Source organism: Salvia splendens, chromosome 7, assembly GCF_004379255.2.
Source record: "Salvia splendens isolate huo1 chromosome 7, SspV2, whole genome shotgun sequence".
Taxonomy (NCBI): Eukaryota; Viridiplantae; Streptophyta; class Magnoliopsida; order Lamiales; family Lamiaceae; genus Salvia; species Salvia splendens.
The window spans coordinates 16063635-16135723 of record NC_056038.1 but is presented as its reverse complement, the minus strand read 5'-3'; the positions used below and the strand labels follow the sequence as shown (position 1 = coordinate 16135723).

At 37.5% G+C, this 72089-nt stretch overlaps 4 protein-coding genes across 5 annotated transcripts; 2 read left to right on the top strand and 2 right to left on the bottom strand.

Annotated features, from left to right (window-relative positions):
- Window positions 1–36973: 36973 nt before the first annotated feature.
- LOC121810484 (zinc finger MYM-type protein 1-like) lies at window positions 36974–38544 on the top strand. The gene is made up of 3 exons (XM_042211247.1): window positions 36974–37912; window positions 37997–38118; window positions 38202–38544. The coding sequence occupies exons 1-3, from the start codon at window positions 36974–36976 to the stop codon at window positions 38542–38544; spliced, it is 1404 nt and encodes a 467-aa protein (XP_042067181.1).
- Window positions 38545–38911: 367 nt separating this feature from the next.
- On the top strand, window positions 38912–39769 carry LOC121811021 (ethylene-responsive transcription factor ERF106-like). The gene has a single exon (XM_042211771.1). The coding sequence runs from the start codon at window positions 38976–38978 to the stop codon at window positions 39486–39488; it is 513 nt and encodes a 170-aa protein (XP_042067705.1). The 5' UTR covers window positions 38912–38975; the 3' UTR covers window positions 39489–39769.
- A 6574-nt stretch (window positions 39770–46343) lies between these two features.
- On the bottom strand, window positions 46344–50869 carry LOC121740900 (putative lipase C4A8.10). 2 transcript variants are annotated; one of them, XM_042133554.1, is made up of 11 exons: window positions 50756–50869; window positions 50393–50572; window positions 50075–50142; window positions 49612–49679; window positions 49255–49488; window positions 47613–47776; window positions 47455–47510; window positions 47304–47356; window positions 47111–47228; window positions 46807–46904; window positions 46344–46581 (listed from the first exon to the last, which is right to left on the bottom strand). In XM_042133554.1, exons 2-11 carry the CDS (start codon window positions 50515–50517, stop codon window positions 46510–46512), a joined length of 1056 nt encoding a protein of 351 aa, XP_041989488.1. In that variant the 5' UTR covers window positions 50518–50572; window positions 50756–50869; the 3' UTR covers window positions 46344–46509. The 2 variants fall into 2 exon arrangements, with proteins under 2 accessions (XP_041989488.1, XP_041989487.1); XM_042133553.1 differs by having other exon boundaries at window positions 50393–50857.
- Window positions 50870–53536: 2667 nt separating this feature from the next.
- Window positions 53537–57873, bottom strand: LOC121740905 (WD repeat-containing protein WRAP73-like). The gene is made up of 6 exons (XM_042133559.1): window positions 57525–57873; window positions 56520–57008; window positions 55498–55719; window positions 55338–55410; window positions 54465–54575; window positions 53537–54130 (listed from the first exon to the last, which is right to left on the bottom strand). Exons 1-6 carry the CDS (start codon window positions 57639–57641, stop codon window positions 53760–53762), a joined length of 1383 nt encoding a protein of 460 aa, XP_041989493.1. The 5' UTR covers window positions 57642–57873; the 3' UTR covers window positions 53537–53759.
- Window positions 57874–72089: the final 14216 nt, after the last annotated feature.

Genomic DNA, 72089 nt, shown 5'->3' with positions numbered 1-72089 from the left:
CGATTGCAATTTGCATCAACTCTATTATTATCATTTATCCATATCGAAGGGATCACTAAAGAAATTATTGGGTTTGAGGGAGACTTAATAAAGAGTATACCACTGCTAATATCTACATAATTACAATGAGGGTAAAAAAAATCGCCATGTATCACGTTTTATTAGGATAATCAAAATTAATTAGATAAGCTTTTAGAGAGGGCGCTAATGTTTTATAATCCTCTGTCCCATTAAAAATGAAATGTTTCTTAAAATATAAACAACACTATCTCTACTTTTTCATTTCTCTTACTTTATTATTTTCTTATTAACTCACAAAACAATACTATATAAAATATCGTGCACAAAAGTAAATATTTTATTTTTAATGGGACGAAAGGATCAATATTTAACAACTGCGATAACATATTTAAGTGACTATTAATTATGGATATGATGCGTCAACACAATACTTTTATATTTACAAATAAATTTTTAGTATGATTTGACCAACAAAATGTCAAAATTCACAATTAATGATGTGATGACAAGTTGACAACCAACAATTTGAAGACAGATATATGCACTATATATCAATTTTATCTCAAATTTTAGCATTTATATCATTTTTGTCCTACCCATTTTAATTTATCATTTTCATACTCAGTCTTTTCAACTTGTATCTATTTAACTAGTTAATTTTATATAACTATTCATAAAAAAATAAAATAAAATAAAAATGGAATATGAATATCTTTCTGGACAACTTATTTTTCGGAGCAGCATAATGGCATTTTCTGACATGCCATGGTATGACTCAACTGTTGGAGTGGAACTTTAGACTGTCCTACGGCGGACACTCCAACAGCTCCACCTCTTTTTTTTTGTCCACGGCCCCAATTTTATTATCCACGACCACAAAAATTTATTTTCGTCACTATGGTGGATACTTTCAACAGACCCCAAATTTTATAATCAATTTTCATTTTAAAATGTTTTTAGTTTCAATAAAGTATAATTAAAATCAGGTGAAGGATATGACGGAGACCCGCCATATCCCGACGGCTGAGAAGGATAGCCGCCATATCCCGACGGCTGAGAAGGATAGCCGCCATATCCCGACGGCTGTAAAGGATTGACGCCATAGCCCGATTCCTGCGAGCCGGAGATTCGTCATCTCCACCGTGCATTTTTAGAGAGTGAAAGTGTAGATAGTGAATGAAGGGAGAGTGTGTGAAAATGGTGAAAAAATGGGTGGTGGAGGAGTGGTATTTATAGAGTTATTATTTAAAAAAAAAACAAATTTCGAGGGGCGCCGGCGCGCCTATCGGCAGCGCACTATAGGAGCGGGCGTCCTCGCCCCGGTTTCGCCGCATGACCATCCGCCCCCTTTTTTTTGTCCGCCCCGAGGCGGACACGTCGCCTGCACTATAAGGTGCCCCGGGATCACCCCCGCTGGGGCTATAGGCGCGGCGGTCCCATAGTGGATACCCTTAGTGGCAAATTTATAAAAGTTGAAAAGATTAGAACATCCAAATTTAAAAGATTGATATAGAACTCATATAATTAAAATAAACATTATTCTGGCCCGATCTTTAAATTGGTTCTAGTCCAGTACTCGATTGGCCCGATCACTTAGGTGTCCACTATAGGGGCGGCGCGCCGGCCGCCCCGGAGGCGGCTAAGCTGCGGCGGGCTATAGTGGGCGGGGCGTCCGCCCCGTAGTGGACATAAATTTTGGGGCGGATGGGCGATCGGTGCCTAGTCGCCGAGGACGCGCCGGCCTATAGTGCGGCGGGCAGTGGCGCGCCGGTTCGGGGCAGACAAATTGTATTTTTTTTTGTTTTTTTAAAAAAATTGAATTTAATTTACCTATAAATACAACTCATTCCCCTCATTATTTTCACACCATTCCAACTCTTCACTCATACTTTCTCTCACTAAAATTTGTGGATTCCATTGGTACTAAAAATGGATGATTTGTGGAATGACGCATGGAATTCTCTGATTCAAGAGGTGGAGAACCAAGCTGACGAGGAGGATGCGGCGCGCGCGGCGGAATTGGCGGAGGCCGCGATCCCTCGTGAGATTACTCGTCGTCGAACCATCCAACGAGACCATAGCGGAGCGCACCAGTGGCTAATGGCGAACTACTTTGTGGATAACCCACGTTATCCACCCGAGATTTTCCGTTGGCGTTTCAGAATGTCGCAACGACTCTTTACCCATATAGCGACGAATTTGGCGGAGCTGTACCGGTGCTTCACCCTCCGGAGTGATTGCACTGGCCGGATCGGGCTGTCTACTTTTCAGAAATGCACCGCTGCAATTAGGCAGCTTGCTTATGCCAGACCGGTTGATATGTTCTAGGAGTATCTACAGATGGGTGAGACGACTAGCCTAACGGTGCTCAGACAGTTTTGTAAGGGGATCCGGGAAATCTTTGGTCCGGAGTTCCTACGAAAGTCAACCTCTGATGAGTGCCAGAGACTGCTAGATATGTACGGTTCGGTGCACGCTTTGCTGTGGAGCGCTGGGCACCGGAAGATGGTGCAAGTTCAAGTCATGGTGTTGCCTCCGAGCCGATACAGATGGGTGTACCACGTAGTAATGAATATTTGCTCCAACGTTTCACTGATATGCGCAGGAGCACAACACATACCACACTCCAGGCCGATTTGATTGAAGAGGTATGGGCACGTAGGGGAGGGGGCGCTGCGTGAAGAAGTGGTGTGATTTTCTGTCGATTAAATTTTCGTTGTATAATTTTTCCATTACTTTAATACGACGAAAATTTATTAATCAATTTTAATTTATTGAATTATAGATATTTTTTTTCTAATTATGTGTAGTCCGATAATTTTTATTATAATTGAATTAAAATATAAAGAAATATTAAAGTGAAAAGTGGCTAAAAAAAGTGTCCACTATAGTTGTGGACACTTTTTTTGTGGGCGTGGACAAATAAACTGGGGCTGTGGACAAAAAAAGTGGCGCGACTATTGGAAGTGTCCGGCTTATAGTGGATACTCTTACCTCTAGAGTCACTCGATGGCCGCTACATCGACATGATAGCCACTCATATTATTCCATGTCAATATAAGTCATGTATATTGTTAATATTAAATTATATTAATATACTCATGCTATTAGGCTGCACTATATTGCTAACTTTTTAAATTGCTAATTCTGTTAACTCATCAATGCAGTATATTAAAAATGTCAATACGATTACATTAAAATGTCAACATATTGTATTGAAATGTCAACAAAATTATGTGTTGACATTTTAATGTTATCGTGTTGATATTTTTAATCTATTAGGTTGATGAGTTAGCAAAGTTAGCAACTTAAGAAAGCTAGCAATTGATCACACCTCTCTGGTATTATGTTGATATTTTTAATACTAAATTGGCATTTATTTTATAAAAATAAATTAGATTTTCATTTTTATATATTCAACCAAAAACAATTATCAACATTTTAAAACTGAAGTAAACCAGAATTCAAAATATTGAATCAAATAGAGTATTAAAATTCAGGTTATCTCACTCAAACTGTCTACCTTTCCTTTCAATTTATCTAATTCAAGATGTCCCCTTTCTATATTTGAAAATAAATCCATCTCTCTTCTCTCTTCATTATTGAACTACCTTTTATCTCTCTACTTATTCCACCTAACAACTCCTCCTAAAATCCTGTGTCACTCAAGAATGTAAGCATCTTGAGTAGGACGGAGGGAGTATGTATTTTGCTTACCCTTAGGTAAGAGCATCAGCAGTGGAGCAGAATTCCCGGCGGAATTCCACGCGGAATTCCCAAAAACACCTCATGCCACGTCATACGAAATTCCCACTGCACAGTAGCGGAATTCCCTGCGGAATTTCCACATTAAAAAAAATCACAAATTAGACAATTTCCGGAATCAAAAAATTTACGGAATTAAAATTTCGACGCGAATACGGAGAAAATGCAACCACTTTATTTAAAAAAAACCATACTTCATTAAAAACATTTAATGAAAAAAGAGGAATTCCGGCGGGTGTCAACGCAATGACGGACGTCCGCACGGAATTCTCCGGAACGTCACGGAACTGCGAATTCCTTTGCGGAATTCCGTATCCGTGCCAAGGACGTGCAATGGCGGACGTCCGTCACGGAATTCCCGCAAGCCGGTGGCAATTCCGCGTGGACGTCCGCCATTGCTGATGGTCTAAGGGTGCAAATGGTGTAGGTGACATCTCTATTAGGAATGCAGCCTGGGTGCCATTCAGAAACCACGCGATCAGGGAGGCCTGGGTGTTGGTGACATATCTATTAGGAATGTGGCCTTACTATTCAAATGATGGATGAGATTGACATATGATTAGAAACCACTGTGGAAGGATGCTATCGAATCAAACCTTGAGTTTAAACATCTCGGTGATTTCCAAGAGAGGAAAAAGCAGAGCAAAACAAGCATATGGGGGCAAATTACAAAATTTGGGAGCTTCAACAAAGAAATACATGAGATTGCAAGTAAAGGAATTCGAGTAAAGTGGGCAATGGGGCCTATACTAGCTTCTGGTTTGATACTTGCATAGGAGATACAAGCCTTAGAAAATTGTTCCCACGACTGTTTGGATTGTCTAAATAGAAAGATGATCTTATTATGGATATGGGAGAGTGGGAGAAAAGAGTTTGGAGATGGGAGTGTGATTGGAGGAGAAAATTGTTTGCTTGGGAAGAGGATTTTCTTATGGAATTTCTACTAGCCGTGAATCAATCCTCCTTGAGATTAAACACGAGCGATGCGAGGACTTGGTCTGGTGACAAATTCGATTTGTTTTTTGTTTCTACTTTGCTTTGCAGATCAACAAGCAGCTGGAGATCGCTAGCTCTCCACCACACCAGGGAACACTTGCATGGAGAAATGTTGCACCGCCACGAGCACAACTCCACATGTGGTTTCTCTTCCATGGAAAACTCAACACTAAAGTCAGACTCTACAGATTTGGAGTTAACGGGATAGATGATGACCGATGTGTACGATGCAAGGAATCTATTGAACATCTCTTTTTTAAGTTGCAAGATATCTAGCAGCTTATGGTACTCATGTTGCGAGCGATAGTACATCTCCACGTGTCTCCCTAATCAACCAAAGGCCTGTACTTATCTCTTGGCTTGGCTCCCCCTTTAGAAATCTTGAAAAGAGAATTTGGACGGTCATGTTCTATGTCATATCAAGGTCTATATGGGACATCCGCAATAAGGTTACCTTTCAAAATTTCAACCCCATTTGGGAGGTTGAGAAGAAGCGACTTTTTTGGCATCTTGAAAATCAGATGAAAGGAGGTGGTCTGGTTCTGTGGCGGCAGGAGACTCGACTGATAAGGTGAGCGATGCTTGAGGTGTTGTTAGCCTCCCTCTGCTTGTGGCTACCTTTTGGTGTGGACATGTTTTCTTGTTATTCTTTTTGTGCTTTCTGGGTGAGTTTGTGTTGGTTGTTTGTTTATTTTTTTAGGTATAGTTGTATGGGTTGAGACGTTGAGGGTTTGGGTGGTGTGTTTTGTTGTTTTGGTAGGATTTTGGAGTTTATGACTTTGGAGTGTTGGTGGTTTGTGGGGGCTGGTGTTGTTTTTGTTTTCTTTTTTTGTTTGGTTTTTTAATGTACTTTTTCGGCTCGTCATTATTTTAGTCTGAGCATTTTTCTTTAATAAAAAAAATAGTAAGGGTGCAAATGTAAGCAACCCTTCCAAAATAGAAACATGCTACCCATGCTTTATTACGGAATTATATAAATTTGTAATGAACTCATCTGAAGAGTAAACGATAATCGACAAGTTTTTGCTAAGAAAATCGATTTATTGAGATAAAATTGTCTGACTTAGCTTGTAGGCCAGTGACTTTGCTGTAAATATTGTAGATAACTAGTACTCCATGACACACGTACAATTTTCACATATACAAATGATTATACACTGAAGATGTTTGCAAATTAGCATATTTTATTAAACTAAATTTGTCGAGATAATCTCAATTGTATCTCTGGTATTTTTGGTTCAAGCACGATCTTTGATTGGTCTCCAAAAGTAATTAATTAACGGAAAATTCTATATCCTTCGTTTAAATGATTTTAAATGTCAATTAATTTCCGAGGGGACCATTTATATCCTTCGTCTTAATATTTAACATCTATATATTACTACAATAATTTTGTACATAATTCTTTAGCTATGAATCGACCATATTTTTCCTATAATTCAAACCACTAACATTCTTACTAAAAGGACATTTTTTAGTAATAACATTCTCACTAAAAAGATATATTTTAGTATTTCTAAGACTAAAGTCCCATTTTGGTCCTTAACATATTGTGATTTTTTTATTTTGATCAAAAACATTATCTTTTGAATTATTCGGTCCCTCACATTTGAAATCGGATCACATTTTAGTCCGAAATGGACGGAACTATTAAAATTTAACAGTCAACGTGGATTTATCGGATTTTGACCCGATTAATCATTTTTAATTAATTCAAAAAAAATAATTATTATAAATACCCCCTCCAGCATCTCCACCATCTCCGCCGCCCTCCCTGCCTCCCGATTCCCCCTCATCGCCCCCCACCACCGTCGTTACCGTCTCATCCCTCAGCCTCACCCCCTCCTTACATCATCACCCCCTCCGTTGAGAATGCAGCGGTGTCTCTTCCAATTTCAACCCCGCTCCTCCCCTCCCCTTTCCTCCCTCACCCAGAAACACCCGCATTTCTCTCAAACCAATCCGCCGCCTTCGTCCTCGCTTGGGCCCACTCCCGCCCTCCAAATCCTCATCATCAATGAGAATCAGCAGCAGCTGGAGCAGAATGACGCTTTTACCCCCCCAAGCCCACCCCCTTCAAGAGATCCCATCTCCAGCAACAATTCTCTCGTTCCTTCACCAAGACTCCGAGTCTCTCCAACGCCCTCCACAGATACAGCGTGGACCCACCTGCAAAATTCAGTCTTTTCCACAATAGGTCTCAGAAATTCTTGACCCATTTCCACCACCACCTGCGCCGCCGTCTCCGCCTCCACCTCCGCCTCCGCCACAATAGCAATCCCGAGGCTCCCCACGATTAGGTTGTTCCTTGCCAAGTCCTTACCGATTAAAATAAATGACAAGGGCAGGGTGAGCCGACCTCATTTTCCAGTGCTTTGGTCAATTGGTTCGAGGCAGAAGGCGGATAAGAAGGCCATTTCCGAGTGTTATGTTCAAGCATACACCAATGGGGATGTCTATGAGGGCGAGTTTCATAAGGGGAAATGTAGTGGCAGTGGAGTTTATTACTATTATATGAGTGGGAGGTATGAAGGTGATTGGGTTGATGGCAAGTATGATGGCTATGGCGTTGAGACGTGGGCTCGGGGCAGCCGGTATAGAGGGCAGTACTAGCAAGGCCTTAGGCATGGTTTCGGAGTATATAGGTTTTACACTGGTGGCGTACATTCTCAACGGAGGGGGTGATGATGTAAGGAGGGGGTGAGGCTGAGGGATGAGACGGTGACGACGGTGGTGGGGGGGATGAGGGGGAATCGGGAGGCGGGGAGGGCAGCGGAGATGGTGGAGATGCTGGAGGGGGGGAGGAGGTGGGGGGGGGTTTATTTATAATAATAATTATTATTATTTTTGAATTAATTAAAAATAATTAATCGGGTCAAAATCCGATAAATCCACGCTGACTGTTAAATTTAACAGTTTTGTCCATTTCGGACTAAATGTGATCCGATTTCAAATGTGAGGGACCTAATAATTCAAAAGATAATGTTTTGGACCAAAATCAAAAAATCGCAATATGTTAAGGACCAAAATGAGACTTTAGTCTATTTCTAAATGCATCATCTATAATTTGAAGAGCGTCTCAATCTTGGTGTACCAAATTAAATTAAGAAATGCAAATAAAAGTGACCGAAAAATCAAAACAAAAGGCAGTGTAGTGGACAATTATGTCCTCTATTTATGGGCAATTTTCTTTGAGTCCTCAATTTTGGACATTTTCCGATGAAAATAATTACATATGTAATTATCTTTATTTTTGTGTCATTCATAACGAAAATGTCTCTTACTCATAAATTTACCCAATATTTGTCAAGAAAGGAAAAGGGAATATCCTACATACCAAGAAAGGAAAGAAGAATAAACCAATCTATTTTTAGGAAGAAGAATCAAATTGATAGGGAATTGATACAATTAGAATAGATTGATCTTTTTCATATTTATCTTGTATTTACAGCTATAAAAGAGAGTGCATTGTAGACAGTGAAAGATAAGAAATACAACATAAATCCTACGATACTTACAATGTTATCTACTACCAATCTCCTATCTCTTGATTACCATCTTTAAGATGGTATTAGAGCAGACATTCAAGATGGGGACTCAGAAATACGACGCTCCTCTTCGTCCCTTTTTCCAGCCTTATACTTATTGATTAACCTTCAACCCTCAACCCTGCAAATCCAAAACCAACCATGTCTGACTCCGAAAACTCAGATACAGAAACACCAAAAAACCACCCAAACCCAATGAATTTTCCAACGGAATTTGCTGCACAATTTGCAGAATTCCTCAAACAAAGTCTCAGAATACCCGACAAAGCGGATTCATCATCGACCGCAGCCACACCACCAAATCCAAACCAACCAGAATCCTTTGGAGAAATCTCCATCAAAACCAAACTCAACGGGGATAATTACCCCCTATGGGTTAATCTCATGGAACGAGCGATTGGGGGGAAAGGTTTGACCTCTCACATTTCTGGAGTTTCAAAACCTCCCCCAACCAATGACCCGGCTACGCAAGATGGCAGCAACGGGACCATTGCGTATTCAATTGGGTCATCAACAATCTCGAGGCAGAGCTCGTGAATGAAGTATCCTAGTACGCTACTGCCCGAGACCTCTGGGAAGGCCTGGCAGTCACCTACGGGAGCGGGGCTGATCCGTTTCAAATCTATGACCTGCACAGACAAGCCATGACAGTCAAATAGGGGAACATGACATTGCCTCCTATGGAACAAGATGCAGGATCTGTGGATATCCATTGATTCCAGAGACCCCAGCCCGACGGACGTCGAGAACTACAACAAAAGGGAGCAACGACATCGCCTCTATCAATTCCTAAGTGCACTGGATAAAAAATACGCAAGCATCAAAAGGGAAATCATGGACAAAGATCCACTACCAACTGTCCGGAAAGCTTACGGGATGGTACGAAGGCATTCAATTAATGAAGGCGTCCTCGGAACCGCAGAACCACCGAATAATAGCATCAGCTCTGGACTGAGGGCCACCGACCGAACCCGCCCTCCACCACAGTCAAACTCAACCCCAAACGGAATGTGGAACAGCCGAAAGGGAGACGAAGACAAGAGCAAACTCACCTGCTCTCACTGTGGGGGGAAGAAACACACCCGAGACGGATGTTTTTTGCGAATCGGGTTCCCAGAATGGTGGGATGACATGAAAAAAGCAAGAGCTGCCTGAAATCGAAACACCGGAGGAAGGGCAGCCGTCGCCGTCAGTGACCAACCGTGGAATCACGGTGTTCAAACGGCTACGCAGGGAGGAACACCGACAACGGCTGGAGCTTGGGCAGGAGATGGCGGCAGTCAACCGTGGTTCCAGGGAGGACAGATGGCGGCGCCTGGAGTCTGGGCAGATGGAGAAAATCTAGCTTCCAACGCCGGCGGTGCCCCGACGGGCAGCATCGGTCCACCACCGGTCGGAAATCGAAATGCCGAGGAGGTGAGAAGATCGGCCATGGCGGCTAGGGTAGTGAATAGAGGTAATGAGGGGTTAAACTCTTTTATATCATTTTCCACCCCAAAACTTAGGTCTATCTCATTTTAGTCCTCCTACTGCTCAAGTCTCACAAAAACAGCCACATCCATCCTACTTATCACATTATTCACCCTATATAGTCGAAACTGTGCATAATAAGTCCCTAAAGTCCCAAATCCGAATTATAATTTCGATTTTGTGCCCAATATAGCATGTAAAAATTTGTTTCAAGCCTTAGCACTCTCGTCTACTTCCGCCGAAACCCAGGATAAAGATTATCATTGGATTTTTGACTGTGGGGCGACAGACACAATGTCTTGGGATGCATCAGATTTTAAGGAAATTTCGGGCACTCGGAAAAAATATATTAGAACTGTTAGTGGGGATTTAGCACAGGTTCAAGGGGCGGGCACTATTACCATTTCACCTAAATTGAGCCTTTCAAATTGTTTATATGTCCCCTTCTTGTCTTATAAATTGGTGTCCGTTAGTCAGGCGACGAGAGAACTTCACTGTAACTTACTAATGCAACCTGGCTTTTGCATTTTACAGGATACGAGGACGGGGGAGATAGTTGGGCGTGGCACTGAACACCGATGACTCTACTACATGGATTGGATGACTCAACAGGGTACTGTGATGTTGACTCAAGGTCTGACTGATAGACAGACCTGGCTTTTGCACCGCCAGTTAGGACATCCGTCCATAGGATATTTACGTTTACTTTATCCAAATTTAGCCACTTCACACCCTTTGAATTGTGAGACATGTTTTTAGGCCAAAAGCCACCGACATTCATATAAACTCAATAATACTCGTTCGAAGTCTATTTTTTCTGTAATACACTCTGATGTTTGGGGCCCTGCACCTATTATTAATGATAATGGCTTTCGATATTTCTTGTTGTTTGTTGATGATTGCTCTAGAATGACGTGGGTACATTTTTAGAACTCTAAGTCTGAAGTTTTTGATAAATTTACCCAATTCTATAGTCTCATACAAACCCAACACAAACAGAATATCCAAATCCTTAGGTCTGATAATGGGGGAGAGTATGTAAACACCAAAATGAAACAATTTTTCGCTGAAAAGGGCCTTGTTCACCAAACCACCTGTCCATACACACCTGAACAAAATGGGGTGGCAGAAAGGAAAAATAGGATTCTGTTAGAAATGACCCGAGCCCTAATCATCGAATCCCGTGTCCCACACTCCTTCTGGCCCGAAGCTGTAGCCACATCAGTTTACCTTCTTAACCGACTCCCTACCCATATCCTAAATTTTAAACCTCCTTTGGATTTTCTCTTAGCCTATACAGATATTCCATCCTCTCTCACTCTCGAACCCAAAGTTTTTGGATGCACAGTATTTGTCCACATCCCAAAACAGAACCGATCCAAATTCTCACTGAATGCTGCCAAGTGTGTGTTTTTAGGATACGGAAAAAGGCAGAAAGGATACCGATGCTATGACCCCAAAACACATCATCTACACACAACCTTGAATTGTGACTTTGTCGAATATGAGTACTTTTTCCACCAACTTAGCAATCAGGGGGAGAATAAAACTACAGACTTGCTAAGTTGGCTCCATACACCCTCATCCCTGCCGATCCCAACTCCTAATCCACCGCCACCCGATCCTACACCCGCCAGTCCATTGCCAATGTCTGCACTGGATGTCGGTCCATCAGAGGAAGTTAGTGTAACCGCCGAGATGTCCCTACCACTCATATACAGTCTGAGGGGTTTGATGCTTCTACCCCACCATCATCTCCGCCTTCGAATCCTGAGATAAGTTCTAGTACTCATGATAGTCCTCAGGTTAGTGTTAACGATGTGAGACAGGAGGACAGTGTGGCCCAACCGAATCCAAGTACGAGTGGAAGTACGAGTGGATATTTACCGACCAGGAGCACAAGGGGTGTGCCACCAAAACGGTACTCTCCAGACTGGCAAGGTCCAAAGTCCAGATACTCAATAGCAAACACTGTTCAGGGACAATACATGGAGATGGCCAGAGCCTTCGAAGCAGCTCTATATGAGGACGTACACATTCCTCAGTCGTGGGAAGAAGCAATGAGGCATAAACACTAGAGGAAGGCCATGAAGAAGGAAATGGATGCCCTAATCAAGAACGGAACTGGGAACAATGTCCCTTGCCAAAGGGAAAGAAGCCAGTTGGATGCAAGTGGGTTTTCATTATCAAGCGACGAGCAATGGATCAATTGAGAGATACAAAGCGAGATTGGTAGAAAAAGGGTACACCCAGACCTATGGGATAGACTACGATGAAACTTTCTCCCCGGCGGCAAAAATGAGTATAGTACACACCTTATTGTCAGTGGCAGCTTGCAAATACTGGCCATCACATCAGTTTGATGTGAGTAACGCCTTTCTACACGGGGAATTGAAGAAGAATGATGAGGTGTATTTGGAGGCTCTCCCAGGATTTTCGGGAGATTTCGGGAAAAGGGCAAGTATGCAGACTAAGGAAGACACTCTACGGGCTAAAGCAATCACCCAGAGTATGGTTCGGGCGATTCTGCCAGGCCATGACAAAATATGGCTACAAACAGAGCAATGCAGATCACACTCTGTTTCTAAAGAAAAGGGATGAGAAGATAACGTGTCTAATCATTTATGTTGACGACATGATTATCACAGATGATGACATCAAAGAGATCGAAGAATTGAAAAAGAGTTTGTTCCAGGAATTTGAGATGAAAGACCTTGGTGCAATGAAGTATTTTCTGGGGATTGAAATCCTGAGATCAAAAAGGGCATCTTCCTAAGACAGAAAAAGTATGTCTTGGACTGACTGGCAGAAACTGGACTACTCGAGTGTAAACCAGCTAAGACTCCGATTATGATGAATCACGGACTGAAGATCATTGAAGGGGCTACAATGACTGATCGAGAAAGATATCAACGCCTTGTAGGGAAACTGATCTACCTCGCCCATACAAGGCCGAACATTGCATATGCTGTAGGAGTTGTGAGCCAGTTCATGCACAAACCTCAGGAAGAGCACATGGAAGCGGCCCTCAGAATTGTGCGGTACCTAAAGGGGACAACAGGATATAGCGTACTACTCGAAAGGAAGGAGAACCTTGAAATAGAGGGGTACACTGACGCTGATTGGGCCAGCAACCCGAGCGATAGAAGATCTACGGCTGGATATTTCACCTTCGTTGGTGGAAACTTGGTCACTTGGAGGAGTAAGAAGCATAAAGTGATGACATTATCTAGTGCAGAAGCAGAGTTCTGCGGAGTGAAGAGTGGAATCACCGAGATCTTATGGCTGCGAAGATTACTCACGGAAATTGGTTTCCTTCCAAAAGAGAAAATTCGACTTTTCTGTGACAACAAAACAACTATTAGTATCTCGAAAAATCCAGTCCAACATGATAGGACCAAGCATGTGGAAGTTGACTGTCACTTCATCAAAGAAAAGATAGATGGTGGCATCATCGAACTTCCATTCGTTCGGTCTGAAGAACAACTAGCGGATATTCTGACTAAAGCAGTGCATGCTAAGGTCTTCAAGGAAGTTCTGACCAAGTTAAGTATCGGAGATATCGTTACTCAACTTGAGGGGGGGTGTCAAGAAAGGAAAAGGAAATATCCTACACACAAGAAATGAAAGAAGAATAAACCACTCTATTTTTAGGAAGAATAATCAAATTGATAGGGAATTGATACAATTAGAATAGATTGATCTTTTCCATATTTATCTTGTGTTTACAGCTATAAAAGATAGTGCATTGTACACAGTGAAAGATAAGAAATACAACATAAATCCTACAATACTTACGATGTTCACTATTACCAATCTCCTATCTCTTGATTACCATCTTTAACAATATTGCTTATATTTCACAGCAACAAAACTACTTAATCATAAGTTGACTTTATTAAATTATTAATAAAGTAATGATAACCATAAAACTTGTTAATCATGAATTGATCATAGCTACTATTGAAATAATTTAAGATCAAAACAGTACTTTTAGTTTTAATTGATTGAAAACTTAACCATTTAATTTGTTGTTTTCTGTTTTTCTTGAATGAATCACGGCAAAACACCATATGTCTACTTTACGACTAAAAATAAGAAAAATCAGAACACATAATTAATTGGGGATGACTAAATTGGAGCATTTGCATAATATTTCTAGCGTTGGAGTAGAAGGTACACACAAACTATCTAGTTTAGAACAAAATATACAACAATTCTTTTGATTTTCGGCGTCGGAATGAACAATCTTGTAAATATCACTAATATTCAAAATAGATTGACCCAATCAAAATTTGAAAAATATTACATCTATTTCCGAATTAATAAACTAAAAATCACTCATGTACAATACTCCGTTTGTACCACACTAATTGGCACCAATTTCCTTTTTCGTTCGTCCCCCACTAATTGACACTCTTATTTTCTACTACTTTTCGTAATAGTCCACCCATTCTACTAACTCATTTCACTCAGATTTTATTATAAAACTAATATATAAAAGTATGACTCGCATTCCACTAACTAATTTCACCCACTCTCTACTAACATTTTTTAAAACTCTTGCTGAATCAACCAGTGTCAATTAATAGGGGACGGAGGAAGTAGTAATTTACGGATCAGGTAGAAGAGTTAAATCATAGTATTTGGATATATATCAAATGTAGCAAATGTGTATCAAGTTGCGTGAAATTCTCCGAATTTTTTTTATTAAATTTTAAATCAATTAAAAATAAATTAAGCTATCTCCATTTAAATGTATGAAAAACAGCGAGAATTAATTAGTAGTACTAGTATAATTTATTAGCTAGTGGTTGACCAGAAAGTTCGTCAGTTGAAACTAAAAAAAAAAGCTAATCTGAATGCTTTCTCAGAAGTCATTGTAAAAGAATCACTACGGGAAAAAGTGTATGTAAACATTTTGCTGCAAAGTGTGAATTTTGACTTGCATATTCTATTGAATCGACATAGGAAGTTACCTGTCTTAGTTAGTTTTGACAATAATTGAAGAATAAGTACGTAACTGCCATTGATTTTATATTCGTTGGGTTGCACTTGTTATTACTATTTTATGCTAATTTCTTAGTTCGGAAATTTCTGATAACATAAAATAATGCAAAAATGTTTCAATGTGAATTCTGTCTATACCTATACTTGATCAACGTCACTCACATGCCAAGGTTAGGTGATTTGAGCCATACTTGGCATCCGTTGATAATTCAGAAGATGTTGTTACCATTTATTCATTAATATTTCAAATTGAAGAACATATACAATATGACCTATTTGACATTATTCTTGCCATTTAGGATATACGGTTTACATAATAGTGCTCGTGAAGGAGTAGATCGGTGCAGCATATCATGTCGAAATGTTCATACCATATACATACTGAACAAAAATTTCGGCATGATTAAAACCCATACTTTTATCTTATCGAAATGGTTTGTGTATGACAAATAGGAGTAAAACATAATAAGATTTACAACGGGGAATTCAAGTATATGACATAATTAAGATGACCTCACAAAAAATGGGTAAATCTTCCATCTCGTGGATGATGATTTAGTAGTTCTCTGAACCATAAAATTGCAAATTCCTAAAATATGGCGAGACCTTGTAAATCGAACAATACAAAAAGAATGATAAAAATGAATTAATTGGGGCAGCTGAATAACCAATAATGTGAAATGAAATAATAGTTCAATGAATTAAAGAGGAGAGAGGTTTCAATTAGTAATCCGCAGCCGCCCACTTGCATATAAACCACCACTTGTACGGATAAGTTTGCCTCCTCCACCATCAATATATATCCATTGTTTATCTACTTACTATCGACCTCCATGCTTCAAATTGATTTTGATATTAATTTGAAACAAGATATATAAGTGAAAGAAATTTTTACTACTTTTAAGCTTAGGCTAAAAAGTCACGATTGGATAAAAAAGTCTATAATACTGTATAAGAATAACTCGAAAAAATAATACGTCGAATTTTTAATTTATAGGAGCATTACTAGTATAAGGTGTTTTAATTCATATATTTTTCATGACTATCATTGGCACAATTAATCTCAAATATTGATTATATCGACAATCGAATATGTATTTTAAGGGGTGCGCACTAAACTCTCTTATCTCCATTAATAACACAGATATAGCTACAAAACAAGTAATTATATTTCATAAAATAATACTCCCTCCGTCCCCAAAGAATATGCATTTTGGGTTCGGCACAGGTTTTAATATAAAATTGAGAAAGTAAAAGAGAAGTAGAGAGAAAAAGTAATTAAATTATTATTAGTGGAGAATGAGTCTGACCTCGTTAGAGTGAAAAGAGTTTTTAAAATTGAAAAGTGCATATTCTTACGGAACGGACTAAAAAAAGGAATGCATATTTTTATGGGAGGAGGGAGTACATACACTAAGAGCATCAGCAGTGGCGCGGAATTCCCTGAGGAATTTCCAAAAACACCTCATGCCACGTCATACAGACTTCCCACTGCACTGCCACGTCATAAGGACTTCCCACTGCACAGTGTCGGACTTCCCGAAGGACTTCCCAAAATTAAAAAAACCTCAAATTCACAAATTAAACAATTTCCGGAATTAAACAATTTACAGAATTAAAATTTCGACACAAATAGGGAAAAAAATTCCATTAAATAAAAAAAGTACATTTCACCAAATTAAAAAAATATTTCAATAATTAAAAACTACAATGGATCGAATGAAATGAAATGCAGTTCAACGAGCCGTATATATAGAAATTTTAAAAAAAAATTAATGCAATAAACGGGAATTCCGCGCGGACGTCCGTGGGAGTCAACGCAATGGCGGACGTCTGCACGCCCGTCGCGACGGAATTCCGCGTAACGCCGCAGAATTGCGGTGTCCTCGGCGGAATTCTGTATCCATGCATACCATGCACAATGGCGGATGTCCGCTGAGGAATTCTGGCACGCAGGCCGGAATTCCGCTTGAACGGGCATCATTGCTGATGCTCTAATAAGAAATGAGTACTCGCACCTCCTCCTGAGGTATATGTAAACTGTTTAGGCTCGCTAAAAGAAAATTTGGCAATGATTTTGAAATCACACAATTATATTTATTATTTAATAGTGACATAACCTTTTGAATGGTATTAGAGGGATAATCGTCTTCGAAAAAATTTGGGACTGAAAATATCTCCTGCTGTGACTTTTCAAGATCTAATTGTTTGTTTCTTTCTATTAAATTCTCGCTACTGTCGAAGGAAATTATGTAACGCCAGTTTTTCCTCCTGCGAAAAATATTAGTCAAATGTATTTTGCTGCTAACTAAAATATCATACTCCACTATAACCGCAGCCTTTTTTTCATTGTACCATTGTTAAAGCCAAAATCATTTCAAAATTGGTACAGTACTAATATTAATATTTATAATTAACAGAGTAATTAATAAAGTAACGGGGCGACGAATGAAAGCATGTGGGACCAGTCATTCCTCCCACTTGACAAGTAAGAATAGACCTATATGCAGCAACTTGCAAATGATATAGAATTTTTATATTGGGAGGTCCAAATTAGATAATTGCATATTTTAGTGTCAGATGATTTTAGAAATAACCCAACACATTATTGAGCTATGAGAGAATTATATTGGGAGGTCTAAATTACTATTAATGATAATTGTATATTTTTAGTGTTAAACGATTCTAGAAATAACCCAACACATTATTGAGCTACGAGAGAAATGAATGAGAGAGATAAATAGTTTGGCTGGCCTAGTACGTTATAATATATACACATATTTTCTTCTCCAATACATTTTATACATTTTACTGGCTTTTGTTTCAGCCAACATTTTTTGTTTTGATGTTTGGTGAAAAAATTTCTCACAATTAAAAAAGATAAAAATCCACTAAAGGGCTCAGAATTAGAATTAAACAAAAGTAAACAAGGAATGCAAGATAGGAATCCATTAAATGGCCCTAACTTAGAATTAAAGAAAGAAAAAGTAAAATGAATTAGAATTAAAGAAAGAAAAAGTAAAACAAGAAATGTCTGCAACGATTTCGAACATACAACCAACTGGTTACACCACCGAACTGCCAACTAACTTAGCGACCCAATTGCTCCATTTGTCCACGAATAGCAGTTCCATTTTTTCATTTTAGTCCGTCCGTAAATATGAATTCTGGTTCACTTTTACTATAAATGGTAATATGGTCTCACCTTCCACTAACTCGTTCCAATCATATTTCATTTAAAACTAATATATACAAGTGTGACTCATATTCCATTAATTTTTTTCCATCAACATTTCTTAACACTTCATAAAACCCGTGCCGCCCATAAATGGGATTCCTAATGGCGGACGGAGGGAGTACTTAGTAAACCATGTCCAATTATACGAAATTAAATAGCAAAATGGGTGGGGTTCCAAGGAACCTCATGCACCCACACATAGGTCCGCCTCTGACATCATGTACTCCCGCTGTTTCGTATTACTCGCATTTTTCTATTTCGATTCGTCTCAAATTACTTATATTATTTATATTTTTAAATAAAAATTAAAATATTTAATTAATATATTAGAATTAATTAAGTATTTTATTATTAACTGATCTCTCATTACACTTAAAATACTAATTTAATTACACTAAAAATCAATCCCAAATTAACAACCTAAAATAAAAAGTGCGAGTAATATGAGATGCATGGAGTATTGTATTTCCTGTCTCATAAAAATACAAGAAATTTTTTTTTCACTGTCTCTTAAAAATAGTTCATATCTATTTATGAAAATATTTTACTTTATTATTTATGGACCTCACCATTTATTACATTATTTCAATTACTTTTTGTCATTTTCTCATACATTACAAATTACGTACTCCTTCTGTTCCCTCATAGTTGAATTATTTTTTCATTTTAGGAAGTTCCCTCATAGTTGAGTCATTTCTATATATGGCAACACTTTTTTTCACTCTTATTTTACTCTCTATTACTTTTTTTTGCCTTACTCTCTATTACTTTATTCTCTATACTTTATTCACTTTTAACTCTATTCTCTCAACTTTTTTTTTCTCTCTTACTTTTTTATCTATTTACTTCACACTAAACATCTCTTTCTTAAATTCCATTTTGAAAAAAATTTCAACTATGAGGGAACAGATGTAGTATTAAAACATGTGTTACCCTAAATATCCCATTTTATGGACGGAGAGAGTAAGCATACATATTAACTTATAAATGATCACCGTATCAGACTATTTGCACCAACTCAATTGTAGAATAGCATATCTTGGTGGTTGTATCATTATTAGATAAACTTAATAATAATTCAATCTATTAAATGTAATCAGGACCTGATCAGTTAAGGAAACTCTCAATATGAACACAAAATTAGCCTGCTGCCTTCAAAGTCAAACCTTATTACACAACATGGCTCGTTAATGTCACGATATAATACTCCTTCCGTTTTTAAAAATAGCAACTATTTTCATTTTGGGTTGTTCCTTAAAATTAGAAATTTTAGAATATTTCTATTTTAGGACATGAACCCCACAATCCACTAACTCTACTTTCACTACTTTTTCTCTTCTCCTCTCTTACTTTAGAGTATCCACAATGGCGGCGAGCGGACCGGCTAGCCGATTCCCGGCGCTGGCCGGTCCGCTCGCCGAACCATTGCAATAGGCGAGCGCCAAATCGGCGAGAAAAACGGTGAGCGCACGCCGATTCCCGGGCGCTGGCCGATGCGCTCGCCGATCGGCTACCCCCATTGCAGGCTCCGCCGATTCCCGGGCGCTGGCCGATGCGCTCGCCGATCGGCTACCCCCATTGCAGGCTCCCGATCGGAGAGCGATCGGCCAGCCGATTTTTATTTTTATTTTTTATTTAATTTTTGAAACATTATATATACACGATTTGCACGTCATTTTCATTCGCACCACTTGTTTTAACGAGTTTTCTCTCTATCTTAATTTATGTACAAGAGCAACAACGCGAAATGGAGCACAACAAAGAGTCTACTCCAGTGACGAGCCGGTCTCAAACTCCCACGGTACCCGTGGGAAGTGGATGGGGTCCGATGGCCGGGTACTACAACATGTACCCTTGGCAGCAGATGATGCCCGAGATGGCAGGGGATGCAGGGCGGACCGGCGATGGCAGGTGGGCAGGGGGTACCCGGGATGCAACCCGGGATGCAGATGATGCCGGGGTGGGCACCCGGGACGCAGATGATGCCGGGGTGGCAGTCGGGGATGCAGGGGACGCCAGGGGGGACAACGTCTATCGCCCCAATTTTGATATTTTGACTGCTTCTTCGCTCACATCGACCCCATCGGAGACGCAGTTCACTGGGTGTGATACTTTCTTGTTAGAGGAGTTGGGGATAGATCTCGGGGATGCGGACACTCCCGTTCAAACGGGGGGAGTAGGGCAGGGTCGGGGCGCGCCAAAGAAGAAGAAGGGCAAGGGCAAGAGGGTGGTCGGCGAGTCGTCGCAGCCGGCTGATGATGAGAACCAGGCACGGAGGAAGTGGACGGATGCGGAGAACATTACGCTGTCCAAGGCGTGAGTGAGTGTTTGCGATGATCCCCTCGCCTCGAACAATCAGAGGATCATCAACTTGTGGGCTAAAATAGCAGCAACCTACAAGGCATTTTGCCCGGAGTGGAGGCCACGCAGCGGGGATGAGTGCCGGAAGGGGTGGGACCGAATCAGGGCTGCGGTCTCCCGATTTTCGGGCTTGTACACCAACGGCCTCCGCATGCAGACCGGTGGCCAAACTGACGAGGACTGCAGGAGGATAGCGGAGAAAGCCTTCCCCGTGCCCAGGCTTTATAAGGAGTTCACCTACTGGAACTGCTATGAGGTGCTGATGGACTCCGAGAAGTTTCGGGCAGGTGTCGATGCTGGCTGGCCGAAGAAGCAGTGACTGAACTATACCGGTGATTACAGCGGCGGCAGCAGCGGCGGTTCCCACGACCTCCCCGAGGATGTTTAGGAGTTCCTGTCCCCTCCCGCGTTTACTCGCCTCACTCGCCCGGTTGGTCAAAGGCGGGCGTAACGGGCTCGCCAGGGGTCTCAGGAGGTCCAGTCGGCATCCCTCCCTGTTGGCAGGTCGACAGCCGAGCTCGACTTCTTCGCGCGTCAACAAACGCGGGCTCAGATGTACAAGATCTTAGCTGACTGGAAGACGGCAACTGACCCTGAGTAGAAGAGTTTTCTTCACTCAATGCTCGTGAGTATGCGGGCCGATTTGAATGCCGCCGCGGCACAGTTGGGGGCTCAGACGCGGGCTCAGATGCCGCAGATTTGGGGGTCCCGGATAGCGGCGACAACGGCGGCGGCGGCGACGACAGCGAGGAGTGAGGCGGAGGCGGGGGGCTCGTGTGTGGAGGAGGAGTTTTTTTTTTAAATTAATGTATTTTTTTAAAATTAATGTAATTTTTTTTAATTAATGTACTTTTTAAAATTTTAATATTATTATTGAATTTTCTCGTATCTCTGTCGTAAATTTAATTCCGTATTTTGTGTGATTGTTAATTATTTGTATTTTATAATTTTGTTTATTGTGGCTAGGCTATGGCTGGCCTATTGCTTATACAGTTGCTTGTCCTGATGATGTGGCAGGAGGAGTTTTTAGTGCTGATGATGTGGCAGGTGGAGTTTGTGGCTAGGCTATGGCCGGGCTATCTCTATTGGAGATGCTCTTACTCATTTTTCTTTTACTTTCTCTTACTTTACTAATTCTTCTCACTTACTTTACCAATTGTGCACTAAAATCCGTGTCGTTTCAAATGTTTCTATTTTTTGAATACGGAGGGAGTATGAATTAACACGACACGATAACATAATCCAAACCCAATTTACATGATTAAAATATGAGATTAATCAATATTACACTATTAAACCCGATTCAGACGAACCCAAACGGACGGAGTATTTGTTTTACCAAACAAAACAAAGAGAATTACTAAAGGTCCGTTAATCCGTTTGATACTTGTCTTAAGAAATGACTTTATCGATGGGCGTTATGCCATAAGAAACATGAGCTGAAATGAAAAATAATAAGAGCTAGTGATTTTAAACAATGTGTTAGACATGTCAGAAACAAATAGAGTATAGTCCGTTGTAGATTTTGGAATTTATTCAGTACTAATAATTTTAGTTATGACCAAATTTACCCGGATGACTTAATTTACCGAAACTCGATTAATTAGTTGATAGTGATTTAGTGAGCATGTTTAGAGATGCTAGTGTATCTTATTTGCATGTTGATATGTGCATCTACTAATAGAACTTTTTATATAGAATTATTAAAATCGGTGATCTCTACAATATTGTAGACGATGTTGGAGTGTTTCTTATTGAACACTCCCCTTAACCACCAGCATGAGCGCCCTCGACACCGCCCCACTTGGTTTAGTATTACTCTTTCCGATCCTCATTTAAAGTCTCATATTTTCTTATTTTGATAATCCTCAATAAATATCTTGTTTCACTCCAGCTCTACCTGAATGTGTTGTTCCACTTTGCGGTCTAACTTCACAGACGTCTGCTCCCACAAGGCGTCAGAGATGAGTTTGTCAATTGGACCTCGCCATCATCAAAAGCCAATTCTAGCGAAAAGCGTGAAAATTAGGTGTAGAAAAGTGGAGTGAGAAAAATGAATGCAAAAATTGAAACGAGAGTAGGGTATTTTATAAGAAAATAAATAAATTAAAAATGCAGGATGGCGTGCAATAGGCGTCGAGCGACCGTCGTCCGCCCCTCACCAAAGCCAGTTTGCCACCACCCTCCCACAGCTCGGCTGCACAATAGGCGTCGTTGCGACCGGCCTCCATGAATGCTCTAAATACGCGGTGTCAATGATTAATCCAATCAATTTGGTCGACATGTAAAAATGTAGAGTAGGCTCATTACTATAATCAGGGACGGAGATACCGGCGGCCAAGCCATCGCTCCAGCGGGGGCTTGGCCGGAACCGGACTCATACCCCCCACTATGCAGTCGCGCCTCGCCGGATTTCCGCCCCGGCTTCGGATGGCCTGAATTTTTATGTATAACGTGCTTGCGAGTCTGCGATGCCGAAACTGGAAGAGGAAGAGGTGAAGAGCAGATCCCCAATTTGAAGAAGACGACACATGATGAAATTGGGCTTCTAAGTGGGTCATTAATTATTTGTATTGGACTATAAGACTTGGGCCTTTAATATATAATAATAAAAATAATAATAATAATAATAATAATAATAATAATAATAATAATAATAATAATAATAATAATAATAATAATAATAATAATAATAGAAAAACTAAAATAGCCTTACTTGAACAAGACCAAATTTATAATACAATTACATCTCCTACTCAAAACATATCAGAGGCGCACAAATTACAGCAGCAGCCGCAAAATCATATCAGAGGCAGGTCTCCTACTAAAATCTATGCATAATACACTATTTAGCCTCTACTTGCAACAAATTTAGAGGTTTGATTCTTTAATTGTGATTTAACTTTTGATTTTGAATTGATGACATGAAATTTGAAATTATTTATTTATGATTTTAACTGTGTTGCTTGAATAGGAAAAACCTAATTAACTTTTTGAGAATTGAGATAATAAAAGTTTTTGAATCATTACAATTTGATATAAAAAAATATGTAGTTGTGACATGAATTTGACATAAATATTTTTTTAATGTAGTTTCTTAACTTTCTTATTTTTATACAAGTAGTAGATTACACACTGCAGAGTGCAGCGATTTAAAATTATCTAATATTCTAATTAATTTTATATATTCTTGATTACAGTTATGCATCGATATTTTAAAAAATCAAGGAATGATTCAACTTCTAGTACGAGTATTGCAACCCCGAATCCGACTGTGAACCAGGATGGAATTAATGTTGCAAGTGTTGAAGCTAATCCGGAAAACATAGTTAGTGACCCAAGTGCGATTTTGAATCAAGAAAGAATTAATGTTGAAGTTACTCCGGAAAACATAGTTAGTGACCTGGGGCTACGGAGTCCTATTGCTAGTTATGATGTTCAAATAAGGGATCACATTCGAAGAGAATACGTCTCTAAGGGACCTTGTCAACCGAAAGGTCATGTCTTTAGGCAAACTTCGTATGGTAAAGAGAAAAGGAGCTTCCAAGTTAAAAAGACATGTGTGGTTGGAATATAGTGCTGAAAAAGAAGCGGCATTTTATTTTTGGTGTTATCTTTTCAAGCCTATTAATTCCAATCGTTTTGGAGATGACGTATTTGTGAGTACGGGCTTTAAAAATTGAAAAAAGGCGCTTGCTATTTTTAGAGAACATGAAGGTTCAACATATAGCACAGATGATCAGACTAGAATACTTTTTGAAGGGTTTAAAAATCAAAGACAAAGTGTTGATTACAATTTGACGAAATATGATAAGGAAGATGAAGTCAACTACCGCATTCGCTTGACTGCTTTTTTAGATGTGATTCGATTATTGTTAAGACAGGGATTGGCATTTCGTGGGAATGATGAATCATTTGAGTCTACAAACAAGGAAAACTTTCTAGAGATACTTAAATGGTATTGTGAGCATAAAGAGGAGGTAGCTACAGTTACATTGGAGAATGCTCCAGGTAATAATCAGATGACTAGTCCTTTGATTCAAAAGAAATTAACAAATTGTTGTGCCGTTGAGACTACGAAAGTTATTTTGGAAGATATTGACCATCACAAATTCTCTCTATTTGTCACGACCGCCCTTTAGGGTTAATAAATGCGGGCGATCATGATTAAAGAACTTAAATGCAATCAAATAAAAGGGCTAGAGTTTTAAAAAAAGGGGGGGTTGACCAAGGGAATAAATGAACAATAAATCAAGAGAAAAGGGTCAGGGTGCCGCTTTGACAGATGGACCAAAGGAGAAAACAATTATAATCATTGGTATTCAAAATAACAAGGGTTCAACGTACTCACAAACAATATCATGTCTTTAGACTCTAAACGGAAATCAAAATAGTTTCAAGATCAACCAAAAATAAGTAAAACGGGTTATCAGTATCAACCCAAAGATAAGAGTAATCATGTTTTAGCGGAAGCATCCAAGAGTAGAGTGAAGTCATGTGTGAAGACACCACGACACTCGGAGTTTCAAGACAGTCACATCAATTAATTACTTTGCTCAACACCGCCAACCGCTCGTCGCTGCTCAACCTGCACATATGAAAAACACATGCAGGGCTGAGTACTATAAAAATACTCAGTGGGCTCATGCCGAAAATATTTTTCATAAAAATTATTATTTATCATGCCATACATAAGTAACCATCGGGGTTTAGCTTTAGAAAGGCCCGAGGCACTCAAAATCATTTCCCATTTCAAAAGTCGACTAATTAGTCATTTTCCCATAGACATTAGCCATATCTGCTCATACATGACAAGGAATGCGGCCGCAAACCAGGTCACTAGACCGGCCAGTCCGTACGCTAGCACACGGTCTACCATAGGTGTACACTAATCCAAGTAGGGTTTGCGGTCCTACGAGGACTCGAATTCGATTTAAATAATAGTGACAGAAGCCACATCAGATAGGCACGTTAAAGTCAAACAAGGCATGATAAACACAGTTTTATATCCCATCGATAATACATTTAGGACATCGTCCTTATTTAAAAGAAAGCCCACCTCGACCGTTTAGACCTTAAGTACTTCTTTCCCTTTGTTATCACGCTTCGTGCACGAGTTATCACCTTTAGATAATATGTATTACCAATCAGTCACAAACGTTGACTCATAATTAAGCATGTCCCTAACGTCTCCCTTTTTCCCATCAACAAAAGGAAACACATCATAGCATACATCATCGAATAACACATCACTTCATCATAGCGTGGGTTCTTTAACACATATATAAATCATGTATATCATTTCACATAACAACATAGTTGTTTTTGTAAAGATAGAAATCTGGCAGCATTGCGCAATCATTTTGTAATACTCATTAGAAATTCACCCGACTTCCGTTGGGGCTAAAATTTTACCACAATGCAGTAGACTTATAAATTGTTGCCCAGTTAAGATTTCATACCAAAATAACCTTTTTAGGTCGGTCAAATCGAAAACGTAACCTACTGGTCGAGAAAAACATTTTCTAGCAGAACTGCGCAGTCAACTTCAAAAATTCACCAAAATTTCATCTTTTGTCCAAATGGGTTGAAATTCACACACGACACAGAAGACACCGTGAAGTGTACTCAGAAAAAAGAATCGAACAAAAGGGAGTTCATTTGGTCGGTCAAATATGCATCGGAACTTACTGTCCGAACACTACAAATTTCATGCTTCAAAATTCGAACTAGGGTTTTATCCCCATTCATCCAAACACAACCTTTTTATGCTTCTAACACAAAAACATGCTTAAAAGAGTTCTCACACTCATGTTTTCATATAATCACACATCATTCACCAAAAATTCATTTAGACTTCACACAATTTCATTCGAAATCGCCTATTCACAAATGTTCTCATACAAACACAAATTCCCACCGATTAAATTCCTAGATTTGAAATCCCTACAATCACTTTATGCATGAGGGAGTCAAAACCATGTTTGAATGGAGAGGATGAAGAAAAGAAGTTCGATTGTACCTTTCTTGATTGAAACAATCGGTAGAACAAATAGAAATCTTGATTCTTCAACCAACTCTTGGCAAAGATGAAAAGATCTTGAATAGAGTAGAAGAACAAGTGGGAGAGGAGTGGAGAGAAGATGGGGCGTGTGGGAGGGAGAGAGAGGCGTGTGATTAGTGGGGGCTATGGTTAGGGTTTGTTTTATCCCTATTTATAGAGTTAGCAATAAATCCTCCAATTAATTGCATGAAGATTTGGAGGGGATTTGGTGGGGGAGGGATTAACGTGATTCTTGGGAGGAATAATGGGGAAATTTTTGAAAATCATAGGCTATTTAATTAGCCTATGATTTAATTTTGTATTTCACGGAGTAGAATCAAATAAAACGGAGCAGAAAAATAATAATAAGCCTCCCAAAAATATAAGAAATAGGCGTGTATTATCCCCCTCAACAAGGAATAAATTTCAAATCTTTAATTTGAAAAAGATAAGGCAAGATTTGCTATGATATTTGAATTTATTAATGGGAGGAAATAAATAGGGGATCAAATAATATAATAAATAATTTCCTCCTTCCATAATTAGGAAATTTCGAAATCTCCATGGTATAAGGCATAGGTGTCGATTTTTCTCATGAAGAAATAAAGTAATTGGGCTTTGGATTTAATTTGGATAATTATCCCAAACAAATAATTAAATCCAAGAAAAATAGAATTCCTCTCCAATAATTAATAGTGGTCGAAAATTCTAAATAAAATGGGTAAGATAATTATTTATGATCCTATTAAATCTCACTCACCCTTAGGAAAAATAATTCACCTCAATATATTTCATCTCGCATCAATTATTTAAAAGCCACGTCATAAAATCAAAGAATTTGACTCGGTCAAATCAAAATTAGGTCACCAAGGAAATCACATAACAATTCGTCATTTAATTCGCGACATTAAAAGAAATTAAAGCAATCGTCTTAGGGTTCGAAAATTAGGGTTCGAAAAGTGGGGCGTTACATCCTACCACTCTTAAAAGAAATTTCATCCCGAAATTTGGTATCCTCAAGGAAAGAGTTCAGGGTACATCTCTATCATTCTTTCCTCATCCTCCCACGTGGCTTCTTCGTGCCCATGATTTCTCCAAAGTACTTTCACACAAGCAGCCGGTTTATTCCTCACATTCTGGATCTTTCGATCCAAAATCATTTGGGGTCTCTCTTCGTAGCTCAAGTTTGGGTTCAAAACGACTTCTTTGTAGTGGATCACGTGCTTTGGGTCAAACACGTATTTCCGCAATTGCGATACATGAAAGACGTTGTGCACGTTTCAAAGGCTTAGGGGTAGCGCCAAACGGTATGCAACAGGACCCACTCCTTCAAGGATTTCATAAGGCCCAATAAATCGCGGTTTCAATTTTCCTTGACACCAAAGCGCGTTATCCCTTTCGACGGGGATACTTTGAGAAAGACCTTGTCACCCGCTTGAAATTGTAAGACGGTTCGTCGTGCATCCGCATATGACTTCTGTCTGTCTTGAGCTTCTTTTATCCTCGCACGAATTTGTCGAACGAATTTTAATCATTTCTTTAACTGCATCAGGTCCAAGTACTCTTCGTTCGCCAACTTCGTCCCAATAGAGCGGCGACCTACGCTTTCTTCCATACAAGGCTTCGTACGGCGCCATGTTTATCGTTGCTTGGAGACTGTTGTTGTAAGAGAATTCAATTAACGGTAGCACTGATTCCCAACTTCCTCCGCGGTCGAGCACCACGGTTCTTAACATGTCCTCGAGAGTTTGGATCGCCCTCTCGGATTGTCCATCGGTCAATGGGTGAAGCGGCGTGCTAAAATTCAATCGAGTTCCAAGCTCGCGTTGCAGACTCATCCAAAATCTTGAAGTGAATTTTGGGTCACGGTCGGACGTGATTGTCACTGGGACTCCATGCAGTCACACTATTTCCTTTATGTAGATTTGAGCTAGCTTGCTTGATCCATGCGTTACGGGAATCGGTATGAAATGCGCACTCTTGGTGAGTCGGTCTATAATTACCCATATGGCAGTATTCCCTTTTTGCGTCTTTGGCAATGCCGTCACAAAATCCATGGCGATGTGCTCCCATTTCCACTCGGGAATTTCTAGTGGTTGCAACTTTCTGTACGGTCGTTGATGTAGAGCTTTCACTTGCTGGAAGGCTAAGCAGCGCTCCACAAATGTCGCTATGTCTCTCTTCATGTCATTCCACCAAAAGAACTTTTTAAAGTCTTGATACATCTTCGTGCTTCCCGGGTGAGCGGTGTATGGAGTCTCATGAGCTTCACTCATGATCTCGTTCTTGAGTTCCTTGTCGTTTGGTACGCACAATCTCCCTTCAAAAGTGAGGGCGTTGTCGGACTCCTCACTAAAACTTCCAGATTTGCCAGTTCTAACCTCAATTCAAATTTCTTCAAGTTTCGTATCCGTCCGTTGTGCTACAACGATTCTCGTTCTTAGATTAGGTTCAACCACTAAGGTGGAAATTCGGCCTTCCACTGCCTTCCACTGTTTCAGGTGCCCGTACTACTTCCAATTGCATTGTACTAAACTCTTGTATTAGACTTTCCTCTTCCGTCAGAAAAGCAGCTAGTTGCGAATGGTTCCTTCGGCTCAAAGCATCTGTCACTACATTTGTTTTGCCAGGGTGGTAGTTGATGCCACAATCATAGTCCTTTACTAATTCAAGCCATCTTCGTTGTCGCATGTTGAAATCTTTCTGCTCGAAGAAAAATTTCAGGCTCTTGTTGTCCGTAAAGATTTCACATCAAACTCCGTAGAGATGGTGCCTCCAAATCTTTAGGGCATGCACTACTGCTGCTAGCTCCAACTCGTGGGTTGGGTAGTTCAACTCGTGCGGTCTCAATTGTCGTGACGCTTAGGCGATCATTTTGTTGTTCTGCATCGACACGCATCCTGGTCCTACCTTCGAATCGTCAGTGCAGACTACATAGTTCACTCCAGGCTCCGATACAGCTAACACTGGCGCGGTGGTCAATTTCTCCTTCAAGAGTTGAAAACTTGCCTCACACTCCGAGGTCCAATTGACTTTGACTCCTTTCTTAAGTTGTTGGGTCATTGGTCTCGCTATCTTGGAGAACTCTTCTATGAACCTTCGGTAGTATCCTGCCAGTCCCAGGAAACTCCGAATCTCGTTCGGTGTCGACGGTGACTTCCATTGTTGTACAGCCTCAACCTTGGCGGGATCCACTTGGATTCCTTCTGCCAATACAATGTGTCCAAGAAAATTTACTTCTTTCAGCCAAAATTCACATTTGCTAAATTTGGCGTATAGTTTCTCGGTCCTCAACGTCCCCAAAGCGATTCGTAGATGATCCTCGTGCTCCTTCTCGTTCCTCGAGTAGACCAGGACGTCATCTATGAAGATCAAAACGAATTTATCCAAGTACGGATCAAACACTCGATTCATCAAATCCATGAATACCGCATGTGCATTCGTTAGACCGAACGGCATCACAACGAACTCATAGTGACCATATCTTGTACGAAATGCGGTCTTCGGTACGTCCCTCCCTTCGAACTCTCAGTTGGTGATATCCGGACCTTAAGTCCATCTTTGAAAACACACCGGCTCCTCGGAGTTGGTCAAACAGGTCATCTATCCTCGGCAGTGGATACTCGTTCTTGATAGTCAATTTGTTCAACTCTCTATAGTCGATACACATTCTCATCGACCCATCTTTTTTCTTGACGAAAAGCACCGGTGTGCCCCACGGTGAGACACTAAGCCTAACGAATCCTAGGTCCATGAGCTCTTGAAGTTGTATCTTGAGTTCCTCCCACTCTTTTGGCGCCATTCAATACGGTGCCTTAGACACAGGTGCGGCTCCTGGTTCGAGGTTGATCGTAAACTTCACTTGTCGATCTGACGGCGGTCCAGGTAACACTTCGGAAAAACGTCTGGAAATCCTCGCACAACAGCGACGTCTTCCACTTTCCTTTCCTCCATCTCCTCTCCGTGTTGAGGTCGATGCTGACTCGACTGGTACCGTTTTCCGTCGTATGGAGTCCTAGAATCATCCCACTTCCTTTTCTCCTGGGAGTGGTGTGATGACGAGGTAGTGGTTTCCTTAGTTCTCTCCTTAGGCATCGCTGTCTCAATATCCAGTGCTAGAGCTAGTGCTTCCGCGTAGGGAAGTCTCCCACGGTCGCCAATGACATCTTTATCTCGTGCCTTAGTCCCTCGCGGAACTTATCAGAAAGCTTCTCGTCAGTATCGACTTGATCAAGTGCATATCGAGTCATGTTGTTGAGTGCACGGTCATACGTCCTTGGGTCAGATTGTTGAATTCAGACGCCTTCGCCTTCCGGTAGCTCTTCGGCACGTACTTGCTATACACTTCCGCCTTGAAGCCTTCCTAAGTCATTCCTTCTGCTTGGTCTCAGAGCATTGTCTTCATCCTGGTGTCCCACCAGAAGTTGGCAGCGTCGGTCAGTTGGTAGTTCACACAACTTAACCGTTCTCGATCATTGCATCCTAGGATTGTGAAAATTCGCTCCAGTGCGTGTATCCATGATTCGGCCTTGGCTGGTTCTCTCATGAAAATTTCTATTAACTCTCCTCGTTTTGTCTTCCAACTCCCACACAATTTTCTAATATTCATGGTTTTATCACACATTTCTTTTCTCGATCATCTCGTCGTCCCGTGGCTCTTTCTCGTCACCTTTCATTTGTTCTCTCTTGTTGACGATATTTATTTTGTGTAATAAACTCTATGAAGGGGCTTGTACTTCCTATATAATTTCCTCGCGCGATGGTGACCGTAAATACATCTTCTCATATTCATTATTCGCTTATCGTTCGATCGATCGTTCACTCATATATGTATCTCGTCGGTTATGTCGACGCTTCTGGTTGGTGTGTCATTTTTTGAGCATGCCTGACTATAGAAACTTATTCCTTGTGTATATCTGAGTCGACTACTGCATTTCCCTACCGTCTAGTAACAAGGATTCGAAATTTGACCCAACAGTCTTACTTGGATATGAACAGATTTCAAATTGTTGCAACATTGCTAAGGATGTCTTTAGTCGGGAAGGCTCCAAAATTAATCAAGGAAACAAGAACAACAATGCAATGATTGAGTTCCATTGGACTCAACCCATCCATTCTGAGAATTAAATGGTTTAGAGGTATCAAATAAAACCCATAGAGCTTTGAGACTTTACTTCTGATGAGAGCTTTGAAGAACATGAGATAGGTCATGGAAACAGGATGAAACTGCAAAAATTCTCAAATTCCATAGCCGACTGCTAGATCACAATTTGCAAAATTCCGGACAGCAATGAAGGATATCATTCAAACATGTCCAGGCCTAAAATAATCAGTCGCGGCAGGATTTAGAAACATGGACAAATGTCATGAAGTAGTACAAATGATGGTTCAACAACATCATGTTATTGGAAAAGATGAAATCACATCAATGGGTTCACGGGTTTATTTCAAGACAACTCAAAGTGAATGGAACTTTTCAAAAATTTAACACGATCAACTCGTTAAGGAAGAAGAGAACAGGATAGCCTTAACTTGGTGTTGCAGAAAGAAAAATCATTGAGTATGAAACAATATATGTAGTGAAACCGAGCTAAAAAGAATTTCACTTCTGCAAGAAAGAACTTGTCACATACATGGTTACAAAATAAAGAGGTGAACCAGTAGTTCCAAGAATAATATTCCATTCTTTGAAGAAAACATGTCTGGAGGTGTGATCATACTGAAGGTCATAACTGCAAACAACCTTAGGAATGAAGTTCAATGACGGAAGTTCATAAGGTCAAAATATCGTCCTTATGAATGATGAATCAAAGGAGACTACTCAATCAAGCTATCCAACGTTACAAAGGTAAACACAAACTTTCGAGACAAGTGAGTCATGACTCGATATAGGGAAAAGAAAAAAAAAATAATGGACATTACTTGCAAATTGGGAGTCAACCAAGGTGTTTAAATAGGCAAGGTCTCACGTTTTGAATAAACGTCCCGAAAGGAACTTAGAATCCAAGTAAGTACTGTTGAAAGTAAAACGTTCATTCTAGCAACGAGGGTCGCACTCCCTCGCACATTTTCGCGAGCTTGAACATGGTAACATCGTTCTATGAAATCGTGGATTCCGAGTTGAGATTCATCGTATCGTCGAAATTAATAACTATTTTTTATGGTCGCATCTTCAAAGTCTTCTTGCCATGCCACGTAGTTTTCGAAATGCATTGCCATTGCACACGTGGTCTTAAAGTGTCGTAAACGTCGTCGTACTTGTGTCGCATCGCCACTTTGAAATGGTATGCAAGACTGCAGAGTTTTATTAGATCTTAGGTATGATCTCGCCATTGTGAGGATATACCAAAGTTTGAAATATATATTTTCGTTGGTTTTATCACTCAGGAAAGTGATATTGCAGTTGTCAACTTACAACTAAGTTCTAGCACGTTCAGTCTGGCCTACCTCTTAGGCACTCTATAATTTCAAGCATAGCTTGAAGTCTCGTACTTCAATGTATATTCGATCAATACCTAACTCAAGCTTCATATGACTCCTACGTTCGCAACAAAGTTCAAAAGTTCCACATTTCACTTTAATAGCGGTTCTATACAATACCTCGTAATTCATCGGTCATGAATTTTCACCACATATACGTCATCCATATATTGCACAATCAACACATTTATTCGTATAAGTCATTTGGTGTTCCATAGCATAACAAACACCGTACATTAATATATGTGAATAGCAACACTCAGTCAATTAATCATCCATGGATTCGCATTCCATAAATCATCATGCTGATCTGTATCACAAACACAACTCGCAACTACACGCGTATCACTCACAGTTTCATGGTCATGAAATTTCAACCGCCTAGGCATAAAATTTTATCGTTGATGGAAGCAACATGTATTTTCTTCAAGTAAATTTTGCAGTTTCGTGGACGTAATAGCAAATCTCAATATCAACCAATACAAGTTCACAATCATACTCCAATATCCAGCACATTCAATGCCGTCATGCCTCACTGTTAAACAAAAGCAATTGTATAATCTCATAGTGTCTCCCGGTTCATATCTTCACAACATTTTCCAAAAGCCATAGTATATACTTATTTCCCACAGGTGTTGTTTCATAGTATAATCAAGTAATCACACTCATACTTCACGTTTCACAATTCATGTAATATCAATCATTTAGAATTTCATCTATCCAAACTCATAGAAGTCCAATCACATATTCGCCGATTTTCCCTATCGGGGTGTGCACAACAATATTCATCATGTATTAAGCAATTTCATATCCATGTATTTTCATCATCCCACACTTCCAAGCAACATTTTCAAAGACGTCATATTAGCTTCGATTCTCATAGAAATATCTTCATTCTCACAAGAGTAATATTCCCATCGCAATTTACAATATTTCACAGTTTCAGATCAATATTAATCAAGATACTTATTACCTCATTCTTCGTGGTTGGGCGGGGACGAGTCGTGGTGTTGAGCCTCCGACGATTATCAACTAGTCAATTTACACATGAATAGATTTTGACTCAACAAGACTCTTGGGTCCAGAGCGGAAAGAACTAAGGTTCTGATACCAAACTGTCACGGCGATCATGATTAAAGAACTTAAATGCAATCAAATAAAAGGGCTAGGGTTTTAAAAAGGGGGGTTGACCAAGGGAATAAATGAACAATGAATCAAGAGAAAAGGGTCAGGGTGCCGCTTTGATAGATGAACCAAAGGAGAAAACAATTATAATCATTGGTATTCAAAATAACAAGGGTTCAACGTACTCACAAACAATATCATGTCTTTAGACTCTAAACGGAAATCAAAATAGTTTCAAGATCAACCAAAAATAAGTAAAACAGGTTTCAGTATCAACCCAAAGATAAGAGTAATCATGTTTTAGCGGAAGCATCCAAGAATAGAGTGAAGTCATGTGTGAAGACACCACGACACTCGGAGTTTCAAGACAGTCACATCAATTAATTACTTTGCTCAGCACAGCCAACCGTTCGTCGCCGCTCAACCTGCACATAGGGAAAACACATGCAGGGCTGAGTACTATAAAAATACTCAGTGGGCTCATGCCAAAAACATTTTTCATAAAAATTATTATTTATCATGCCTTACATAAGTAACCATCGGGGTTTAGCTTTAGAAAGGTCCGAGGCACTCAAAATCATTTCCCATTGTAAAAGTCGACTGATCAGTCATTTTCCCATAGACGTTAGCCATATCTGCTCATACATGACAAGGAATGCGGCCACAAACCAGGTCACTAGACCGGCCAGCCCGTACGCTAGCACACGGTCTACCATAGGTGTACACTAATCCAAGTAGGGTTTGCGGCCCTACGAGGACTCGAATTCGATTTAAATAATAGTGGCAGAAGCCACATCAGATAGGCACGTTAAAATCAAACAAGGCATGATAAACACAGTTTCATATCCCATCGATAAAACATTTAGGACATCGTCCTTATTTAAAAGAAAGCCCACCTCGACCGTTTAGACCTTAAGTACTTCTTTCCCTTTGTTATCACGCTTCGTGCACGAGTTATCACCTTTAGATAATATGTATTACCAATCAGTCCCAAACGTTGACTCATAATTATGCATGTCCCTAACGTCTCCCTTTTTCCCATCAACAAAAGGAAACACATCATAGCATACATCATCGAATAACACATCACTTCATCATAGCGTGGGTTCTTTAACACATATATAAATCATGTATATCATTTCACATAACAACATAGTTGTTTTTGTAAAGATAGAAATCTGGCAGCATTGCGCAATCATTTTGTAAAAATCATTAGAAATTCACCCAACTTCCGTTGGGGCTAAAATTTTACCACAATGCAGTAGACTCATAAATTGTTGCCCAGTTAAGATTTCATACCAAAATATTTTCACACACGACACAGAAGACACCGTGAAAAATATTTGCCCAACTTCTTTCAAATCGAAAACGTAACCTACTGGTCGAGAAAAATATTTTCTAGCAGAACTGCGCAGTCAACTTCAAAAATTCACCAAAATTTCATCTTTTGTCCAAATGGGTTGAAATTCACACACGACACAGAAGACATCGTGAAGTTTACTCAGAAAAAAGAATTGAACAAAAGGGGGTTTATTCGGTAAGTCAAATACGCGTCGGAACTTACTGTCCGAACACTACAAATTTCATGCTTCAAAATTCGAACTAGGGTTTTATCCCCATTCATCCAAACACAACCTTTTTATGCTTCTAACACACAAACATGCTTAAAAGAGTTCTCACACTCATGTTTTCATATAATCACACATCATTCACCAAAAATTCATTTAGACTTCACACAATTTCATTCGAAATCGCCTATTCACAAATGTTCTCATACAAACACAAATTCCCACCGATTAAATTCCTAGATTTGAAATCCCTACAATCACTTTATGCATGAGGGAGTCAAAACCATGTTTGAATGGAGAGGATGAAGAAAAGAAGTTCGATTGTACCTTTCTTGATTGAAACAATCGGTAGAACAAATAGAAATCTTGATTCTTCAACCAACTCTTGGCAAGGATGAAAAGATCTTGAGTAGAGTAGAAGAACAAGTGGGAGAGGAGTGGAGAGAAGATGGGGCGTGTGGGAGGGAGAGAGAGACGTGTGATTAGTGGGGGCTATGGTTAGGGTTTGTTTTATCCCTATTTATAGAGTTAGCAATAAATCCTCCAATTAATTGCATGAAGATTTGGAGGGGATTTGGTGGGGGAAGGATTAACGTGATTCTTGGGAGGAATAATGGGGAAATTTTCGAAAATCATAGGCTATTTAATTAGCCTATGATTTAATTTTGTATTTCACGGAGTAGAATCAAATAAAACGGAGCAGAAAAATAATAATAAGCCTCCCAAAAATATAGGAAATAGGCGTGTATTATCCCCCTCAACAAGGAATAAATTTCAAATCTTTAATTTGAAAAAGATAAGGCAAGATTTGCTAGGATATTTGAATTTATTAATGGGAGGAAATAAATAGGGGATCAAATAATATAATAAATAATTTCCTCCTTCCATAATTAGGAAATTTCGAAATCTCCATGGTATAAGGCATAGGTGTCGATTTTTCTCATGAAGAAATAAAGTAATTGGGCTTTGGATTTAATTTGGATAATTATCCCAAACAAATAATTAAATCCAAGAAAAATAGAATTCTTCTCCAATAATTAATAGTGGTCAAAAATTCTAAATAAAATGGGCAAGATAATTATTTATGATCCTATTAAATCTCACTCACCCTTAGGAAAAATAATTCACCTCAATATATTTCATCCCGCATCAATTATTTAAAAGCCACGTCATAAAATCAAAGAATTTGACTCGGTCAAATCAAAATTAGGTCACCAAGGAAATCACATAACAATTCGCCATTTAATTCGCGACATTAAAAGAAATTAAAGCAATCGTCTTAGGGTTCGAAAAGTGGGACGTTACACTATTGGTTGATGAAATGCGAGATTCATCGGTAAAAGAGCAAATGGCTTTGGTTATTAGATACGTGAACAATAATGGAGAGATTGTAGAAAGATTCTTAGCCTTGGTACATGTCACTGATACTACAGCAAAGTCATTGAAGGAAGGGATTGACTCAGTGTTTGCTAAGCATGTTTTATCTTTATCAAGGTTAAGAGGTCAAGGTTATGATGGTGCATCAAATATGCGGGGTGAGTACAATGGTCTGAAAACCCTTATACTAAATGAAAACATATCTACGAAGTACATCCATTGTTTTGCTCATCAGCTCCAGCTAGTGGTGGTAAATGTTACAAAACAACATGGTGCTATAAGTGATTTTTTCACCATTGTCACTATGATTGTGAACACATGTGGAACATCTTGTAAAAGGAGAGACAAACTACGACAAGCTGAGCATGAGAAAATTGTCAAATCTCTAGAAAGTGAAGAGATTAAAAGTGGAAGAGGTTTAAATCAAGAGATGAGTTTAAGGCGGCCGGGTGACACTCGATGGGGATCACACTTCACTACTTTGCTTCGTCTAAAAGGTATGTGGTCATCGATAATTGAAATGCTTGAACATGTGTATGAAGATGGTACTAATCTAGATAATAGAGGTATATCAAAAACATTGAGTATGAGGCTTGGAAGCTATGACTTTGTATATATTTTACACTTGATGGTAGAGTTGCTTGGGTCAACAAATGATTTGTCAAAAGTTTTGCAACTTTGGGATCAAAATATAGTTCAAGCTATATCTTTGATTGATACAACTAAAAGGAATTTGCAAGACTTTCGGGAGAATGGATGGAACCAATTCTTGAGACAAGTTGAAGAGTTTTGTGTGACTAATTACATTGATGTCATCAATATGGATGATACCGTCAAGTTTGGTGTGCGAATGAAGCGAGGGGAACGCGTTACAAATTATCATCATTACAAGGTGGAGGTTTATTGTCAGGTATGATTTCTATTTTATTTCTTAGTTATGATTATTATTAAATATTTCATTGTATTCTAATTTCGTATTACTTATAATTATTAGGTTCTTGATTTAGTTATTCAAGAGATGGAAAATCGTTTCCCAGAAACAAATACAGAATTGCTTATTTGCATGAATTGCCTTAGTCCAAGAACTCCTTTGCTAGCTTCAATATCGACAAGTTGGTCCATCTCGCAGAACTTTATCCGGATGACTTCTCGTGCACTAAATGTATGGCCCTTCCCTATCAACTTTAAACTTATATCAGTGATATAGTTGATAAAGTCGAATTCTCCAATATTGAAGATTTGGGAAATCTTGCAAAGATTTTGGTCGCTACCACAAGAGATAAGGCTTTTCCCTTGGTATACCGTTTGATTGAGTTGACTCTGATCCTCCCTGTTGCGACTGCTTCTGTTGAGAGAGTATTTTCTTCGATGAAATTTATCAAGACTGATTTGCGAAACAGGATGGAAGATGGTTGGATGAATGATATCTTAGTTGTATACACTGAGAGGGAAATTTTTAACAAAATTGAAAATGAGGCCATTCTTCGACGGTTTCAAGAAATGGCGTCACGTCGAAAACAATTATCATCTAGAGCCTCGTAAAAATTGTAAAGACGTTATATTTGAATTGAAATTTTTAGTATTATTATTATTATATTATTTTTAAGATTTGAGCACCGGCTTATTTGAAAGTCTAGTTCCATCCCTCACTATAATGAAAACTTTTTGATTTATATATGAAAAACTTTTTGATTTATATATGATTAACAGAGGGCCCCACAATCACTATATTTATAGGGGTATTGATCTTGCAACCACAAGACGAAAATTGTGTCCCCACAGCTACTTATTAAACAGACGCAACTCAACTTCAAACGTTTCCCACACCGTACATACACAACAAACACACTCTCATCATACATTACATTACATTACATTAACTCTCTCTATATATATGTCCCATTCCTCTTCTCCTTCACAATAATATCTCAAACTCTTTTCCACAATATCACTATACAACATAAAGAGTTATCATGATGGCAAATTCAGATGAGTTCTTAACATTAGATCTCATCCGCCAACACCTTTTTGAAGACATCAATTTTTCAGACTCCTTCTTCGACCTTTACTTCTCCGATGCATCCCCTTCCTCGTCTTCTTCAGACCCAAACCGGCCCGGTTCGGATTTCCGGTCCGATTTCTTTGAAATTGAAGCGAAACCCGAAATTTGTCCTCCAACGAAACCCGACCCGGATAAAATTTCCGGGTCGGGTAGGCGTTATCGGGGGGTGAGGAGGAGGCCGTGGGGGAAGTACGCGGCGGAGATTCGGGACCCAGCCCGGAAATCGAGCCGGGTATGGCTGGGGACGTACGAGACGGCGGTGGATGCGGCGCGGGCGTATGACTGCGCAGCATTCAAGATAAGGGGGAGTAAGGCAATCTTGAACTTCCCCATGGACGCCGGGAAAATGGGGCCGCCGGCGTCGGCCGGACGGAAGAGGAGGAGAGAGAAGCGTGGAGACGGCGGTTGCAATCAGGCTTCTTGATTGACATTTAAATGCATACAACAAAAAGTCAAGCAAGTGATTGTGTTGAGCAAGAGACCTGTGATTATGATCGATGTTGAAATCCAGGGAACTTACTTTTCAATGTGAGAGAATATGAGTGCTAATTTTTTTTTTAATTAGTGAGAAGAAATTAGTAGTAGGTACTTAGTGCAATAAAAATGCCAAGATATGCACACATACTATATTAGGTAAGTATTGTGGAAAATTTTTGTAAATTTCCTCTTCGTAAATTCCAAGTCTCGTAGTTTTTCTTTAGTTAATACACCCTCCATCGCAATAAATATAAAATATTTATTTGCTAGCATAAGATTTTACATAATATTATTTTATGAATCAATAAAAAGACACTAATATTATTTCCATTTTAAGAATGTTTATTTTTAATGAGACAATTAAAAAAAGAAAATATTTCATTTTTAATAGGATAGAAAAATATGAACATGTGTTGATCCTCTTCTTTATACTCCTTTAATAAATGTCCAATTTTAAGTATACAGTCTCTGGGGTGGATTGTAGTAGTAAATAACACAGCAGAGGATGTTGTGTATAAAACGCATAATATCATGAATGAAACGCAGACCCACGCGTATTTCAGTTTTACTACTTTTTTTCCTTTAATTGCTTGAAGTAAAACTAATCCAAATAACCACTACCTGGCCACTTTCTCAAATATAATAATATAAATATAAGGTCGGCCACTCTCTCCATAAATACATATACTAATATAAAAATATATTTACATAAAAATTGGTTCTAAGATATTTTGTTATTGATTACTCCTATTAGTTTTACAAACAAATTTGTATTGTAATATTCTTTTGTTACTGATTACTTAAATGATTTACATTATTGATATTTATAGTAATGGTGTAATTGTTATTAAACTCAAGTATTATTGAATATAAAAATATATTATCATAAAAAATATTATTTCATGTGTTGGAATTTTATTCAGCATACAAATCATTAATGTATATTTATTAAGTAAAAAATTTATAATTCAAAGTTGATTTATAGAAATTAAGATATGGTTATTTTATGTCAAAATATACGAAGGTTAATGACTAAATTATTATGATAATCTCCATTATTTTATCTCCCATAATATTATATTATAATATATAGGGTTTCAATAGAGATTTTTTAGCCTAATTGAGAATTGAGATCATTATCAGCCACTCATTTTTATTAAATGAGTGGTCCAGAATTTTTCACATGGAAAATATTTTTAGATTAATTAATTATGAAAGGCAAAATGGTAATTTCATGGTATATTTTATTCAATAAATACTTTTTTATTTTAATTTTTTTTGTCAACTACATATACAATTCATGTCAACTACACACATATAATGTTAACTGTGTATACAATCCATGTCAACTACATATACAATTCATGTCAACTACACACATATAATGTCAACTACATATACAATTCATGTCAACAATACACATATAAGTCAACTATGTGTACAATCCATGTCAACTACATATATAATCCATGTCAACTACATATGTATAATGTCGAGTACATATATATACATATATTATATGTAAAACGTTGTTGTTGACATAAATAATATAGGTCGTTGACAAGAAAATATTTGTTGTTGACATGAAAATATTTGTTGTTGACATTAATTATTTGTAAAATGTTGTTGTTGACATAATAGTTGACATAAATAACGTTTGTTGTTGACATCGCGCGAAAATGACAACTATGCCCCCTAGTTGACATAATGTCTCCGTAGTTGACATCGCGCGAAAATTGTGAATGAGTGGCTGAAAATGCATCTTAGTTCTCAATTAGGCCAAAAAATCTCAACCTAACAGGACCCTCTATATATATAGGGATGTATTCATTTCCTTTTTACATATTTTGTTCTAATATCCTTCTTAATCTCGTCCATTCAATTTCAAGATCTGATTGCCCAAAATAATGCCACATGAATTTAATTTAATTGATTAAAAAAATTGAAAAGGTCAAAATTGGGATACACAAATGAGTTTGTTGTTCTCCCTCAAAAGATTGCAGCGGTTTTCTTGTGCAAATACACGATTATGTATTCTCTCTCCAAATTTCATTCTCTATGAAGATTGCAGCGTTGAACCACTTCCAGATTCAGGACATCTACGTTGAGCAATACGAAGGTATACGTTCCATATACGTGTATGTGTGTATCATTATACGGTCGGTGCGATTTTAGTGACAATTTGCGCGGTTTACATTTCACTTGCCCCAGAAATTTGGATATCGTTTTCAGGAAAAAGTCAATTGTGATGCCGTGACTGTCAATTCACTCTGTTTGTTTTTGGAGTTTACCAAACGGTTATTTTGTTTGGGGTCGGGGTGGGGGCAAGTTTAATTAAAAACTGAGATGGAACAATTATTAGGCTAACGAAATTAGCATATACTTCTGGAAAAGAGAGATTATGCTTTTTGACTAAATCATATTGTTGAGAATTTAGTTGGAATTTTGATTTGACGCTCAAGCTTCTAGGTTTCCTGAATTTTATTTCGGTTGATTTTATGCTCTGCTTGAAACGATCTATGAAAAGAATATAACCATTCATATCATGCAAGGATTAATGGCAACAGTTTGTGACAGACTGATCAGTGTAGAACTAATGTTAATGTGATTTAGAAAGCTGGTTTGTAACCTTAGCTGGAAATGAACTTGAGTTTTGTTGTGGATCCTTATATGTGCTGGAGATAACCTGTTTGTTTTTTAAGGCAAACGTCTTTGAAGGAAAACGTCGTTGAAGTCATAAGCAATACCAAATTTTGTTTTTGTTTTTCGACCTACAAAATCGTTTATCTTCGAGCCGTCGTTGATTGTGGTCGTTTTCGTCAACAATGGAAGAAGATAATTTAATTGGTTACTTTGTTGATAATTAATCTGATTTCTTCAATTGAAATACTAATTGGTGGAGTAATTGCTCAATGCAATTAGGTTTTCGGAAATTTTTTTGTTTATATGTGTTCAAACTTTCATGGTTTAGTTTAAGATTTACAAAACCGTCACAAAGTTCACGAGTTTCAATCATTCATCTAGGATTTAGATATCATCTCGGCTAGGCAGTAGTTTTTACTGATACACATAATGTACATATATTACACTGTAATGTTTTTTTAATTTTCAGTAATGGACGATTTATGATCTGTAATGTAAATGTTTGCTGAGCAGTTTAGTTTAAGATTGGCCGTGTTTGATTGTTCGGTGCACGTTTCATGTATTCCCCAAGGGTTTAGCAATCCTTGGGGCTAGGGTGTAGTATGTATTAAGTAACAAAACTGTCGCCAAAGTCCACGAGTTTCAGTCATTCACCTAGGATTTAGATATCATTTCGGCTAGGGAGTAGTTTTTATTGATACACATAATGCACATATATTACTTTGTAATGGTTTTTTTATTTTCAGTAATGGACGATTTATGATATGTAATGTAAACGTTTGCTTAGCCGTTTTTTTTTGCGATTTTATACAGTGGTGGTAGTTATACTTGGTAATTCTCTTCACCCATTCACCAATGCACATATATTAAACTGGTCAATAAAAATGTACATTATAGATCACAAATCGTGCATTACAGAACCTAAAATAACCATTATATAATATAATATGTACATTATGTGTATCAATTAAAAAATATTATATATCCAATATTATGTCTAAACCCTAGATGAACGACTGAAGCTCGTGTACTTAGACTACGGTTTTAAGAATTAGTACATACTACACCCTAGCCCCAAGGATTGCTAAACCCTTTGGGAAAATAAGAAACGTACGCCGAACAATCAAACACAGTCAAACTTAAATAAAACTGGTCAGTAAAAATATACATTATAGATCACAAATCGTGCATTACAGAACCTAAAATAACCATTATATAATATAATATGTACATTATGTGTATCAGTTAAAAAATACTACCTAGCGGATATGATTTCTAGACCCTAGATGAATGACTGAAACCCGTCTACTTTGACAGACGGTTTGAAGACTTAGTACATACTACACCCTAGCCCCTAGGATTGTTAACCCCTTGGGGAAAACAAGAAACGTACGCCGATCAATCAAACACGGCCAAATTTAAATTATGCTGGTCAATATAAATGTACATTATAGATCACAAAACCATGCATTACAGAACTTAAAACAACCATCATATAATATAATATGTACATTATGATGTGAGAAACGCCAGATTGCATCGATTGGTCATTGACAGAAAACGTTGAGATTTTGGAAGAGAAAATTAAGGAAGTTACCATAACAAACTCATTTGTGTATCCCAATTTTGACCTTTTCGGTTTTTTTAATCAATAAAATTAAATTCATGTGGCATTATTTTGGGCCATATGATCTTGATATTGAATGGCCGAGATTGAAAAGGACAATAGAACAAAATATGGAAAAAGGATTTGAATACATCTATATATGGATATATTCATTTCCTTTTTGTATCTTTTGTTCTATTGTTCTTTTTAATCTCACCCCCACGATTTTGTCATCCGACGGTTAGATTGATGTCACGTGTCATTTAATAATGCAGATTTTTAGTTGAATAATGCACGCCGACTATTAATGCACCATTATAGTGTAATAATGCAGATTTTCAGTTGAATAATGCACACCGACTAATAATGCACCATTATAGTGTAATAATGCAGATCATCACAACCATCCAATTCAAGGATCCAAGGGCTGTGATTAAAAAGAAGCTTGGATTGAAAAGCTGCGAAGAACCTTAACACCCCCGTGAAAGCTGAATTTCATACAATGATTATGCTTGAATAAGTTACTTCAAGCAATTAAAGGGAAAAAAAAGGATTAAAACTAAAATATGTCTGCGTTTCATTTATGATATTATGCGTTTCATGCACAACATCCTCTGTTGTGTTATTACCACAGCAGAGGATTCGCCCCCATCTCACATCTTCAGAAATTATGTAATTTTAGAAAAGAAAAATGGATAGATAAGTCAATGAAATATTAGAAATAATTGCATGGTAAAAATAAAATAAGATATTTATTAACTGATAATAAAAAAAACTATAATGGCAGGAGTATATTACACCACTTTTAAGTTTTTAGAATCGCTATAATCGGGAATCAGTTGAGTACTTGTCATGAGTGGGAGGAAGTATATTCGAAACATATTCTTATTAATTGAAATTGGCTTAATATAAAAAAAACGAACTTTTGTCTTCGTAATTTACAGTGGATCTGATTAATTTCATGGAAACTACCATAAAGTGTGTACGGTGTATACAATTCAAAACACTTGCATTTAAAAATTATTAAAGTTGAATATATTCCATGATACTCTTTTGAACTGTGATACAATTGTGTCTGCTGAACTTTTTTAATTATACTGTACATGATTTTGAACTGGTTCTCTTAAATAAAGATGGTCTGGTCCCCAATTAAATGTTGCCAGACCCCCACCATTCCAATTATGTCAAAAAAATAAATTTGTGATCCATTTCAATTTATATTAATAAAAGACCTCAATAATTGAGGTTGTAACAAAAATATAACAGCTAACAATTTTCATTAAAGGTGCCATGTAAATAAATTAGAATTTAATAAACATGATAGAACTCTTTATTACAGGAAGGAAGCTTAGACATGAGAAACAGAGAAATAGGCGACAGTTGTAACTTGTAAGAATAGATGAGCTATATCCAGATTACCAGATAGATTGAGACAGAATAGCACGATACTTTGTCAATAAATTTAAATCAATTTACCATAGCTGACAAAAAATCATTTACTACTAAAAAAGCTTCAGCTCAAATCACAACTCAGTTCCAAAAAATCTATATCACCTTTTTCCAATCAAGAAAATTACCTTTCCTTTGGACCCTCAATTATGCAACAGACAACTTTGGCAAATCCATCTATTATGAAACTCATCATCATCAATCCTATTTGGCAAATCTTTCTTGCACAACCTCAACTAAGATGATTTGTAGATTCAACAACTCTACTTATAACTTCGCTGCAATCAAAAGCACACACAAAATTGCTCTTAGCAAACTGTTCCTTTTATGTTTAGTACTAAGCACCTATCCAAATTCCAAAGTCTATCAAGAAAATATAACACAATTTGACCAAGAAAATTTAAGTTTTAGATTAGCCGTGCATGTGTGATATAGATATCTATTTAATCCCCATCTAATTTTCTCCATAATTCTCAATAAATCTATAATACTATTACATATTGGGTAATGATAAAATACAAACTCTATATATTGTACAAACTCCAAACTATGACCTGGACCGTTGGAAAATGTCAACAGATAGATAAAATAATATCAAAAGAAAATGTCAACACACTGTCAGCACAATGTCAACTATTGACATTTTCTGTTAATATTATTTTATCACATTTTCTAACAGTCTAGATTATAGTTTGAAATTTATACAATATATAGAATTTGTATTTGATGGTATATTTTAGTCTATATTCAACTGTATCTAATTATTTCCAAAATTCTCCATAAATCTATAATATATTTTCTTCAGAAAAACAGACGGTCCTTTTCCAACTCCTCTACTCTCTTCAAATAATTTTTTTTTTGATACATATGAATATAATTAATACGTATCAATGGTTTATGATAACCAAGAATGGCAAAAGAACTCAAATTTTGTCGAGTGTTTGATATACTAGAGTGGGCTTCCCCATATTTGATAGTAATATATTTGACTATAATAACCCCAATTTGATGGTGATTTACCTTATCTGCTCCATCTCCATGCCCTTTATTCTACATTTCATTCACGCTATTTATCAACTGAAGGTTTTTCATTTCCTCCATAAGTTTCCAATAAAAGTAGTCTCATTTATTAAACAAGTTACCAATACATTTACACTCGACGGCAATTAATAAATCAGAGTTATCATAATAATGACTACGAAACATACATAGCCTCTTCAACATAGCGCAGCAAATGAAACCAAGATTTACCAGACGAGCTCAAGCTCTCCTATAGAAGAAAACGATCGATTATATGTTGTATAACGTCCGCGCCATCAGAATGAATGGATTGGTCTTTAACCTGCATATCACAATCAGCCAGAAAAAAAGTTCAATCCCTCGTCTTCAAGGTACGAGCTATGATAGGTTTCCAGCAAGAGAAACTCAGCAATGCAATATGACATAGCTCATGAACAACTGTCGAAAAATGAAAGCAATATGAATCTGCAAGACCAAGCAACATAACAGCCCTAGATGAAGAAAATCATTTAGATGCGTACGATAGGAGGATGGAAACGAGAGAGACCTGGATAATGCTATGGGCAGCAAACTTTGCCTTGCTCTTGTGGAAGCTTACGTCAACTTTCTCCCATGACAGACTAGAGAGGCCGTTCACTAGTTCCTCTGTTTATAACAACATTTTATAGCAACATTAAGAATAAAACATCTATCAGCTTTTTACTTGAAAAATATCAACGAAACTGACAACAGAGCTCTCTTCAAACTCCAAATGAGTGAAGAATTAAGCTTTAATCTGAGGTCCAACTAACAGCAAAATTTAATTTTATAGCTTTCTAAACACCCTGCAGGAGAAAGAGGAAGTCACAAACCTTCCAGCTCGTCTAAACCGTCAATTTCTACTGTAGGCTCACACAACTGCTTGTCATATGCCTTGCAGCGCTCTTCATACACAACATGAGGATATTTTTCATGAACAGAATCCTCCCACTGTCAAAGATCAAAAGTCACAAACAAGCAGTGAAGTATGATAGACTAATCACAACAGCAAGGCTAAGGTAGGACCTTGGGTAGTTCACTATTGCGTCTAATAGATGATGTTCTCCAGCCAACAATATCTGACCAATAAGTGGTTAAGAAAAAACAAGAAAATACATATGGAACAGATAAACTAGTGCATAAAGATTGTTAATAGTTGGGTTTATATCTTGGATACTGTCATAGCCAACATTTGAGTAAGCTACCCTACGTTCAAAAGATCGCAGCGCAGACCTGCGTAGGAAAGTCATAATACCGTTAGTTGTAGCACCAAATAATAATTTATACTGTGCATCTAGAGCAAGCTAATAGTTAGAGAAAAGGGAGAAAGCCTACAGAAAACAGCCCTCTTCATTATCTTCCAACAGGCGTTTCAGCAACGGTGGCTTTCCTTCATCGTCGTCGTTCATAAAGAGATGTCTTCCTGTTCTCCTAAATATCAAGTGAATTACACAACTAGCAACTTTCTCAAAAGCAGTAACCCCAAAGAGAAACGGCACCTGGAAGATTTGCAATAATGAAGTAATATCAAACATCAGTCCAATTAAATACATAAAACCACCAAACACCAAAGGCAGCCTGTACATGAAAAGGCTAAAAGTAGTTACAAGATAGATTCATTGCTCACAGATTAATTACAAGATAAACTATATCCAACCAATCATGAGAGTTTTGAAGTAAACAGAACTAGCATTAAATTCAATGGAAATGATCCTAATGTTTTGGAATTATATCTCATTCGGTTGAACCATTAAACTATACACAAATATGATCAGTAAACATTTTAGCATCTTACTGAAACTGCACACTACACTACACCATCTGTAAACTCCAACTCTGTTATCATTCCCGATATCTCTATTTATTTTATATCATAGTTATCTTTTATTGAGAAAGTAATCACGGGATGAGTTAGTAGAAAAATCTGATGAATAGGGGTTTTTTTAGAACCATAGTTCCTCGCATAAAGGGGTGAAACAGGCTTTTGTTGCATGGAGACCTAGTTCCATAAGGATTCAAGGAGTATAGTTAGTCATTTAGGGAATAAAAATTACTGTTGAAGTTCATAGCAGTGCTCATGCAGGTATCACCTGTGAGCCTCACATTTTTCAGAAGGTTTTCTATTTGATTCCAGTTTCTTCCTTTAGTTTCACCTTAACTTGATCAATCTTTTACCTACCTGAGCTCCTGCTCTTTTATCTTTTCCCTAATCAACTATTGCTTCGTTTTCAGTCTCCTTATGATGTGCAACATCTCTCCCAAGATAAGGGAAGGACACTCTCATCTGATTTGTCTCATCTCTCTTCCCACTGATTTTTTTAACTTCTGCACCATGCCACTACCACAAGTCTTCTACACCGTCCATCCATGCCAAACTTGTAGTTTCAAATGTCAGTTACATGCATCGTCATCCATCAATTGAACCTCTGTGCCGGACACTGACTTGTCAAGCTTCATTCAATTTCCCCACCATTTGCTCTTTTGTCTTACACTACTTCATCTTGTGTACTAAAGAAGACCACTATTAAATGATTTCAATAGTGTTATTCATTTTCTCTCTCTCACGTTTTACTGAATCTACTTCCCTAATATTGCACACAAACAATATGCACCAAAAATATCCTAACCAAATGACAATATCAGTTTCAACATACGAGATTTATTATATATATTGCCACAGCCCACAAGTATTTAAGTCTTTGGCAATTATCTGCACTAAGTTTAGTATTCGCCATACAACATCATCTACAAGAAATAACAAATAATTCCTAGATAGTTCCTAAGTTTGCTCAATAATATTGGAGATGTAAATCCTACTGCTCCAAGGCCATATATTGCAAAATCGACAGTTCAATATCAAATTATCAACAAGGGCATATATACAAAAACTCATAGGTGTTGCATGCAAGTGACTTAAAATTTTCTTATCATTTGGATACCAGATAAAAATGAAGGCAATGAGCAGGGAAATTTATACCTGCTTGTTACCCCTAGAACCAAGATGAGGAGTGGCAGCAGTAATAAAGTTAACTGGTTCAAGACCAGCTATTTTACCCTTGGACTCTTCATTATTTAAAAGTTCTTCCCCATTTACTTTCATTGTAGGTTTATACAATTTCCCGATAGCATATCTTGCTACAAGGCCCCCAACAGAATGTGCAATAAAAGAAATCTTCCTCAAACTAGGCTTCCTTCTAATTACTTCAAGGACCTGAAATTCAATGCCAGTTAATAAATCAAACCATGGTTACTTATTCCATGTAATACTTTCTGGAAATCGAGGCTGTGGAGTGGTAACGAAAAGGCATAACATAAACGAAAAACATGAAACAACCTCTTCAGCCAGTCGATCACCCATCACATCCACACCATCCAATGTCTTTGCTGCATTGCGTTCACTACCTGCAGTTCAAAAAGGTTTTTAAGGAAAAGTGGGGAAAGAAAAAAATCTACTAATATTTCTCAGTAATAGAAGTAAGAGAGTGCAGAGAATAGATATCACAGGAAGCTACAGAGCTAAGACTATTTTTCTGAAAGAACAATTTCATGAGATATAAATTAGAAATGCCACTATTGAATCATAAGGAGTTGCAAATACCAAAACCACTCCAATTATGCGAATGGATATGAAATTTTGCCTTATCTTACAAAATCACCTTGCACCCCTAAGAATATTGGCTGATCCATTGAAAATGGACAAGGATTCTTCTTACTTCCGAGTGGGAAGAATGGATTGCATAAAACAACGAAGAAGTCACACGGATCATAATCACTTTATACAGAAATGAACAACTTACAATGAACAAACACTTTATCCGGAAGCTGCTGAACGAATTTCTCAGCAGCATATTTCCAATCTGATCCACTGCAATGACACGATCACAAACAGAAACAATATCATCAACAATTGAGTGAGAAAATCTTCCAATCCAAAGAAATGTGTATATGATCTCTATTTCTAGTGCTTTTAACTCTCCATCAACGCCAAGTTTGCATAAATCAATCGAACGAATCAACAAAATCAAGTCACATCTTTCCACCACAGCAACTCAATTCTTCAGATTAAAAAAATTGGATGCAAATTAATAAAAAAAAAACACAATCAGATTGATTACCTTCCGAGAATCCCGTGCACCATGACAACGAGATGATCAGCGTAGAAAGCATTAGATTCTTTAGAACTGTAGACGTCCTCCCCTCCGTTACCTGTGTCCGTCGAGCTGATAGCGCCGTTTTCCATATCACTTCTCTTTTCAAATCGTCTCAAATCAGAGGTTTCTGCATTCACTCCAAAACTGAAGAAAAATGTCGGAGCTGAGTTGATTACTAGTATCAATTACTCAGAAAATCCAAGGAGGAGAATCCAAAGACAGTAAAAGGTGTCGATGGATTTGAATTGGAAAAAGGGGGTTTTAATATTTCGATAAGAAGAGGTAGTTGAAGAGATGGAGCAGACGCAATTAAGAATCTTAACCGACCTCGTTTGCTTTTACGGTTTCTGCAGTGACGATATTTAACTCGGAATTTTGATCACCGAATTACAAAATACTATGCTATAATGAATCGTGTGCGCCACCATTTTCGATAAGTCTAATTCAATCCATCCTTTCCTAACTTTAGAACTACAAACAGGTTCAAAATTTAGATATTAAAATTATTCCAAAAAATATCGTAGGATTTGAGATTATTTACAATACTAAGGATTTGTTTATTTGTCGAAAAAATAATACTCCCTTTGTCTATGAAAAATATGAATATTTGGTTTGACATGAGTTTAATGCATAATTGGTAAATTAAGAGAGGGAGAAAGAAAAAGGTTTTAAAGTATTGTTACTGGAATATGAATCTCATTTTATTAGAGAAAATGAAGTTTTCAAAATTAGAAAGTTCAGTATAGTACTTTTTAGGAACGAAATAAAAAAAAATTCATACTTTTCAGGGACGGAAGGAGTATTATTACATATTGTAATCACTGATTAAGAAAAATATGATTAAGTACTTCCTTCGTCCGCCGAAACGTGGCACGTTTTGATATTTTTGGGATGTCAGCCATTTAAAAACATACATTTTCCCAATTTTAGTAAATGAGCCTCATACTGCACTAATTCATTCCACTCACATTCTACTATAAAATTAATATTCCATCCGTGCCTAAAAATATACAACATTTGAAACGACACGAGTTTTAATACGCAATTGGTAAAGTAAGAGAGAGATGGAAAAGTTTGGTTTGTTCTAACACTACTGAAAGCATATAAAAAGCAAGTAAACAAGTGAAAACAAGTAAACACAAGTGAGAAGATAATATGGAGAAAATTGTAAAACTCAAGGATCCGATGCACAATTCCAAAGCTCTTATCCAATCAAATTGTCTTACCTTTTGGTGTCTCTAGAGTTATTAAGTCGACGACGATTATAGATTAAACCCCCTCTCGAGGTGAGAAACCTGTAGATTAGGTGCTAGGATTGAAGTCCCCTTCTAATCCTAAACCCCTAACTCCCAAAAGCTCGATAAGGTCAAAGACCTCACTCAAAACCTCAACTCTCCTGAGTTCTATTGTATTAAGGTGTGAATTATTCTTATTTTCAGATTAATTATTTCATCTCCCGATTAATCTAATTAATCATACACAATCAAGTGGTGATCAAGCAATTGAAAGGAATAAACCCAAGAATAATCAAATAACTACAAGAGCAAGGTAAGAACTATGAAATTAATGCATCATCACCAAGAATTCTACAAGAAATGTTTAGCTACTCATGTTCTTCATAAAAACCATGTTTGAAACAAAAGATTCTACGAAAAACATGAAGAAAAGATTAAGATACTCATGTGAGAATGAATCTACAGAATGACAACTTCAATCTTCTGATTGGAAGTCTTCAATCTTCAATTCTCTCTCTCAAAGTGTTCTTGGGGATGTGTGTAAGTGTTGGAGGCGGTAGGTGTAGAATGAATCTCGTCAACTGCAACCCTAGCCTTTTCTTCTAATTTTTCTTTCTTCAAAATCGCGTTTTCTGCTATAATCGGCGTCAAACTGAAGTACCTGGCCGGGTGAATTAATACAGTGTAAATCCACCCGGCCGGGTGGTAATTATCGACCCCCTCCTGACTCTCGCATGCTGAAACTGGAATACCCGGCAGGGGTAGAATTTATGATAATTCACCCGGCCGAGTGGTTCTGTTTAGAGCCATTCTGCCTCCATATCAGGCACAGTCACATTTTTCCTCTTTTTCCATCTATTTTTCCTAAAATACTAAACAAACGTATAAAACTCCAAAAGATTGAATAATTGGCTAGACAAAGACAATTTCGGGTAATAAACTCATCATTTAGCACTTCAACAGACCAATTAAACCGATAAAAATATGAGTTTGTCATCACTCTCGTTTGACGCACGTTTAGTGTTGTTCATTTCGATTTATATATTTAATTTGATTCTAATATATTTTTTAATGTTATTGAAATTTTTAATTTCACAAAATTCATAAAATCAAAGGTTGATTTGTTATTTTATTAATTTATTTGAAATTATATTGAAAAAGAGTAAACCTGACTTTTGATTTTTATGAATTTTGTGAAATTAAATAAATTTTGTAAAACAAAAAAAATTATAAGATGGGTTTGGCAATTATAATACGTATAGTACTCGTCATTTTGATTAGTACGTCTAGAAGAATGGTCTTTAAAGTGGACATGGTCGGCATATTATTTTCAGTATAAAATTATTTTTAATAATACTCTAAAATTTAAAATAAATAAGAAAACACTTTCAAATATGGAAATTCTTTTCATTCTAATGAGGTGTGACTCATTCTCCAAAAAAACAATACTTTCATTACTTTTTTTTCTTTTTATTTGTCTCTTACTTTATCAATTGTGGATTAAAACTCATATTCAAATTGTAGGACAGATGAATTTTGGAATTTCACGATGACATCAAATCACTCTTTGAGATTTTGTAAGTATGAAAATTGAGTGGATAAGAAATACCCTTTCAAGTTTGAATTTGACGTGAATATTTAAAATAAAATCACTATTTAACAATAAAATGAATTAAATTTGTTATAAATGGTTGAAAGTGATCTAATGCCATAATATCAATCATATGAAGTCCGACGGTGATTTGTCACACAAAATAAAGCAGCAACATGATTAGTTTTGAAACTATTCTATTTTGCTTTATAAATAAAATATAAATCACAAAATTACAAACACAACTCTCATAAGAAAAAAAAAATAAAAGTACACATTAAATGTGAGTAGATGCTAATCAACTTGAGATCATAAATCTGTCCTTAAGCTACATACATCCGATGAAAATTAAATGCAAATAATTCAACCATGTGATATACAGTGTTAAGACTGTCTGATCAAATTACACCTCATCAGTTAAGATTCCTATACTACTACTACACCTTAGAACACCTGATACATCTTTGTTGTAAATGAGTTTGCAAGTAGCAACCTGAGTCAGACATCAATCATCGGAGCTGTAATCATCGCTGGATTCTTGCAACAGGGGCACGGCAGCACAACAGAACGAATCTTTGTCTTTCAGAATAAGACAGCTCCCGTCCGAATTCCATTTCAAGTCAAGGACAGAGAATTGAGGAAACGGAGCGTTGATGCAATAAGCACCTGAAGGGGTCCACATGTATAGATTAGAGCTTCCGGTGCATAAAACTAGACGACAACATGTGGGATCCCAAGCTGCAGCTCGAACTGGATCTTTCTGTATCAAGATGGCTGCGAGCTCTAGACGCTGCACGTCCCATACCCAGACCACTGTTGGCATGCTGTCGTTGCGGGTACACATATATTGGCTGTCACTGCTCCATGACATGAGTCCTGTAAGGGGTTATCATCAATCTCAGCAAGTGAAATCTAAATATTCAGAATGTTCATGGCAATAGCAAAGTAATTCAGTTCAAAACATCCTTGTATGATCAATTAGGATAGACTTGCTGAAACACGTCACATCAAGCAGTATAAAGCATTTGCGTTTGGCGGGATCGAATGCTCCACGAAAGAAAAACACAAGTGTACTCTTCAATCAGGACAAAAGGATGAAGTAAATCAGATGCCAACAAAACAAGCAATCGTGAAGCTTTAGATGGAAACATAGCACATGCTGAAAGAAAATAAAACAATATATAATGAGTCACATGTGTTTGGCCCTCACCAATCCCTTGTTTGGGGTTTGGTTTATCTGCAGGAGGTTTCTGTGTAGGAAGAGTAACTGGCACCTCCAAGACATCATACCTAACTTGAATGCAAGGCTCGGCACCATTATCTACAGATGAAATCATTTGGGATTGGCAATCAGCGTACATAAACAGAAAGCAATAGGCATAAACGAAGCCATACATGGAATTTTTCATCATGTCATTTATAAAGAACTTACTGGAGAAGTGTAGATATCTGAAGCACAATATAATTAAAGATCAGATCAACTAAATAAATATACAATCAGTTCTAGAGGGAAATATTACATGTGACTGTTTTATTTGTTGAGAACCTGGGCAGCTGGGCTAGAACCTCTATGGCTCTATACTAACTAACTTATTGCACAATAAAACTGTGACATGATGAAAATTAGATGTTCAGCAACAGATAATTTAGATGGATAGGTGTATCCAAATCTAGCAAAAAATGGTATTGTGGTAATAAAAAAGTCATTTTTTCACATCTCCTTAACGAGGACAAAAATGAATAATGCCTTATGTTAGTTGCTTTACTGACAACTTATTTTGTGTTTGATACTTATAGTTGTGGTACTTACTAGAGAGGCTGATCAAATATTAACAAAAAGGCAAAAAAAAAGGGAACAACAAATACATTGCACTTCATAACCCAGGATAACCTAGTTGGAAGCACAACTGACTTGTTAACAAAACTTTAGATTTTGCAAAACGTTCCCGCATTTTATACAGTAGTTCAAAACCTCTAAGCAGCTGCATTTGCAGCATTGAACAAATAAGGCACTGCAGAAACATAATGTTCACAGTCTAATGAAGCAGATGAGTATTCACGATCAAGAATGATGGGGACTCACCAGAACTTCTTTGAATAAATTCATCACTCAGTGACAATTCTGACATGTCAAGTAGCAAGGGCTCATCTACCTCCTGGATAATGGAAAAAGGATTGAAAACTATAATAGAAGAAAAAAGAATACATGGCCATAAGGTAAACGTTACTACAATTTTTCCAACCTTGAAAACCGCAGCAGCACAAGGACCACGAACATTAGATAGATGTGTAAACTCTGCAAACACTTTCCACGTCAAGTGATTTAAAACCCGTATCATTTGGTCATAGCTCCCCGCTGCTAAGAATTGGCTACAGGGTGACCAAGAAACACTTTTGACTCCTAACCCACTTTCATATGCTTGATACTTAGACAGACACCGACCATCGGGAGAATATATCAGAACCTGGGAAATGTAAATTGACATGAAAGAAATGTGTTAGTAAATAAGGCACGAGGGAAGAAGAATAACTTCTTAGTCAAAATAAAGTTATGCATGTTTATTCATTGATGTCATCAATTACTAGTGAGTAGTGATGCACATCTTTCCACAATATGAAGATCAGTGGCCATTAAATTTGAAAACTGGCATAACAGGTACACATGAGGAATACAAAACCATGCCAAAAATAGAAGGCGACCATAAAGAAAGACTCCTTTTGAATTCTAAGTTTCAATTGTTCACAGCAAAAGTATTCATTCAAAGACACAGCATGAGTTTATAGGTTTCTCCAGAAGTAATGAAATAAAAAGTTACAGTCATGTCCAGAATACCATAATATAATACATGGTTCATTCTTCTCTTTTAATAAAATCAAAGCCCATTCACATTTTTTGGCATAAGAGCCTCTGGAAATAAACTAACATTACTTTCATTATCTAATTCTTAAATGAACCACAATAATAAAGGATAATTACTCTATGCCCAACTTTTCAAAGATAATAAGGAACTATGTTTTGGGAATGCACAGTGATGTGTGAGAGTGAGAGTGAGAGAGAGAGTGAGAGTGGTGTGGTGTGTCCTAGGGAAAGATAGATGAGTATCAATCATGTGGGTGCAAAATTAGAAAGCAAGTTAGTTTACCTATTGTGGGTTTCACAATAAAGCTCATTATTTTGGATGACTGATAGTTATGAGCCACAGCATACAGATTTAACTTATACTACCAGTTAAAGACAATTTCAGATAGTGGCAATAATCTGTACCTTGTATTCCAGAATGGAATCCCATATGACTATTGCACTATCATCAGGTGACCACTGAATATCAGCCAAATCCAACGTGTCTACAGCAAAAACACCCATAATTTCCCATGTATGACAAGAAAGAAGATTAACATAGTCTTTGCAATCACGCCTAGTGCATATAGCAGCAAATTTTCCATCTTTGGTAAATGATACTCCCTTAGAACCATGCTTTGGCCATTGCAAATGTATGCATGCAGTGTTCAGCAATGACCATACAGTTAACCGCAGCTGAAACTCAGAAGTTGTTAGTATGTGACGACTATCAGGGCTCCACCTTGCATATGAAATACCAGCAGGACCCTCATCAATTTTGCACGTCCATTCCGGCTGAGCCAAAGACCATGCTTGTAGCATAGGCCTCTTATATAGACCGCAGAGTATGTACTCGGAATCAAGAGCCCATTCAATGTACGTTATTTTGTCCAAGCACGAGAACAATTGCACCACCTGTAACACAACTTAGCCGCAATCAACATAAGATAAATCCCAAAACTCAAAGAACCAAAATATACCTCAATGCACGTAGCCTTTTCATTAGCCATTAAAGTGGGTATGTAAAATGTACTAGCACTGATTCAACACTATATCATTACTATCTTTGTATTGGTGCAGTAAACCAAAAGAACAACTCATATGCACTTCTTCCTACTGCGCAATGCACATTATTATTGCATTTTCTATAGTCAATTTTAGTGCAAAACATTAAATGTTGCTAGACCATCAAAGCGAAGACTGATCCAAAATTCTTCAAGCCTTCACGATAACAAGCAATTATATCATACTCATTAACTGAAACCGTGGTGCAAATATGTATCTCGACTAAATATAAGTTAGTGAGGATTTCAGAATTTAAGACTTCCAAATTTCAAATCACACAGTAAATTACATCTATGAAAAAATCAAAACCCCCGCCAAATCTTCTAAATAGCGAAAATTGAGTGAAAAAAATAGAAATTTAGGTACCTTGAGTGTATGAACATCGCGAATGACTAAGCGATAATCGACGGCGACAGCTAGAAATCTAGCGTTGGGCGAAAATGCGCAGGGGCCTGTCTGTTTAAACGTCTCGGTGAACTCCATTTTACAACCCAGAATATAAATTTAAATTAAAGAAAAAAAGGGGGTTTCAGCTAATCTGCAGTGTAGAGCATCGGGAGTGAATGGATCTGTAAAGGAGAGATCTGTGGAGAGTGGGAGGGTAGAACTGAAAGGGGCGGTGAAAGAGATTCAAATTTTGAGAAAGTGCAGGAGATAGATGGATTTTTGGGCATACAGGAATACACTCATTATCATTAGTTATGATTTCACTATATTTTCATTTCGTATTAAACAAACAACACACCACAGCCCCACAATTCATTCACTTTAAATCAACATGTACTCCATTAACGAATATTCATTTTTCTCGTTTTTAACTATTTTATCATTATGTTTTAAAATGTATGCGAATAAAAAACATTATACTACCTTTTACGATGAGATACAGTGAGTAATACATATAAATGTTGTTTTAGTTGTTTTAAGGTGTTATTTTGCAGTTAAAATTCATAATTTTTACTTAAAAGAAATTACTTAACTTTGTTAGAACCACCCGAAAAGAAATACAACTTAACTTAATTAGGCCAAAAAATGTATTTTATTTAGAGTGAATATTTTTATCGGTCCTTCAACTATGGATTAATATTAAATTTGGCACTAAAGTTTAGCAATAGCAATAGAGGTTCCTCAACTATGATTAAATATCGTTAGAAGTATTTTTTTTCACTTTTTTGACATTGTTTTGCCTGAAAATGCCTTCAAAAGGGCATTTCAGTCAAATACTTTTTACTTTTTTTTACATAATTTCAAAATAAGTATACAAAAAATCCATAAATATCAAATCAAGTATGCTGAGAAAGTTCATGTGTTCAACAAACAAAGGCTAAGGCCATGGTGTAGGCTAAGCAAGATCAAAACAATTTATTGGATGAGTTGTAAAAAGTGAAGTGGAAAGGAGTTATTCTTGAAGAAATAAAAGAGCCGAATGTCTCTCGGCCAAACCAAAACCTAGAAACCTGGTGATAAAAAAAACAAGTTAATTGTTATTCGAGTGGAGGGCCGAAGGGAGTATCACCATCTTTTTTGGGACGGAGGAGTATCTAGGAAATATGGTTTGCACCATTTTGGTATTTGACGTGGAAAATATCACATTTTAGGTAACTGCAAAGGTAAAAAAACAAATTAGGTGTCTCCATTGACCATTTTTCCCCTGACGCTATTAAGAGCTTACACGTGTTTTACATAGTTAGTTGAGGCACCTAATTTGTGATTTTTCCTATTCAGGTATCTAAAATGTGATTTTTTTTTTTCAGATAGCAAACCAAAGAGCAAATCATATTTTTTCAAGTACCATTTTTATAGTCCACTCTTTTAAGTTTTTTTTTATAATTTAATCACTTCCATAGTTATTGAGACCGATATTTGGATTTATACCTTTCAGTCTTCAGACTTAGAACTATTAAATCATGGATTATAAAACATATTTTTGAATAAAAGATTGGCGCAATAACATTTTAAAATTGAGAGACATATAATCCTAACTAATACATGTAATATAATGTTAATTGTTATTTTGTTATAAGAATTTTTTGTTTAACTTTAAATGTTCTCCTTCTATCCCACAATAAGAGTCATACTTTGTTATTTTGATCCGTCCTACAATAGGAGACACACTTCATTTTTACCATAAATGGTAAATATATCCTACATTCCACTAACTCACTTCACACATTTTATTATAAAACTAATAGTACAAAAAAGTGGATCTCATATTTCACTAACTTTTCAACGCACTATTCTTTACATTTCTTAAAAATCATGCCCATGATAAGAGTGACTCGTATTGTGGGACGGGGGGAGTATATTACTCCCTCCTTCCCAGGGAAGATAACCCATTCTTGGGACGACACGCGATTTTATGCATACTAATTTAAAGTACTATATCCGTCCCATAAAAATATGGGCAATGGGCATGTCACGGGAATTAAGACAAAATTGGTAAAGTAAGAGAGAGAATGAGAATGGTATGGTAAAGTAAGAGAGAGGAGGAGAATTATAGTTAAAGTAGTATTAGTGGATAGTGAGACCTTTGAGTTTGCCACTCCTCATTCGACCATGTAGGGAAGTGATCCCCTGCCTCGGGAGAGTAGGTCTGATAATGATGACTTGGGAATGAAGGGTAATGACTGGAGTAGTCAGGTTGGTATGTTGGTGGGCTGAATTCATGGCTCTGATATTCAAGATAAGGTTGGTAGTGTGGTTATCTCATTTGCCAAGAGGGTGTTTGGGTAGATCTCGGATAGGGCTCAATATGGTATGGGAAAGGTGGGTACTCTTCTGCCCAGCTCCATTCTCCACAGTGTGGGTACTCATGTTGGTACACCTCTACTTGATCTCTAGGATTCCAACTCGTATTTGAACTCCAGAATTCCCCTGTATTCTGGTGAAGACTCACTTGATCACTCTGGAAGTGGGTTTGGATTTGAAGGACTTGAGGTTGGCTTGACTCGATCACTGACTGGAGGGTTTCCTTTAGCTTGTCAATCCAGCTCTTCAGTAGATTATCCTTGTCCTCTGTGGGTGTACTCCTCACTTTTTCTTGCACTGAGGCCATTGATGTATCATCGTACTCTCTTTTTTACATTTAGAAGCTTTTCTAGGACAATCTTAGCCTTACTCAGCCTTAGTTTGTAGAAACTTCCCCCGCTTGACGAGTTCACCAAGTCTTTGCACTTTGCATCCATTCCATCGTAGAACCTTGAGTAGATCTCCACTTCCATCAGGTTGTGATTTGGGCATGCATCTAGAAGACCTTTGTATCTGTGCCAGTACTTGCTCAAGCTCTCGCCATACTCTTGGGTAGCCTCTCTGATTTTCCTTCGGAGTGCATTTGTTTTTGCTGCTGGAATGAATTGGTTTAGGAACTCCATTTTGAATTCTGACCATGTCTTGATGCTGTTGGGTTCCAATCCTATAAACCAGGTATCTGCTTCGCTCTTCAAAGAGAGGGAAATTACCTTTAGCTTGAAATCATCCTCACTTGACCCTTTTGGCCTTTTTTGCACTCTCCAAAATTTTGTCGAACTCACGAAGGAATTTAATCGGACTCTCCTCACTAGCTACCAAAAAGGTAGGTAAAATGGCTAGCACTTCTGGATTCACATACACCGCTTCCTGCTCCTAAGTGATAGATATGGCAGATGTCGGCTCATTCAACGAGTGGGCATAAAGTTAACCAATCTCCAGATCTTCTTCCTGGTTACAAACCATGGCGAGTTCCTACTGGATTTCCTCCTTCTAGGGTGGCCATTAATTCGAGTGGACTCACGAAGGTGATGTCCTCGCTTTCTTCACAGTTGGAATCAAAGTCAATTGGTGGAGTGGGAAGTGATTCGTCCTGAACAGTCTGTGGCTCCACTCCTTCTTCTTCTGTTTGCCTCCTAAACTCGGTGCCTTCCAACTGGGGTAAATAGAAAACAACAAAGAGTTTATTTACAAAATTTAAACTAAAATTCTTAAGTAAAACTTGAGACGCTCGGCCCATCTATGTATTCTCTTGCTCTAGTAGTCCCCTTGGTTTACACCACCAGGGAAAACGCTTGATCCGCATAGATAAGGACATTGATTCTTCACGGTTGTTGCCCTGAGCTGTCCCTCAACTGAAAACAAAACAAAGAAACAAAAGAAAATATCAACAATATTTACACCCAAGGTGTCTCACAACAAATGTAGGATAAACGCCATCATCCCCGACAACGGAAAGCTCGGTATCTTTGTGTGTTCTCATTCATTCTCTTAGTGTATCGTTGTGGCTCGCTCAGGTTGGATTGTCAAACTGATCCGACTAGCCAATTTGTACGCCTTCTACCTGTGAAAACAGGTGAGTAGATCTGGTGGAGATTTAGACTGATCAACTCAACTTGATCCTACTTGAGTGAGATGAATGGAAGAACTCAAAAGATGTGTTTTCAAAACCTTAACCCACAATACTATTAACTAGTATAGGGAAGTAAGGATCGATCCCACAGAGATGAGGCGTTTGACGTTTGTTTGCTTGACACGACTTTAGGATGGTTGTTGCAACGCTTTCTAGGGGGTGCGTTAAGTTAAACTACTGGACTTAAGAAACTTAAACTGACTAAACTGATCAACTCATAAAGCTTAACTAATCTACTTAATCAACTCGACTGGACTTTCCATAAATGGACAAACAGAATAAACGGGGACTGCCAGTCCCCTGCAAAAAGCACTGTAAACTAAAAACTTTCTAACAACTTCATATTCTTCACCAAATCAACATGTAGAACAGAACAAAGAACAGATCTGAAAAGTTACGCAAAATAAAACATCATAACAACATGTAAACTTGAATCTACTCCTAAGATCTAAACTAGTACTACATAAACAAGAAAACTAACCCATAACCATGCAGACATGAAACATAAACTGCTAGATCTAAACATCCTGAAAACTCTCAAACATAAACACTAGATCTGACCAAATCAAAACAGAATAGGACATTTTTTGAGCTAAGACGTGCGACATGAAAGGAAACCGAAAACATATCAGCAACATCATGCATGAAACAAAACACATCGACTGGAAACGAAATATAACTTCAAATTTACTAAATCAAAAACATCAAAGAGTCAATAACATCAAAACTAAACTGAAAACTAAATAAAAAACATCAAAGTGTGTGTGTGCGATGAAATCAAGAAAATGAAATACCAGAGCTCCGATTTCAGCCCTAGAATAGAGCTGAATTCCTAAAGATACTCTAACTAAGAAAGCTTATGAGACCCCCCCCCCCCTTTCACCATTGGCCGGGACTCTCGTTCTTCTTGTGTTGGGCTTCCTTTATATAGAGAGACGTAGGGCTCTTATCCCTAGGGTACCATCCTCTCTGAAATGTTGTTCCTGCCCTTCACATTTGGTGGTGGGGTCTTTAGCTCTATCTCCCAATGCGGAACTCCTGCTGGTTCCATCTGATTCCTGACTTGATCAACTCAACGCCGCAGTTTTTGCCTTCTTTTCTTGATTCGTTCGTCCGCCCAACTGATTTGTTCCTTCTTCTGAATATGGCGATTTTCACACACACCTGGCTCAAAATTGGCTGTTAGTTTACAGAATTTGATGCAGTTTTACTATAGCACACATGCATGAAATGAACCTCATCAATCCCTATCCATGTAAGCTGCTATAGACAAAAGTATCCGGATCGATTTGAGCATGGCCAACGGGGAGAAGGTCTCGTCGTAATCGACACCTTCCTTTTGGGTATACCCCTTAGCCACTAGTCTTGCTTTAAAGACTTTAACTCGTCCATCGGGTCCACGTTTATGTTTGTATATCCACTTGCTCCCAATGGCAGTACAGCCTTCGGGTAGGACGGACAAATCGTAGACGTCTTTGTCTATCATTGATTGTAGTTCTGAATCCATTACTTTCACCCATTCGCAATGATCGACATCCGCCTGCGCCTTTGCAAAATTCCAGGGATCTAATACATTGCTATCCGAAGAGTGATCCATAGATTCTCCCAAACCAATGTATCTATCGGGCTCATGAGAGACCCTCCCACTGCAACGCGGCACTACAACATTTGTAGTAGAAGTTGAAGTAACGAGAATTTTTTGTACATTAGGTATTTGTTCTTGGTTAATGGAACTTGTGATAGAAGTAAGCTCTTTAGGAGCCACTTCACCGCTATCAGATCACAAGCTTTTGATACTCTTGCCATGATACGTCTCTACATAAGCCTTAAATTCCTTGAACTTGTCAAAAGATTAGGACTTGTAGCGCATCAAATAGACGTATCCGACTTTTGAGAAATCATCAATAAAGGTGATGAAGTATCGAAAACCGCCTTTTGCCTCGGTTGACATTGGTCCGCACACATCAGTATGAACGAGCTCAAGTACTCCCTTGGCCCTATTACATTTTTTGCCTTAAAAGGTCTCTTAGTCATCTTGCCTTCTAAGCAGGATTCACACGTGGAGAATGACTCTGTTTCTAGACCTTTAAGAAGGTCTTGATCCACGAGAGTTTGAATCCTTCTTTGGTTGGCATGACCAAGTCTAGGGTGCCATAAGTACGTTTCGTTCATTGAACTTGAAGGTTCTTTTCTTTTCCTTGAAATTTTCGATGTTGTATTGAGTTCAGATTTCCGTTCATTAAATTGTGTAGAAGTGATTGTGTACAGATTATTTTTCATGATGCCACAACAAATGTAAGAACCATCTTTCTAAATAATTCAATTGTCATTAAAAGAAATCAAATATCCATCAAAAACCAATTTAGAAACTGAAATTAAATTTCTTCTAAAAGAAGGTATCAACAAAACATTCTTTAAAATCAAAATTCTATCACTACTAAAACGTAAATAAATGTCTCCCACTGCAACGACTGTCACTTTAGTAGCATCGCCCAGTTGGACTTCGATCTCGCCATCATATAGCCGCCTTGTCACCTGCATTAAGTCAGGATCAAAACAAATATGATCAGTAGCTCCTGTGTCAATAACCCCATGTATGAGTAGATGTTGAAGTCAAACATGACTCAACCACTAGAGCTTGGTGCATGCATGTAGCCTTGCCCTTTTTAAGACAGTTTGGCTTCCAATGCCCCTTTTTTCCACACTTGAAACACTTTCCTGTTTGCTTCTTGTTTGTCTTCCTCTTCTTTCCCTTAGCACCCTTAGCAGCAACCTGGTTCGTCACTTTCTTCTTTCCTGCGCCAGGCCTAGGGCCAGAGAAATGATGTGTCGAACTAACCATCACTCCCTTAGCTTGAATCATAAGATCCTCTGCTGAATGAAGTTCAGTCAACAATTCAACCAAGGAGTAGTTCCTCTTGTTCATCTCAAAGTTGAGCTTGAACTGCTGAAAGCTAGGGGGTAGACTTTGAAGGATGATAGTCACTTGGGACTCGGGATTGATTGTCCCTCCCAAAACCTCAATTTGATTGAGGTGGCTCATCATCTCAGGACATAGTCCCGCACAGATGTGCCTTCCTTCATAGTCTTCGCCATGATACTTCGAAAGGCTTGAGACTTAGCCGCTCGATTCTGAGTACCAAAAAGATTGGTGAGATTCTGCATTATAGCGGCGACAGCAGTCGCCATGGCAGCATGCTGATGTCTAAGCACTGTTGACATGGATGCCAACATATAACACTTAGCCATCTCATTTATCTTATGCCACCGCCTATGTGCATCTTGTAGTGCCTATGAGGCGTTAGCTGCTGGCACGACAGGCTGTGGAGTAGTAAACACAAACTTGTACTCTTCTATTGTGAGAACGATGTCTAAATTTTGTTTCCATTCTATGTAATTTTGGCCCTCGAGTTCATTCTATTTGAGAATTGCAGATAGAGGATTAACTGACATTCTGACGAATTAATTTGCACTGCAAAACAGAAGATTTAACCATTTGTCATAAACTTATGTAAGATAATTGATTAGATTTACCATAAAACTTTTCAAAATCTTACAACTGTAAAATTAAAATTTTGTACCCTCCATAAGAAGTCAATGCGCATTAAAATTTTAACATTTTTACTTGTCACAACACCGACGAATAGTCTAGAGACCACATAATGGCATGGCCACCTAATGTTGCCTAAGCAAGACCACCAGATTTCGCATTACAGAGTTTCATTTCTACAACACACTCTCATAACAATGCTCATGTGTTGATAACGAAAATCAAGTTATCTCATAAATTCTGTTTGAACATCTGAATCTTGCAGTTTCTTAGGATTATTGTCCCCACATAATGAGTGGCGATAATATTAGAAACCACTTTCTAGTTCATACTATTTACATTATAGATATAGGATTCCTAAGAGAATCTCAACCTTCTTTCTAGCAATCTTAAAAGACTTAGATGCTCAAAATGTAATTAGATACTCTTAAATACTTTATCTTAAATTAGGTAGACAACCAATTTCCTACGCCATATGCCAATTTTAGTTGTTTGCAACTTTTTTAGATTTCATCATCGTAGAGTACCAATAATACCATATTTAATGCACTTTCAACTTCCTGGTGCTTACAGCACTGTTAAGGACACAAGTCAAATTCCAAACATTTGACAATTTTGATAAAACACATATACTTTGATTTATATACTTGCCTAAGACCACGAAGATCTTCTTAAGCTTCCAATCATGTGTTTCTGACCCTACATTACATACCCATTAGGATGTTCTATGTAGATGATCTCCTCAAGACTTCTATTTACAGAAGGCTGTCTTGACAATCATAATACATGCATTCTAATTTATGTTAGTTCTGATAGACATTGGGATCGAATCAATCCTGGCACAATGACAGACGAGAAGAATGTTATCTTTGGGTATAACCCATTGTCATTTTCTAGCCTTTTGAGATCCACATTTACACTGGCAAATATATTAGCTCCCACTGACTGACACAACCTATAGGTAGTATTGCAAGTCTTGTAAAACATGTTGTCTATCTTAGATTGTAGTTTGAAATCTATTACATTTTCAAGGATGAATATCCAAATGAACCGACGGTACATTGTAGTTAAATGGATTATGTTCAAGTTAATCTAAGATTGAGTCTTGCGACACTCTTAGACCCATAAACTAGTTATGTTCCTATGGAACGCTCCCACTACGACATGGTTTTCACAATCTTAGGTACTGAAGTTGATTTTATTAGTGCAAAAGTTTCTAATGGTATGACTTCTTGGTAATGTGGAAAATCCGATATCTCTCTCTTTATCTTGATAGTTAGCACGTTGTTAGGCTTGTAGTTCCTCTCATGATCTTCATACAAGAATTCTATCATTGAAGATTACAGAACTTATAACCTTACCTCATTTGGGACAACCTTAAAACATGCCTCAGTACTCAACTCCAATTTCTTGGACACCTTTCCAACACGTGTTGGAACAACATTACACCTTGAGATGTGCTAGACTAGAGTCGCTCTAGTTCATAACTCGTGTTTTGTATAAGGTACTGATGTTGGTAGTTTCTTTAGGGTGTAACTCGTTGTTTCTAACGATTATCCCATCAATGATAAGATTTTAATGAGTATAACTCATCACTTAATCAAACTTGTCTTAAAAAGACTTCAATTCCTTCTTACATACTATCCCATTCTTAAGCAGAATGCTTGGATTCGTCAATGGAGATTAGACTTCCACTACTGATCATAACCCTTTGCTCGTCTCCTTATGGTGTAAACCATTGAGACTTGCTAGTTTTTCTATGTCGCACTTCTATATGTATTCTGAATCTCCTGAATAATCAAATGATTCTAACTCATAGTGCATTAAACAGACATTCTCAACTCTCAGGCTATTTAACATGATGTTAAAATCTTGATAGTTTAGATCAGTTTGAACAATTTCTAAGTATTTTCTTGGCCTTAAGACTAAGATCCATAAATACTTTATCATTCATTGTTTAAGAAGTTGATGTGTTGTTTAATACTCAATCTTGTTGCATTTATATTATTTTAATACTATGATGTCTTAGACATCAATCATAAAACAATAGTTGAGCATTAATAGCTCCCACTACAACAAAAGCCTAACTGGATCAAGATCTCTTACTTAGAAGTTGCATTGTATTGTAAGTCATTGTCCTTCTTTAAAAGAGGTCAATCCAACTTACAAAACATCTTCACACAAACATTGATGACTATCCAGGCTCCCCGATTTCCATATCTAGTCTTTTGTTCAAATGAACTAGGACTTAGGAAAAATGCAGCCTTTATGAATTCGTCATCTATCATATTACTTTCCTCTAGCAGTAATATAACGACTATTATTGTAAAGATTTCCTACTTTTCAGTTAAACCTTCTTGTAATCATTTCTTATTACTTTAGGCGATGACTTGTGTCAGAAACTATTTGAGCGATCAAATGATCCTCCAAACATTCTATCATTCTAGGATATTCCAATCGAATCATCTTGACAGATTCTATTGATATCCATCTTTCATCGTCATTAACCAAGACTTGTCGTGCTATTTAAATGGAAATAGTTTGACATTATTCCTCAAAGAGCTTGTCAAGTACATGCATAATGCATTCTCGAACATTCTTCTTGGAATTATGTCGAGGAAATGGAGGACATGAATCGGCGAGTATAAACTCTAAGTTTTCAGCGATGAGAATCTTATCCATTCACGTTTCCAATCTACATAATTTTGACATTTGAGTTTACTTTCTTTAAGGATCGCAGACAAAATATTGAATGACATTATGAAGATTTGACAAATAAACTTATTATCACATACTTATGCTCAATACATAATCGCAAATAACCACAAAACAATTATGTATCTTGCAACTGTAAAATTAAAATTTTGTACCCTCCAGCAGAGGTCAATACACATTAAAATTTTAGCATTTTTACTGGTCACAACACCGACGAATAGTCCAGAGACCGCAGCACGGCATGGCCGCCAAATGTTTCCTAAGCACGACCATCAGATTTAGTATTACAGAATCTTGTTTCTACAACACACTCCCATAACAATGCTCATGTGCTGATAACAAAACCAACCTATCTCAAAAATTCTGTTAGAACTTCTGAAACTTGTAATTTCTTAAGATTATTGTCCCCACAACATGGGTGGCGATAATATTAGAAACTACTTTCTAGTTCATACTATTTATATTTGAGAAATCTGCCCTTATGAACATGCCATTTCTTAGGATTATTATCCCCACAACATGGGTGGCGATAATATTAGAAACTGGCTTCATAAATTTGCAAACTAACCGATGGAGACCATATACAACGCACTTGTTGTAATTATCACTTAGATATTTTATATGGTTTTTGCATAATTATCACATAAGCAGATAAAACAGATAATGCACTTAAAAATAGATAAACACCAAATAAACAGATAAATCCATTTAATGCATGGCATTTAAACAGACATGATAATTATCGACAATTATTTAATCTAGTCAAGGGAGAAACAATTAAATAATTAAGTTTTATCTTGGATAATAATAATCCAAATTCATTTAGTATTTATTAAGATAGAGTTAACTATCTAAATCCACTAAGAATTATTCTAGATTTTATTTCGATAAAATCAAATCCTACATTTCAAGATAACGTTGATCTAGGGTTATCATTATTTATATCGTATTAGGATATTACTAGATAGAATCAAATCCATCATAATCCATAAGATAAAAATAAAATCCTATCAACCAAGATTTATATAAATCTTAATTCTATTTAGAATAGACATACAGAATATATCAAACATTACTTAGGATTTCTCAGATAAATAAATTTATCTAAATCCAATTAAATAAGGATTTTCTTGTATATTATTAAGATCTCAATCTATCTAGGATATAAATCCAAGAGATAAGGATAATCTTGGATTAATACTTATTTTAATCCATCTAAGATTTGTCGTAATAGAATTAAATCTATTCAAATCCATAGGATAAAATAAATTAATATAAATGCTTATCCTAATTCATCTAGGATTTATCTTGGAGTAAATCCATATAAATCTATAGAATAAGATAATATTATATTATAATTATTCAATCTATCTAAGATTTATCTAGGAACAAATCCATATAAATCTATAAGATAAGAATAAAATATTATATTTTCACTATCTAAATCCATATAGAATTTCTCTATGAATAAATTCATATAAACTCATAGGATAAGAATAAAATAATAGTATCATTTTCTAAATCCAACTAGAATTTGTCTACGAATAAATCCGTATAAATCCATAGGATATAGATAAAAAAATAGATTGTCATTAACCAAATTTAACTAGGATTCATCTAGGAATTAAATCCATACAAATCCATAAAATAAGGATAAAATCTATAATTAATCCTTTAATTCATAATTAAATCTCATATAATATATAAAATCCACCATATATATTCAAATTTAATTTCTAAATTAATCTTGAATACTTTCCAAAATTAATTCCAAGGGTTAGGAAACCCTAATCTAAATTTGGAAAGAATCTTGACCGAACCTTGCATGGCTCGGTTGGACTCCCACTGAACCCACAGCCGTTGGCGCTGCATCTTCTTTGGCGCTGCCGCTGTTGCTGCGTCTTCGCTGGTCCGACGTAGCCTTTGCAGCGGATGCGACAACAGCCTCCTCCAAGTCCGGAAACTGCCATGAAGGGCTCCCACTCGAAAAGCTGTCGCCGCTGGAAAACTGCTGTCTCGCTGGCAGATCGCCGCTGCTTTCGGTGCAGCTGCGTCGCTGCTTGATTATGGGCAGTTCTCATGTTCACGCAGATATAGTGAGCACGACTTGAACGAATTAATTAACAATGATAAATTATTTAAAGACAAAATTGGTAAAGTAAGAGAGAGAGAAGGATAATGGTATGGTAAAGTAAGAGAGATGAAGAGAATAATAGTTAAAGTAGCATTAGTGGATAGTGAGACCTACATTATTAAATTGATATACTCCCTCCTTCCCCAAAGAATATACACTTTAGGTTCGGCACAAGTTTTAATGCAAAATTGGTAAAGTAAGAGAGAGGTAGAGAGAAAAAATAATTAAAGTATTATTAGTGGAGAATAGGTCTCACCTCATTAGAGAGAAAAGAGTTTTCAAATATTAAAAGTGTATATTCTTGTGGGACGAGCTAAAAAGAAAATAGTGCATATTCTTGTGGGACGGCGGGGTAACTTTCTAAAAAGGAATGCACATATTTTTTTAGAACGGATGAGCCTATTTTTATAGGACGAATGAAGTATTAAAGAAGGGAGAGAGAAAATAGTTAATTATAAATATGTAAAGCGATGACGTTTTAACAATACTCACTCCTTTAAAAAGAACAACTTTTTAAAAAATTTGTGATACTACACGTCAATATTCCTTTATAAATTTTGTATCGAAAATAGAGCCATTTCAATCCAAAACTGGATTCGCTGGACTCTTTCCCTAAACAAGATCAACGAATACTAACGGAATCGACGGCTCACTATTAAATTAGGGTAATACTAATATTAATTCTGCCGTTAAATGATTTAAATAGTGTTATTCATTTTCTTTATCATATAACAATCTACTTCCCTAATATTGCACAGAAACAATTATGCACCATAGATACCTAACCAAATGACAATATCCGTTTCAACATCCGAGATTTATTATTTATATTGCCACAGCCCACAAGTATTTATATTGGAAGTTTAAGAACAGATTTATGATCTCAAGTTGATTAGCATCTACTCACATTTAATGTGTACTTATATATTTTTTTCTTATGAGAGTTGTGTTTGTAATTTAGTGATTTATATTTTAATTATAAATCAACTTAGTGCAGATAATTGCCAAAGACTTAAATACTTGTGGGCTGTGGCAATATAAATAATAAATCTCGGATGTTGAAACGGATATTGTCATTTGGTTAGGATATTTATGGTGCATAATTGTTTCTGTGCAATATTAGGGAAGTAGATTCAGTATAACATGTGATAGAGAAAATGATTAACATTATTGAAATCATTTAATAGTGGTCTTCCTCTGTACTTTATTTGGCTCTTACTTTACTAACAAAACCTCATTTTATTAAATCTCGTGGCGAAAAAAATGTCTCAGCAAGGGACATATGGAGTACTTAATTTGATACCAATCAATAGTAGAAAGAACAAAAAAGATGCTCACTTTTTTACTCCTTATGAGTGAAGTACAAAAATAATACTTCCTTCGTTCCTTATTAATAGAGGCGTTTCTTTTCGGTACGGAGTTTAAGAATAGTGTGTTAAAAGGATAGTGAATAAAGTAAAAGAGAGTAAAGCAAGAAAGATGAAGAAAGAATAAATTAAGAGGGATGATTACTTTTTGCCAAAAATAGAAATAACTCAATTAAGTTGGAACTTCCCAAAATAGTAAAATGACTCAATTAACATGGAACAGAGGGAGTATCTAGGAAATTCGCTGACTAAATTAAGAGGGATGATTACTTTGTGTTTGTTGAAAAAAAAAATTCGCTGACTATCACCACTGGTGGTGCGCCAGGGCAGGTGGTGCGTCGAAGCGGCGGCAGACAGTGGCGTTGGGTAGAACATCACCTAAAACTCCTCCGGCGCCGCTGGGGAGAACATCATCATCCGAACAACCACGATTTTTCACATCCTTTTCTGACTTGGAGATCTTGCCTTTGAATATTTGGAGTGAGAGGTAAGGGAGGGGAGGTCGGCGATGGTCTCTGGAGGAGAGGGAGAGCGGCGGCGGCGGTGCGAAGAGGCCGAGAGTGGGAGAGATAGAGGAGGGGGTAAGAGGGAGAAAGGAGGGAGAGATAGAGAAGAAGGGGAGGAGCAGGTGGTGCGCTGGAGCTGCGGCAGGCGGATGCGCTGGAGTGAGGAAGGAGAATATCTTTTTTTTTTTAATTAGGGTTAGAGTAAATGAAGTTGAAGAATAATGAGAATAAACACACTCAGCATCCAAATCATCTTCCATGTCAGCATAAATGCAAACATC

Excerpts from the sequence above, each read along its gene's own strand:
- LOC121810484 (XM_042211247.1), top strand. The coding sequence starts at position 36,974 with ATGGCTTTGGTTATTAGATACGTGAACAATAATGGAGAGATTGTAGAA. Across the intron at positions 37,913-37,996 it reads AGGTGGAGGTTTATTGTCAG|GTTCTTGATTTAGTTATTCA; the intron begins GTATGATTTCTA and ends TATAATTATTAG. Across the intron at positions 38,119-38,201 it reads GCTTCAATATCGACAAGTTG|TGATATAGTTGATAAAGTCG; the intron begins GTCCATCTCGCA and ends AACTTATATCAG.
- LOC121811021 (XM_042211771.1), top strand. The coding sequence starts at position 38,976 with ATGATGGCAAATTCAGATGAGTTCTTAACATTAGATCTCATCCGCCAA.
- LOC121740900 (XM_042133554.1), bottom strand. The coding sequence starts at position 50,517 with ATGGAAAACGGCGCTATCAGCTCGACGGACACAGGTAACGGAGGGGAG. Across the intron at positions 49,680-50,074 it reads GGATAAAGTGTTTGTTCATT|GTAGTGAACGCAATGCAGCA; the intron begins GTAAGTTGTTCA and ends TTTGAACTGCAG. Across the intron at positions 47,511-47,612 it reads AATGAAGAGGGCTGTTTTCT|GTCTGCGCTGCGATCTTTTG; the intron begins GTAGGCTTTCTC and ends TTTCCTACGCAG.
- LOC121740905 (XM_042133559.1), bottom strand. The coding sequence starts at position 57,641 with ATGGAGTTCACCGAGACGTTTAAACAGACAGGCCCCTGCGCATTTTCG. Across the intron at positions 55,411-55,497 it reads GTGCTGCTGCGGTTTTCAAG|GAGGTAGATGAGCCCTTGCT; the intron begins GTTGGAAAAATT and ends TCCATTATCCAG. Across the intron at positions 54,131-54,464 it reads AAACCCCAAACAAGGGATTG|GACTCATGTCATGGAGCAGT; the intron begins GTGAGGGCCAAA and ends AACCCCTTACAG.